Consider the following 72,089-nt stretch of genomic DNA (forward strand, 5'->3'; position numbering starts at 1 on the left):
TAAAGACGAAGAAGGCAATGAACAACTTTTGGCATGGTGGAGGGAGCGTGGTAAGACTTTTTCAACACTTTCAATAATGGCCCGAGAGATCCTTGCTATTCAAGCATCATCAGTAGCATCGGAGAGTGCTTTTAGCGTGGAAATTTCAAATTGGAGATCATCGACATTCATTAGCGGAGGACAACCTAGAAATTTCCGTATTATTCAGAGATTGGATTAATTCAGAAAAAAAAAAATTGGTTTTGAAAAATTAACCACTAGGGAAGAAGAAGAATACAATGAGATACTTAGCACTGGGAGCGATGACAGCATAGAACTCACGTAACATCAATCAACATTTCCAATTCCAGAACAATGTCCAAGAAAAATTATAGATAAGTGACAACGAAGTTATATAGGAGCTTACAAATATTAGTATGATAATTGTTGAGACCAAACACACTCACGCAAGTATACGTGGTCGTCAAGTAATATAGTAATGAGTAGAGTATCGTTCTCACGAAGACTTATGATTAACTTTTGACTAACTCAAACTCAAATAACTTATCGATTCAAGCGATTTCTCACAAAATAGATAATTTTCTAATTTACCACCTAAAAACTATCAAATAATGAAATACTAGAGATCAACCACAACACTTAAATGATTTCGAATAACAATCAATAGGAGATAATATTCCAGGGTCACGGGTTATCTAATAATCATGTTGCATTCTTAACTTAAAATAACTAATTGATTTATCTGGATTGTTGATTGAAAGGGTTGATATTACTCATAAGAATCTGTCGAGTTCTTACTCGCAATTCAAGCTAACTTAATACCTATATGTCTATGAAATTAAGATTAACAAGAATGCATTTACACTACCTGTATTTCAACCGAGTAAGACAATTAGGTATATTTCTATCCTAATTGCAAATCCGTTCCCCGATGTCCGGGTTCAAGAACTTGCTCTATTTAATTCTATATGCAATCTAGAATTCCCACTTTCGAGTTCAACTCTAGATTCATAGATAGTAATTCACTGTTAGCTACTCAGCAAATTAATTAAAAATAGAATTAAATAAATAACCCAATATGATAAAATCAACTTTGTCAAATTAAACTTCAAACATCAATATTCATGCATTGCCCATGACCCTAGAATAATAGGGTTCTTAGCCACTCATGTTCATGCAATCATCAAATAATTCACAAGAGTGTATAATAATCAATAAAAGAAGGAAAAATAAGAGCTCAAGATGAATTCCGTGGTTCCCCAGCTTTGTCGTGGCTTTTTCCCCTTCCCAATATGTTCGATGCCCTAAAAGAGGCGTTTTTGGCTTATATATTGCGTACAAAAGTCGTGGGCCAAAGTTCTCCTATTCCTAATGCGACTCAACTTCAGGGATTGATGCTGGGGTGGATGCATCGCATCCACCTCGTCCTCCACTTCTCAGCTTCGCATTGTTCCTCCATCTCAGCTTTGGCCAGGTGCGGATGCTAAGGCGGATGCTATGGGCCGACTTCACTGCTAAGGGTGTATGAAATCTGATTTTTTTCTAGATTGGATGCGACGCATCCAACCCCTCTTCCTCTACCTAGAGCACCTTTTCTTCATATTTTTGCACTCCAAACACCCTAAATCATCACACACAACTCAATTAGTCATAAAACCAATAATTAAACTATGTTGGGCATTTTAAAGATCAAATAGCATCAAAAAGCGGTTAAAACATGGGTAAAGTAACATCAACACATATCGAAATATGCCGAACATCACCACCCCACACTTAAACCTTTGTTCGTCCTCGAACAAACCATCACTATAGTAGACGAAACAAAATTAAGCTCTTATCATTCAAAGCACACTACACCTATGACCATGGCTATTTGCAACAATTAGGCTCTAGAATATGCATCACAAATACTTCCCTTTACTTATGTCATTCTTTAAAAAATATTCGAACAAAAACAACATGCTCACAACAATCCTAACCTCAAAAACCAACTCAATGTCAGAATGCACTCATGGCTTGAACACCCAACATCATAGAGAAGTCTAATAACGTTACCTATCCCTCGTGAAACCATGTGCCCTCACAACAAGAACAAGAGAGCGAGTTCAATCCACACATTCGAATCTCATGATCAAATATATTTTAATGACTCACATATATCAAAGAAAATCGCTCACTCTCACAAAGAAGTCACATGCATGCAATTGGTACCATAGACTTGCCCTTAATGTAAATCTCTACTAATGTAAGCTCGCTCGATCTAAAATCAATTAGGACTTTTTCATGGTTATACTGTAGGCTAAGAGACGGGTAGGATATATTTAAGGAATAGTGACTCACCCTCCTAAGCACTTTAATACATCACAAAATTACTTTAAGCGTATTTTCTTCAACACCACTTCAATTTCACAAACAATATCACCCCCAAAACAATCCCTTTTCTTTAAGCACTACTTTAGTTCATACCCACTAGCAAGAACAAGACAACAATTTATTCATTTCTATTTTTCCTCTTCTTTTTTTTTCAATTTTCGCTAGTGGTGTAGTATTTTACAAAACAAGTGCACCTTTCTTCCTTTCATTGGTTCCACTCAAAAGTCACCCCACACTTAGTCCCTTCTTACTTCTTTTAGCGCTCATCTAACAATTAAAGTGCTTTAAGAGGTAAAAGGATCAAAACAATGTCAATTAAGAATAAAAAGGGTATAGGCTTATAATGTGGGTACCAAATAAAAGTCAATAGGCTCAAAATGGTTAACTAGGGATAAATTTTATTTATGATAAGCAATAAGCTCAAAAAGATCAAAGAAAGCCTATAATCATTTTTCAAACCGAGCATCACCTCAAATTTCGCTTCAACTCACATACAGGGCAAGTTCTAGACACAAGTACAATACATGGACTACACAAAAACCTCACCACACATGGCACATGACTCACTAAGGACGATCACATTCCGACTCTCAAACAATGTAAGTATTTACGGAGCCACGAGATATTAAGCATTAAGCGCAAAGTGAACACAAGTCAAGAAAACGAGAAATAGTCGTCACAAAACATGCTATCCAATATATAAAGGCATCAAGATTAATATCAAAATATATGGGAGATACTACACATGCCAAAGCATAAATATGCTACTATGAAATAAGTCAAGGGCGCTTAGGTTCATCATTCTTCCTCCTTTTATTTCCTAAATTTCTAATCTACTAGGAAAGAAAAAAAACTACCCGGTTCAAACTACATCCCATGGAAAAGAACCGAGGTACAAAGAAAAATCACAGGGGATTATTACTACCTAAAGAAAGCTAAAAGACATATTTTTGGATTTTTGTTTAGACTTTAATCCCTCAAGAAAACTGTCTAGGAGATCAATCGTCGGGAAAAGTCCAATTTTTCTACTTTTTTCATTTTTTTTTTCACAAAAGCTACTACACCTAAGAATGAGTACTACAACTAAGCTAAAATAGCACAGAAATTCATCCAAACGATCTCCTCACCCCACACTTAAAAAATTTTGCAATGTCCTCAATGCACACTATAAATAATAAGAGGGTAAACGTGACTCCCTGGTAGGCCAAAGGCCGAAGCAATAGCGGCTCACGAGGTACTCAGACTTCCCCCAAGCATCGTCCTTTGTGTGAGCACTCCACACTTAGTCCTCACCATCTAGCTGGCTTTTGCATACTTCTAATGGCTTTGCTTCCTATGCTCATAATCCTACAAAATAAAAATAAATACTACAAAATAATAAAAATAAAATAAAATAAAAAGTAAACAAAAATAAAAGAAAGCAGTAAAGCTGGGTTGCCTCCCAACAAGCGCCTGATTTAACGTCGCGGCACGACACAACACATTCTTCCCGCCTCCACCAAATCCATCGAGGTCTTGTGACGTGCAATGTCACCACCCCAATAGTGTTTTACTCTCTAGCCATTTACCAAGAATGTCGCATTGGAACTCGTATCACGTAATTCCACCGCCCCATGAGGTTTCACACTAACCACTTCAAACGGACCCGACCATCGAGATTTAAGCTTTCCGGGAAAAAGCTTTAGCCTTGAATTAAACAAGAGAACTTCTTGACCTGGCTCAAACTCACGATGTTGGATGTGCTTATCATGCCACCTCTTTGTCTTTCCTTTATACAATTTGGCATTTTCATACGCATGCAATCGAAATTCATCAAGCTCATTGAGTTGTAGCAATCTCTTCTCACCGGCCAAGTCCATCTCCATATTTAGCTTTTTAATCGCCCAATAGGCTTTGTGTTCAAGCTCAACGGGCAAGTGGTACGCCTTCCCATAAACCAACTTGTATGGAGAAGTACCTATGGGGGTCTTGTATGCAGTGTGATATGCCCATAATGCATCATCCAGCTTTCCGGCCCAGTCCTTTCTATTCCCACTTACTGTTTTCTCCAAAATCTGCTTTACCTCTCTGTTGGAAACTTCTACTTGACCACTCATTTGGGGATGATAGGCAGTGGAAACCTTATGCTTAACTCCATACTTTGCAAGAACATTATTCAGTAATTTGTTACAAAAGTGAGTTCCCCCGTCGCTTATCAACACTCTTGGAGTCCCAAAACGTGTGAAGATGTGCTTCTTTACAAAGCTTACCACTACCTTTGCGTCATTAGTAGGAAGAGCAATGGCCTCCACCCACTTAGAAACATAGTCGACCGCCACCAAGATATACGTGTGCCCATTAGAATATGGGAACGGTCCCATGAAATCAATCCCCCAAACATCAAAAAGCTCTACTGCTAGAATATTTTGCAAGGGCATCTCGTGCTTCCTTGTGATAGTTCCGGTTCTTTGGTATCTGTCACAATTTTTAACAAAGGCATGTGGATCCTTAAATAATTTTGGCCAATAAAAACCTGATTGTAGCACTTTTTGGGCGGTTCTATTCCCGCAGTGATGACCTCCATATGGCGAAGCATGGCAGTCATGTAGTATAGCATTCATCTCTTCCTCAAGAACACACTTTCGCACCAACAGATCTGCGCACTGCCTATATAAGAATGGCTCATCCCATATGTAGAGCCTCACATCATGTAAGAATCTTCTTCTATTATCAGGTGTCAATTCTAGTGGCATCACCCCACTTGCAATAAAATTCACATAATCCGCATACCATGGGGCTTCACCTGAGGTGACTGCTAATAACTACTCATCAGGGAATGTTTCTTTGATTGACCCTCCTTCAGCTACATGGTTCCGACTTTCTATTCTGGACAAGTGATAAGCCACTTGATTTTCGGTCCCTTTTCGATCTCGGATCTCTAAGTCAAATTCTTGCAAGAGGAGGACCCAACAAATTAACCTCAGCTTGGCGTCTTTCTTTTCAAAACATCTCCGATTGCTATGTCACTTGCATCGCACATCAACTCAAATGGATGCGCCCAATCTGGGCCAATGATAATTGGTGCAGTCACCAACCTTCCCTTCAGCTCCTCAAATGCTCTCAGACAGGCATCATCAAACTTGAAGGGCATATCTTTCTCAAGTAGCCTGTACGAAGGAGAAGAAATTTTCGAAAAATCTTTAATGAAACGATGATAAAAACCTACATAGCCCAAGAAACTGCGAATACCTTTGACGGATGTCGGTGGTGGCAATTTTTCAATCGCCTCCACCTTCGCTTTGTCCACCTGCAAGCCACTTTTGAACACCTTGTGCCCCAAAACTATACCTTCACGTACTATGAAATGGCACTTTTCCCAGTTTAGCATCAAGTTCGTCTCTTCACACCTAGCAAGCACTTTATCAAGGTTCATTAAACAATTATCAAAAGATCATCCAAACACAGAAAAATCATCCATGAACACTTCTACAAATCTTTCAACCATGTCAGTAAAAATAGCCATCATACACCTTTGAAAAGTCGCAGGTGCATTACAAAGACCAAAAGGCATTCTCTTGAACGCATACGTGCCATAAGGACACGTAAATGTAGTTTTCTCTTGGTCCTTTGGGGCTATAGCAATCTGATTATACCCCAAATAACCGTCCAGAAAACAGTATTATTCCTGGCCAGCTAACCTATCAAGCATTTGGTCAATAAAGGGGAGCGAAAAGTGGTCTTTCCGGGTGGCATTGTTCAATTTTCTATAATCTATGAAAATTCTCCATCTAGCGACAGTTCTTGTAGGAATTAAGTCATTATTTTTATTAACTACTACAGTCATCCCCCCTTTCTTTGGCACACATTGAACGGGGCTTACCCATTTGCTATCAGAGATTGGAAATACAATACCTGCATCAAGCCACTTAATCACTTCTTTTCTTACCACCTCTTTCATGTTTGGATTTAGTCGGCGTTGTTGCTCTACACTTGGCTTGTGTCCGTCCTCCATGAGGATTTTATGCATGGAGAAAGCTGGACTAATGCCTTTAATGATAGACATTGTCCACCCAATTGCTCGCTTGTGCTCACGTAGCACCCTCAATAGCTTTTCTTCCTGCAATTTAGATAAGTGAGAAGAAACAATAACAGGTAAAGTGTCAGAACTACCCAAATAAGCATATTGAAGGTGAGGGGGTAGGGGTTTAAGCTCCAATTTTGGAGCTTATTCAATTGACGGCTTTGGAGGGGGACCACTTGGCCTATTCAGGGGTTCAAACGGGTGTATTCCTTGCATGTAAGCACATGATGCATCTAGGATATGCATCATCTCCTCAACCTCATCATCAATCATCAAGCTATCAAACAACATGAGTGTTTTTTCTAGAGAGTCGTCTAGATATACACTCGTGTCAAGAAGTTGCTCATCCACCTCCACAACAGATATCATAGAGAGCTCCTCATAGTGGCGGGGAAGTTGGATTGCTTTGTAGACATTAAAGACTGCTTCCTCGTTGTCCACCCTCATAATCATTTTTCCTTCTCTCACTTTAATTATTGCATCACCAGTAGCCAAGAGAGGTCGTCCCAATATGATTGAAACTTGTTCATTAGCCTCAAAATCTAGAATAATGAAGTCAGCTGGGAAGATAAATTTCCCAATTTGCAGCAGCACATCTTCAATCACTCCTTCAGGGTAGGCTATGGACCTATCAGCTAATTGCAACATCACAGTGGTTGGTCTTGGAGCTCCCAGACCCAATTGCTTAAACAAGGACAATGGCATCAGATTTATGCTCGCTCCCAAATCACAAAGAGCACGACCCACATCAATATTACCGATTCGCACTGGAATGGTGAAGCTGCCAGGATCCTTAAGCTTTTGAGGAAGCTTGTTTTGGACCCTTGAAGTGCACTCCTCAGTAAGTGCAACTATCTCGAACTCAGTCAATTTCCTCTTATGAGCCACTATATCTTTTATGTACTTAGCATACTTTGGAATTTCACGAAGTACATCCACCAATGGAATATTTAATTGAACCTGACTCAACATAGAAAGAAATTTGTTGAACATGCGATCGTCATTCTTTTTCTGCAATCTCTGGGGGAAAGGTGGTGGTGGCCTTGCAGCCTCCACTGGCTCTGAACTTGCATCATTTTTCTTTGACTCGTGTATTGCCTTAGGGGTCAGCTCCACCTCAGGTATAGGTTTGTCCTTTCTCTTCTTTGGCACTTCCTCTAGTTCCCTCCCGTTTCTGAGTGTAACTGCATTAACTTGAGGGTTCTTCTTTGTATCACTGGGAAGAGAGCCTGTAGGTCCAGTATTTTTATTTGATACTAACTGCCCCATTTGCCTCGCAAGATTTCTGAAATCGGTCCTGAGCTGTTGATTGTCAAGTAACAACTTTTTTAGCAAGTCATTCGTACTCTCTTCTGTTTGTTGGGGTGGCTTCTGAGGCTGATTGAAATTTCCTTGAGGCCTATACTGATTCTGATTCTGTTGATTTCCGCCCCATGAGAAGTTAGGATGATTCCTCTAATTTGGATTGTAAGTGTTCCCATATTGTGCATGCTGATTCATCGGACCTCTATTTTGTTGCCCCACATAATATATAGATTCAGGATTCGTGGGGCACATGTCACTCATATGACTGTCACCACATAGTTCGCAGCAAATAGACATTTGTTGTACATGTTGCATATGTTGTGTTTGTTGCATTGTCATTCTGTTCATCTGATTTGCCAGCTTTGAAATATCTGCTCTCATGGCTGAGAAGTCATTAAGCTCAATCACCCCGGCTGCCTTCTGTTTAATTGCTCTTCTTGCGTCCCCATCTCCTTGCCAATTATGATCATTAACAGTGAAGTTATTTAGCAAGATTTGTATTTCATTATATGGCCTTGCCATGCAACTACCCCCACAAGCTGAATCAAGATTCATCTTTGATGCCTCGTCTAGACCATCAACAAAAGTGTGACCCAATACCTCATCAGTCTGATAATGATGTGGGCAGTCTCTGAGTAGCTTCTTGTATCTTTTCCAAGCTTGACGAAGCGTCTCGCCATCCCGTTGTTGGAACCCAAGAATTTGGCTCCTCAGCGATTTTGTCTTCTTAGTAGGGAAAAATGTGATAAGGAATTTCCTTGCTAAATAATCCCAAGTGTGGATTGAGTTCGCGGGATCCTTTTGCAACCATTCCTTAGCTTCCCCCAACAATGAAAAGGGAAATAGTGTCAGCCTGACATAGTCCTTGGAAACGTTCAGATAATTGTAAGTGTCCGTAATTTCCATGAAGTTCTGAATGTGCCTCTGCGGGTCTTCATGAGATAGACCCGCATATTGCCCTGTGGACTGAATCAGCTGTACCATGTATTGTTTGAGTTCAAAATGCCCCGTGATATCAGGCTTCACGATAGCTTGAGTCATATTAGCAAGATTGGGCCTTGCGGCTTCTATCACCGGGCGCTCCTCATTACCTGCCATCTCTATTGGCTGTGGTTGAACTACGATGTCCAACTCTCTTTCTATTCTCGTTCTAGCTTCGACTTCCCTCCTCACTCTATGAAGTGTTCGTTCAATTTTTGGATCAAAAGGAAGGAGGTTGTTTGCACTTCTACTCCTCCGCATTCAAGAGAAGATCCCGCATTAACACAAACAAGGCAAACTGAAAATTAAAACTTGAACAAATAAGTAATAAAAGCTTAACTCAGTCAAGTAGCTAATTTCTAGGTCCCCGGCAACGGCGCCAAAAACTTGTTGCGACCAAACACACTCACGCAAGTATACGTGGTCGTCAAGTAATATAGTAATGAGTAGAGTATCGTTCTCACGAAGACTTATGATTAACTTTTGACTAACTCAAACTCAAATAACTTATCGATTCAAGCGATTTCTCACAAAATAGATAATTTTCTAATTTACCACCTAAAAACTATCAAGTAATGAAATACTAGAGATCAACCACAACACTTAAATAATTTCGAATAACAATCAATAGGAGATAATATTCCAGGGTCACGGGTTATCTAATAATCATGTTGCATTCTTAGCTTAAAATAACTAATTGATTTATCTGGATTGTTGATTGACAAGGTTGATATTACTCATAAGAATCTGTCGAGTTCTTACTCGCCTATTCAAGCTAACTTAATGCCTATATGTCTATGAAATTAAGATTAACAAGAATACATTTACACTACCTGTATTTCAACCGAGCAAGACAATTAGGTATATTTCTATCCTAATTGCGAATCCGTTCCCCGATGTCCGGGTTCAAGAACTTGCTCTATTTAATTCTATATGCAATCTAGAATTTCCACTTTCGAGTTCAACTCTAGATTCGTAGATAGTAATTCACTGTTAACTACTCAGCAAATTAATTAAAAACAGAATTACATAAACAACCCAATATGATAAAATCAACTTTATCAAATTAAACTTCAAACATCAATATTCATGTATCGCCCATGACCCTAGAATAATAGGGTTCTTAGCCACTCATGTTCATGCAATCATCAAATAATTCACAAGAGTGCATAATAATCAATAAAAGAAGGAAAAATAAGAATTCAAGATGAATTCCGTGGTTCCCCAGCTTTGTCGTGGCTTTTTCCCCCTTCCCAATATGTTCGATGCCCTAAAAGAGGCGTTTTGGCTTATATATTGCGTACAAAAGTCGTAGGCCAAAGTTCTCCTATTCCTAATCCGACTCAGATTCAGGGATTGATGCTGGGGTGGATGCGTCGCATCCATCTCGTCCTCCACTTCTCAGCTTCGCATGCTAGGATGGATGCTTCGCATCCACCCTTTGTTCCTCCATCTCAGCTTTGGCCAGATGCGGATGCTAAGGCGGATGCTATGGGCCGACTTCACTGCTAAGGGTGCACGAAATCTGATTTTTTTCTAGATTGGATGCGACGCATCCAACCCCTCTTCCTCTACCTAGAGCACTATTTCTTCGTATTTTTGCACTCCAAATACCCTAAATTATCACACATAACTCGATTAGTCATAAAACCAATAATTAAACTATGTTGGGCATTTTAAAGATCAAATAGCATCAAAAAATAGTTAAAACATGGGTAAAGTAATATCAAAACATATCGAAATATGCCCAACATCAATAATTTGTAATTGGCTACTAAGAGGCCTAGTTCAAACAGAACCCTTCCTAGAAGGTGGCTGCGTAGATTAGGTGTTCTTCAAAAGAATTATATTTGTATGTGAGATTTGAAAGTTCTATTAATAAAATAAAAGGCTCTAAGCGTTGATTTTTTTTTTTTATGAATTGTCTTACACTCCTACTTAGTTACTTAATGGCTTGAAATTATAACTCTATTATAAATTTATAATTACTCGAATATTTTATTACAAGTCTTTTATTTTAATATTTTATAATTCTTTACTTAGTTTTCTAATTTTCGTTTAATTTTTAAGTTTGTTAAATAAGTCAAAAAACTAGCCGTTGCAAACTTTAAAAACTTAGTCATTGTCAAAAGAATACCTGTTGCCAAACTCAATACTTAAATAGTTATTTTTTTTCAAAAACGGCACTTAAGGCCCGCGAACCCGTCCCGTCTTGTTTGTTAGCGGGACGGAGTGGGCCTATCATTTCGTCCCGTCCCGTCCCGTTTGTTAGCGGGACGGGATGGGCCTACCGTTTCGTCCCGTTTGTCCCGTCCCATTTCGTCCCATCCCACCACCGTCCCGGTTAAATATCTTCCCGTCCCGTTAATTTTGTCTCGTCCCGTTGGACAACCATAACCTACCCCATCGAACTTTGAGGAAATGTATCATTCTATAATGATGGAAGGAAACAAAAAATCTGTAAAACAATTGAGATATATATAAGTTGGAATGGGCACCAACTTAATAAAATAATACTAAGCGTCCGTTTGGCCATAAAAATTATACTTTTTTCAGAATTTTTTTTGTTGTCGTAATCAGTGTTTGGCCATAAAACTTTTAAATTTTACTTGAAGTTAAATTTTAGAATTTTTTAGAAATTTGAAAAACTCCAAAAAGCTATTTTTTAAATTACTGACGTTATTGTAATGGCTTCCAAAGCTAAGAACAAATCACAACTTGAAGTGAAAACGACGATATAAATAATACATAATACGTATTTGGGAGGAGTAAGTATAAAATATGATAAAGAAAAAATAGAATTATGGAATAATAAGTAAGGGCACAATTGGAAAGAAAAATATGAAATAATCCCACCACACCGATTCGGTTGTTTCAAAAAATGAGGCTTTTCATTATTACGAAATAATGAATTTAACAATACTATATAATTTATTTTAAATAAATAATCAAAACAAACATTGTTTTGGGATAACAATACAATACGATACAATGAATAACAACCATCCAAACAAGCTGTTAGTTTTCAAAGATTGGGTGAAAAGTGACTAGTGAGTGCTAATTCTACATTTTACAAGCCAAGATTAGATACACCTGTATCACTTTCCACTCTCCTAACGACTATTGTAGTTAGAGGTGTCAGTGGTTTCATCCGGTCGGTTATTTTATAAAATTTGTACTATCTCACTTTTTAAGTTATTCTATTATGTATAATTAAAATTAGACTTTTCGAAACGTCCCAATTGTGTTGGTTTAATTTTCAGTATTTTTTTAAAATATCATGTAAAAGTCGCTAATAGAAATTGAATACAAACTTTTATAAGACTTAGAAAAAACTCTAAATATTTTTACTATTTAAAGGGTGATGAATTAAGAAATATGAAAGATGACCAGAGTATAGATCCATCAATTATTCTACAACTGATGAAAAAAAAAACTATTCTACAACTGCATAAAAGAAACTAAGCAAAGATATATAATTTATAAATCACACGAGTGAAAAGATATTAACCAAGCTGAGACTCAAGAATAAAGTCTATAAATGATTAAATATTCAAAAAGATAAATCTAAATCATACGAAATGACACATATTCAATACATTATAGTTTGCTATCGTAATTGCTAGAATACCTTGTTTCTTGCTAGTGAATATGCTAGAAATAATTTAATTTTTATAGTAGTAGCCTAATAAGTTTGAGAATTAGGATTTTGAGTTTTAGTTACTTCTTGGCTTGTACTTGTTTTCATAATTCAAAGGCCCAAAGAAAAATTTAATGCTTTATTATTTTTAAACGTAATATATAAATATACTTTTCACGTATAAATTTTCTCAGTACGGTTCGGTATATTTCGGTTTACTTTTTAAAATTAAAAATTTATCCTAATTATCGTTACGATTATAGATTTATATAAAAGCCTATAATTTTATTAAAAGAAACCTAAAAATCTGTTCGGTACGGTACAGTTCGATCGATTTTCAAATATCCATTGACACTCCTAACTGTACTTATTCGTTCCATTAATTCAAAACTTCATTTCTTCATATTGTATGTATCTTTTCACGAGTCAATTTTTAGATCACACTATTTTCAACCAATCTGTTTGGTATCATTTTCATTAATCTATTTTGAGTAATCTGAATTTGTCTCGGTCTCAACCCCTTCAAAATTCTAATCAAGTTTTAGTCAACTGAAAGATCGAGTTTGTAGCTTGTCCGCATGAATAATTGATACTTCCTTGGTGGTCCAAGTCCCAAAACTGCAGGAGGAGTATGCTAATGCGTGTTGTCGTGTCCTTTTTTTGTTCCCATCTGTCTACGTGCATATATCTATGCTATATTAAAATCATGAAAATTTTTAGTGAAATATTATTGTCTTTTTTAATTTTTATATAAAATTCACATTAAACAAATATATAATTTTATTATTTTTCTAATATTTAGGACTTTAAACACAACTAAATTTTAGGTATTTAAATATTTCCTAAAAGGTCTAGAGTACCACGTCTTCATTAACGCGCGCATTAAAGAAAACAAATCCACTAGAATATTCCGAAAGAAGGAATAGAGTCAGTATGTGCAATTAGTGGTCTGGCCATGAAATTTTTAGGCTATTATATGCCTTGAATTCATTGCTAAGCTTCATGTTATCATACTTTTTATTGTGACGATCCGATAAGTCATTTTAAATTCTAGCCTTAATTTTCATGATTTGAGACCTCCCGTAACTTCATTTGATATTTCTTGGTTTATGTGCATGGTCCGTGCCACTTTTCGAAAAGTTTTTATGTGAAATTTTGAAGAAAATGAGAATTTTAACTAAAAATAAGGTTAGAGTTGACCACAGTCGACATTTTGGGTAAACGATCCCGGATCGGTGTTTTCACAATTCCGGTAGGTTAGTATTGTGATTTTGGACTTGGGCGTATGCCCGAAATTGAATTCGGAGGCCCCTAGGTTGATTTGACTTGCTTTGCCGAAAAATAGCAATTTGAATATTTGAAAATTTCCTAGGTTTGACCGTAGGTTAACTTTATAGTTATCGGGTTCGAATTTTAGTTTTGGGACTTGGAATAGGCCCGTTTTGCTATTTGAAACTTGTCTGCAAAATTTGGTGTAATTCGGAGTTGGTTTGATAGGATTCAGACGCTTGGTTGTGATTCTAGAGGTTCTTGAGTTTTCTTTTGAATTGCATGCGCGAGCGAGTTCGTATGATATTTTTAGACTTGTGTGGATATTTGGAATAGTTTCAGCCGTGTTTCGGAATAGTTTTGAGCTGGATCAGGTTTGCTGGTGTGCTGATGCCTTAGGTGTTGTAATTGCGAGCACCAGCATCGTAATTACGATCTTATCAAGGGGTCTCGGGTGTCGCATTTGCGATACATGGATCGCAATTGCGAAGTAATATCTGGGCCGGGTAGGTTCGCATTTGCGACCACTTGGTCACATTTACGATGGGAGCAGACTTCGCAAATGCGATGTCAATGTCGCATTTGCGACTTCCCTTTAGGCTGACAGGCGCCGCAATTGCGATATCTGCGCCTGAACATAAAGGTTGGAAATCAAGATTTGAGTCTTATTCTCTCATTTTAGAACCCCTAGACTCGGTAGGAGACGATTTGGAGAGGGAATTTTTACATACAATCATTGAGTAAGTGATTTTGATATATTTTCAATTATATTACATGATTATACATGAGATTTAATATCAAATTAATTAGAATCTAAGAGAAATTTTGAAAATTTTTGTCTATGTTTTAAAAAATAAAAATTTGGGATTTGAGAGTCGAATTGGACTCGAATTTTGCAAATCATATATATGAAATCGTGGGGTTATAAGTAGTCAAGATCTACCCTTTGGACTCGGGTTTTGACCGGGCAGGCCCAGGGTTGAATTTTGTTATTTTTTTGAATTTCATCAAAAATCGAATCGTTTTCACTCGTGTATAGTTTCTAAAGCTTATATTGAATTATTTGAAACTATATTTGGCTAGATTTGATTGGTTTGGAGGCTAATTCTAAAGGAAAGGTCGTGGTTGTGTATTGATTTGATTGCGGAAAGAGGTAAGTGTTGAGTCTAACCTTGACTTGAGGGAATTAGGACTCATTGAACTATTGTTTTATGTGAATTATGTAGGAAAATGGCGTATATGCGAGGTGACGAGTGTATATGTGCCGCCGTGAGATTTAGCATGCGGGATTGGACTATTTATTTTTATGTCTTAGTTATTCCATGTTATCTCTTGTTATATGCCCTAATTATTGCATGTTCCTATTTGACATCTATGCTTTACTTGTTAAATTGTTACCTAATTTTGTTCATTTTTCACTCAATAATCTGCTTACCTTCTACTTGTTCCTACTTTCCTTAATTGTATATTCTCATTGACACATGTTTTACCTGCTTTTATTGTACTTATGTTACTCGATGCATTCTATTATGTTATTTCGCTTACGTGAGTGATCACGCCCAACTATGCCTTATAAAAAGGACTAAGCGGTCGCTGCAAAAATAATCCGGTTCAAGAGTTCGGAGTCGAATCCCATAGGGAACTAACCTATTTGCTACAACTTTTAGTATCACTAATGATAAGCTCAGACAATTTTCAGAGTTTAAGATTTTATTTGATAATTAACAAAAATTATTTAGCTAAGGAAAAATGACAATAAAAACTATTAATAAGCAAGAATGAAGTTGAATTCAAGGGTAAAAGAATCTAGGGTTATTGATTTCCCCAATTGTCGGATTAATTCCTGACACGTTAACTATAATCTTGCCGTAACACTATATAAAGATGATGAGTTCTTTCTTACCGTACTTATCTCTCGATCCATTACGATAATTTATTAGGAGCATTCTCTCGAACTACTCTAGTTGACAATTTGTACAACTCATAAATATCACACCAAAGCTTCGTTATCTCTAATCCCGCTTTTTAATTCAAGTAATTAATCTCTTAACCTACTCGAAAGTGGCGTCGTTCAACAACAATCTAATCAAGTGTTCTTTCTCAAGCAACACTAGACAACTAGATGCGATTAATCAAGGGTCCTTTCAATTAATCACAAGAAACACATAGTTGAACAATTATAGAGTAAAAATGACTCAATTATATCAAAATGTAATCAAGACTTCATCCAACAATTAGTTCTATTAACCCTAGATGACGGGTTTAGCTACTCATACTACTATGTATGATTACAATATAAAAAGTCATAACCAACAATAGAATTAAGAAGAAGAAGATGAAAAACTCGTAGGATAATTCTCCGTCTTGCTCCTTTTGTGTTCATGCCTCCAAAGTTCTTCTAAAAACAGAGATACCCTCTTTTTGGGCGAGCTGGGCTTTATATAGGTCAAGGTTAGTCTTCTCTTAAATTACAAAATTGGCCTTGGACAATTTTTCTCGGAAGCACGTGCGCGGCCGCGCATCGACCGCATACTTTGGCCAGTTTCTGCCTGACATGCGCGGCCCAGTGCGTGACCGCGCATAGACCGCGCACCTGGAGAATTTTCTGCAACATTTTTTCTTTCTTCATTTTAAGCGCGCTAACCTCCGATTGGCCTTCAATGCTCCATATTAGCTCCAAAACACTCTTTAACGCCCTCAGAGCACGGAATTGCTCCTGCAAAGCATAAAGTTCTTAATTAGAGCAATTTGTTATCATTTAACATTCAAATATCAATAAAGTGCAGCTAAGTTAGAGTACAAATAGTAGCTAAACTACATAATTATAGCCTACTATCAATACCCCACACTTAAATCATTGCTCGTCCCCGAGCAATCAAACCACACTCTACAGAGGCCTAACTTCACTAAGTGACTTCCCTAACTCATCACACCAAGAATATTTCACATAGATTGAGCACAGTAGTGTAACATCTTCACCTCAAGAGTTGACTCCCACGCACCACGCAATATTCCTAACTTACTTACTTACTCTAACGCAGAGGTCAAGAATTACCTTTTCTTCATGAATCAAGTGCCTGCTCACAACGAAAGAGACTCATTCCACAATCAATAAAATTCACGCACAATGAGGGACTTCAAAATAGACAGAATTCACTCACCCTCAGAAACGATATTCTTGTGCCACAAAAGATGCTCCATAGGCTTGCCCGTAGTGTACTACTTTACTAATCGAGCTCATTCAGTCTAGGATCAAGTAGGACTTTATTTGGTTGTAATGTAGGCTGCGGGTCGGGTAGGATATATTTGGATATAAGAGTGACTACACCTCCCTAAGCACTTTAATACATATACTTTAACATTCAAGTCCATACTTATGTCAAACCAATACTCTACCTTCACATCAACGTATATTACCCCATACTTCTTTAAGCACAATTATATCAAAAGCCACCAAAGGAATATTATTCACCACAATACAACTATTTTTTTTTCCTTTTCTTTCTTTTTCAATTCAAGTGGCTCTTACTTTTTCAAAACAGTGCACCTTTCTTCTTATTTCATTAATTCCACTCAAAAGCCAAACCAACCACCCCACACTTTAACTTTTACACGTTCATAGCAATTCAAGTACTCATGAGAGATGAACAGGTTCAAATAGATGGTTAATTCAAACAAAGGGGTAAGGCTTGTAATGTGGTTGCCAACGAAATAGGATTACAGGCTCAAAGGGGTTAACTACGATACATAACAATTTGGCGGGTGGAATATATATATGGCTCAACAAAGAAACGCTTATATCACTTCCAAGACTGAACAAGACTACTATTTCGCTTTGCAAACACACGGGGCAAGTTCTAGGCATCAAATGCAGTGCACATAATTCAACAAACCACACACACACATGGCACAAGAGTCACTCCAGATTGGATCATCAAAACACTCTAGTCAGGGTACTTAAGCCAAGTTAAGAACATACAATTTAAGGCACTCATACAAAAATCAACAATTGAGCCTATATTCAAGGCATAACGAAGTTAAGAGATCCTATTTCCAATTCAGCCCATAGCCCAAGGGTTCCTAACTTAAAAAAAAAAAAAATTAAAAACTAACTACACCCGGTTCAAGCGGGAATTGATACACTCCTAACAAAAGAAAATTTTTTTGTGTTTTTTTCTTCTTCGACTTGAATCCCTCAAGAAAACCATCAAATGATATTCATCGTCGGGACAAATTGAAACTTTTGAAGATTTTTTTTTGTTTTTTTATTTTTTTATATTCAGTTAACTAACGAAACTTCACTACTTTACATAACTCTATACATACAAAATATCCCCCACCCCACACTTAAATTGGTGGCATGTCCCCATGCCACACAAAAAAAAAATTACGAGGTAAAGGAAACTTCCCTGGTACATCAATCCTGATCGGAGACAGTGCCGGGGTCGAGATGGCATGCCCTCCCTAGCGCACGTAGCCAAGCCATGATCTTCTTCTCAAATTTTTCATTTTGGGTGGCCAGTGCATCAACTCGAGTCCCCAAATCCATGACAGAAGTGTGTAACCCTGCCATTTCATGTTCTAGGGTTGTCATCCGCGTATCCCATCTGACCACAGATGTTCCCTTAGCCTCAACAACTTGCTCGTGTGGTGGTGACTCAGCCACAACCTCAGCCTGCCCTTCATCTTCCTCCTCTGGCGCATCAGACTCATCACTATTAGCTCAGCCAGGTACCACGGGATCCTTCCTAATGGTCACTTTATCTGCCCGGAACTTTGGTTCTTTTTTCACTCTTCCATCCACGTTCTTATTCTCCGGCACCCGTGCTGCCCGGCATAATCTAGTGACTAGTGAAGGGAAGAAGAAACCATACCTCTGCACTGGACAACGGATGAACATATCGTCGTGAATAACCTTAGCCACATCAAAATCGTGGCCATTCATGAAGCACCAGATCAATGCAGCTCTGGGACTGTTCACCTCAGTGGTGTTGGAGGAAGGCAGCAGGCGGCTACTGATGATATAAAGCCAACACTTCCCTTCAAAGGTGAGTGAGGCCGAGTGAAACTTCCGCCCCGACGTAAGCCACACTATGTCTTTGTTTGGCACACAGATTGTTTTGAAAAAAAGGTTCCAGGAGGTTGGTTCTCGCCTATACTTATCATAATTGTCCTCCTCCCCACCAAATACTAGCCGCCGATACGCCCTCCTAATGGCGTCTATCGATGCATCAACACTCTTTTGTCGCACAGTGCAAATATGGTCCTCATGTTCAGAGCAGTTCGCGTAGAACTCTCGTACAACCATCAAGTTGGCCTCCTCAAGTGCTTCAAAGAAAATATCCAGCCTGCGTGGAACCAACTCCTGATACATATTGGGGCAATCAACCTGGAGGGACACCCTATCAATACCCCGTTCCGGTATGGGCTTCTTAGGAGCCTTCTAACTAAAATATTCTTGGGCTGAGCTTAATACAAACCTTGTGCTATCAAACTGAGGTGCATTGGTCAAGGCCCGTGCCCGGGACGAGCCTGCATGACCACTAGAAGAGGCACATGTTGTTCGTCTTTTCTTTGAGGGTGTCATAGTACCTACAAAACAAATACCGCTATCAGTACAAGGCGGGATGTGTGAACCAATAGTGGTTACTCAGACTTCACCCGCACAATTGGTCACAAATTACATTCACGAACTCACTGTGGCATTTAAACAAACACTTGATGTGCAAATTCACCCCAAATTCCCCAATCACCCAATTATACCTCAATTCCACCACAATCTTAACAATGTCTAATCCAACCCAACAAGATGAAATTTTACTATCCTCACATACCAACAAGTATACTTAGTAACACAAAGTAAAGAAAAGAACAACAATGACTTTTACTACCATACAATTAAAAGAGAAGAAGAAACGAAACAAAATTGGAAAAACTAAAAAAATAAAAACTGAAGGAAAAGGAAAATAGAAGCCATGGCACTTACCTGAAGAAGATTGTGATGAATAGAGATTAGGGAGTGATTGAGTAGGGAAGAGGAGGAAAGGGAGGTAGGTTTTTGCTTTTGAAATTGGGGAGAAGGGAGGGTTTTGGGCGTATATTTCTTGTGAGAGAGGAGGGTTTGTTTTTTTTTTTTTAATTCAGATTTTAGGGGAGGAATAGTGGGGGGTCATTTATTAAAATAAAAGAAAGGGAAAAAAATAAAAAAATAAAATTAACTAATGAAATAATCTAAAAACGACGCCCAGTGCGCGGCCGCGCGCGTGGGGCAGTGGAGGTCGAAAAATATGCGGTCCATGCGCGGTCAGTGCGCGGCCGTGCATGTGCAACAATAGGGGTCCGAAAGTGTGCGGCATGTGCGCGGCCGCACACGTTTGTCCTTCAAAATTTCTCCCGTTTAGCCACTTTTTACCTATTTTTGGATGGATTTCTTCACCCCGAGTCCTTCCGTCGCGCACAATTTCATCCCTGCACACTAATAGACTTGTCAATACTTTCACCGTTCAAAATCAAATATGAAAAATAAGAACAAAGAAAATAATATTGGGTTGCCTCCCAAGAAGCGCCTGATTTAATGTCGCGGCACGACGAATTACAACAAAACCATGGGTTGCCTCCCAGGAAGCACCTGATTTAACGTCGCGGTATGACGCAGGCTTTCATGATTGCACTTCGCTCACATATTGGGGCTCTTCCAAAGACATCATAACTTTCTCGCCTTTTTCTTTAACCATTCCAAGGTAGTGTTTCAACCTTTGCCCATTCACTTTAAACCTATTCGTTCCATCTTCGGACTCAATTTCTACTGCTCTACTTGAGAACACTTGCACAACTCTAAATGGTCCTGACCATCTAGATTTCAGCTTACCCGGAAACAATCTTAATCTCGAGTTGTATAACAATACTAGATCTCCGGGTTTGAAGTTCCGATCTAGAATGTGCTTATCATGCATCATCTTCAAACTTTCTTTGTACAATCTTGCATTCTCGAATGCATGGAACCGGAATTCCTCGAGTTCATGTAGCTCTGTGACTGTACGTGCGCCTGCATTTTCCATATCCAAGTTCAACTACCGCAGTGCCCATAAGGCTTTGTGCTAAAGCTCCACCGGAAGATGGCATGCTTTTCCAAACACCAACTTGTATGGAGACAAACCAATTGGAGTTTTAAATGATGTGCGGTACGCCCATAATGCATCATCCAACTTCTTTGCCCAATCAGTCTTTGTCGCATTCACTGTTTTGGACAGGACACTTTTGATTTCCCTGTTGGACACTTCCACTTGCCCGCTCGTTTGTGGGTGGTAAGGTGTGGTAACCTTATGGAGAACTCCATACTTTTCTAACAGCCTTGCGAACGCTCTATTGAAAAAATGGGTTCCACCATCACTGATTATAGCTCTCGGAGTGCCAAAACGTGTGAAAATATTTTTCTTTATAAAGCCTGTCACTCCTTTGGCTCATTTGTTGGAAGGGCCGTAGCTTCAACCCATTTGGAGACATAGTCAACTGCTACCAATATGTACTTGTTACCATATGAGCTGACAAATGGTCCCATAAAATCAATCCCCCACATGTCAAATACTTCCAACTCTTGAATTGTAGTCATCGGCATCTCGTGACGGCGAGATATGTTGCCTGTCCTTTGGCACTCATCACAACTTTTCACCCAAGCATGGGCATCCTTGAATAAAGTCGTCCAATACAAACCCGATTCCAACACCTTCGCCGCTGTCCGAATTCCTCCAAAGTGCCCACCATATGGTGAAGTATGGAAGCCTGCAAAATAGAAGATTGATCTTTCTCGGGGATACACCTCCGGATCATGTTATCTACACATTTTATAAAGTAAAGGTTCATCCCAGTAATAAGACCGACAATCGCGAAAGAACTTTTTATTTTGAATCAAAGAGAGTTCATAAGGTACAATACCGCTTGCCAAATAATTAGCAATATCAGCATACCATGGCGTCTCCTCCATTGCCACTACTAGTAACTGTTCATCCGGGAATGTCTCAGTTATATCTTCAACCTCTACTTTCTTTTCAGTTCCCTCCAACCTTGAAAGGTGGTCTGCCACTTGGTTATCTGTCCATTTCCTATCGCGGATCTCCAAATTGAATTCTTGTAGCAACAGAACTCAACGGATCAAGCATGGCTTTGACTCCTTCTTTGCTATCAAGTACATAAGTGCTGCATGGTCAGTATAAACAATCACTTTTGAACCAATCAAATAAGACCTGAATTTGTCGAATGCAAACACCACAACCAACATCTCTTTCTCAGTCACAGTATAATTAAGCTATGCACCGCTTAACATTCTGCTTGCATAGTAAATTGGGTGCACCAGCTTGTCCTTTCGCTGCCCCAGGACTGCTCCTATAGCATAGTCACTCGCATCACACATGAGCTTGAACGGCTGCTCCCAGTTGGGTGCAACGATGATTTATGCAGTCACCAATCTTTTCTTCAGCTCCTCAAATGCCAATCTCCAATCATCAGAGAACACAAAGGGATGATCCTTTTCAAGGAGTTTACATAAGGGGTTAGCAATTTTAGAGATATCTTTTATACATCGCATGTAGAACCCGGCGTACCCAAGGAAACTTCTCACTGCCTTGACCGAAGTGGGTGGTGGCAACTTCTCAATATCGTCAACCTTAGCATGGTCGACCTCAATGCCTTTACTGGACACTCGATGCCCCAACACTATACCTTCTTGTATAATAAAATGGCACTTCTCCCAGTTCAACACTAAATTTGTCTCCACACACCTTTTTAACACTCTTCTTAAATTTTGAAGACAGTCTTCGAATGAATCCCCCACCACTGAGAAATCACCCATAAAGACTTCCATAATATTCTCCACCATATCAGTGAAAATGGCTAACATACACCTTTGAAATGTAGCCGGTGCATTGCACAGGCCAAACGGCATTCTCCGAAAGGCAAAGATGCCATACAGACAAGTAAAAGATGTTTTCTCTCTATCTTCAAGGGCTATTGAGATCTGATTATACCCCGAATATCCATCCAAAAGCCGAAGTGAGACCGCGCAACCAACCTATCCAACATTTGGTCAATAAATGGCAATGGGAAATGGTCTTTCCGGGTGGCTGTGTTTAGTTTTCTATAATCCATGAAAATTCGCCAACCCGTGACTATACAAGTCGAGATCAACTCATTATTCTCATTTTGCACGACCGTCATTCCACCCTTCTTTGGTACACACTGAACTGGGCTGACCCAGTTACTGTCAAAGATGGGGAAGATGATATCTGCATCTAACCGCTTGATCACTTCTTTCTTCACCATTTCTTTCATGTTCGGGTTCAGCTTTCTTTGATGTTTTCTGGAAGGTTTGTACCCTTCTTCCAAGAGAATCTTGTGCATGCAAAAGGCCGGCTGATACCCTTTATATCTGCCATGGTCCAACCAATAACAGTCTTACATTCCTGTAACACCTGTTGGAGTTGTTCTACCTGCACAGCTAACAAACCGGATGAGATAATAATAGGTAAATTAGAGTTAGGCCCTAATAAAGCGTACCTGAGGTGAGTTGGAAGCGGTTTCAGGTCCAACTATGGTGGCTCCTCTATTGATGGCTTCGCAGGTGGTGTTGCCCTTTCTTCTAAGTGTAGTGGCTCGAATTGGGGTTCCCTTTTCCAGAACCCTTGACCTTCAAGAGCCATGACCCACTCTGTCAACTCTTCACCATTCACATCTTCCAAATTTATCAAGTAAGCTTCTAACGGATCTCTGACATTAAGGGTCTCATCCTCCTCTTATAGTATTACATCCACCACCTCCACTAGTGAATAATTTACAAATTCGCTGGACCTCCTCATAGATTGTTGAACATTGAATATTATTTCCTCATTATTCAACCTCATTTTTAACTCTCCAGTCTCACAGTCGATCAATGCTCTCCTAGTGGCTAAGAACGGCCTCCCCAAAATTATTGGTATTTCTTCGTCAACTTGACAGTCAAGAATAACGAAGTCGGCAGGAAATACAAACTTCCCCACTTGGACGAGCACATCATCCAGAATTCCTGTCGGCCTTTTGATTGTGCGATCAGCCAGTTGCAATATTGAGGTCGGTCTAGCTCTGCCAATGCCTAATTTTGTGTAGATTGCCAAAGGCATCAAGTTGATACTGGCTCCTAAGTCACACAATGCTTTAGCAAAAGCATAATTTCCAATTGTGCATGGGATAGTGAAACTACCGGGATTAGACAATTTTTGAGCCATAGGTCTTGTCACTACCGTGCTGTAAGTTTGAGTTAGAGTTACAGTAGACAGGTCCTGAAATTCAAATTTTCGAGACATCAGATCCTTCATCATTTTTGCATAGCCTAGCATTTCCCTCAAAGCATCCATCAGCAGAATATTCAATTGAATTTGTCTAAGCATTTCCATGAATTTTCTGTATTGATCATCTTTCTTTTGCTTTGCTAACCTTTGAGGGAATGGTGCAGGAGTTAGCTTCTTCTCACTGCTTGGTGTCTTTTCTTTATTAGGAGCCTTTCCACCACCTGTTCTAGGAGTTGTTCAAATTTCTTCTCCTTGCCTTTGTCCACTTGTGCCTGTTCAATTACAACTTCTGTGAGCTCCGTTGACTCGTCGGTATCTAATGTCACTGGAGTAATTGGTATTGCGTCTCTCCTAGATTGAGAAACTTCTTGCTCTCTGTCTAAATCCCTTCCATTCCTGAGACTCACTGCCATTAGCTGATTTGGGTTCTGCTCCTTTGGATTGATATTTGTGTCTGCAGGCAACGTTCCTTGTGGGAGATTGTTCAAGGCCATAGATAAATGGCCTAATTGAGTTTCAATGCCTTTAATAGCCGAATCATATGCGGCTAACTTTTCTTGCATCTTTCCATTTGTCCCAATAAGTTGTTGCAGCATGCCCTTGATTTCTATCATATTACTGTCCTGCTGTTGATGAGGCAGTTGGTAAGCCAACTATTGTTGGTGCTGCTGATTGTAGCCCTGCTGCATTTGATAAGGCATGACTTGGTCTTGTGGTTGTGTTCCCCCTGGAATGGTATTATATTGTTGTTGTGTTGGTCTATACTGCTGATTTTGAGGTCCCTATTGCTGTCCACCTTGCCTCTGACCCCCAAAATTATTGACATAATTCATGTCTTCTCTGAAGCCCTGGTTATTATTTTCTCCACTCCACGAGTAAACATATGACTGATTTATGCAGGGAGTGCATAGGCCTCCATTTGTCGTATCAACAATGTGCACCTATTTCGCACCCATCTCATCAATTTTCTTTGTCAATAAGCTTATCCGGGTCATGAGAGTGGATATGTTTTCTGCATTTGTATTGTTTGGGTCAAGAGCAACATAATGTACTGTTAGAGTGAGTGTTGTATCTCTCGTCATCCAGCCTGAATTTTGAGCCATCTTGTCAAGAAGAATCTTGCACTCTGTGAATGTTTTGCTCAAGAATGCACCCCTAGCGGAAGTATCAACATTGGCCTTCAGACCGTCAGCCAAACCCATATAGAATCTCTGTCCAAGCATCTGATCTGGGATGCCATGGTGTGGACACTTCACCAACACACCCTTAAACCTCTCCCAGGTTTCCTGCAAGGTTTCAGTTGGTTTCTGCCTGAATTGCAATATCTCATCAATTTGCCTCGCAGTTTTGTTGGGTGGATAGAACTTGTTTAAGGAGTGCTTGACTAGTTCCTCCCAAGTAGCAATGGAGTTTATTGGGAGCGAATTCAGCCAAGTTTGAGCCTCCCCAGTCACTGAGAATGGGAACAGTAATAATCTGATTGCTTCAGGAGTCACATTCGGTTGTCATTGAGTGACACAAATTGATAGAAAGTTCTTCAGATGTTGTTGTGGGTCTTCGATGTACGACCCAGAGAACAACCCTTTATTTTGCAGCAAATGCAGCATGTTGTTGGTAATCTGAAATGTCTCCGCTTATATCAGAGGGACTGCAATTGCGGTGGCCAGGTTATTAGCAGTTGGTTGCGCCCAATCATATAGAGCAGCTTCCGGCACAAGAGGTGCTACCACTCTGATGTTTGGGTCAACTCGAACATTCCTATTGTTCTCGTTGACGTTCTCGACGTCGTCCATTTCAATTTCGAATTGTTCGTCTTGTTTTAGCTGTTTTCCCTTCTTGTTAGCCCGATTAAACGCCCTGAATGCTTTCTCGGGATCTTAGAATCCTTCACAAAGTTCACCAGTTCTCAAGGAGTTTCTAGGCATGCACCTGAGTCACAGAAGAGTTCAAACGTGAGAATTTCAATGGAAATATTTTTAACACCACAAAAAATTGATCTAAACTAAAAATCCTAGCAATTCTTCCAAGTTGTAATAAATAACACCGTTAGTTCCCCGACAACATCATCAAAATTTGATCACGCCCAACTATGCCTTATAAAAAGGACTAAGCGGTCACTGCAAAAATAATCCGGTTCAAGAGTCCGGAGTCAAATCCCACAGGGAACTAACCTATTTGCTATAACTTTTAGTATCGCTAATGATAAGCTCAAACAATTTTCAGAGTTCAAGATTTTATTTGATAATTAACAGAAATTATTTAGCTAAGGAAAAATGACAATAAAAACTATCAATAAGCAAGAATGAAGTTGAATCCAAGGGTAAAAGAATCTAAGGTTATTAATTTCCCCAATTGTCGGATTAATTCTTGATACGTTAGCTATAATCTCGTTGTAACACTCTATAAAGATGGTGAGTTCTTGCTTACCGTACTTATCTCTCGATCAATTACGATAATTTACTAGGAGCATTCTCTCGAACTACTCTAGTTGACAATTTGTACAACTCATAAATATCACACCAAAGCTTCGTTATCTCTAATCTCGCTTTTAAATTCAAGTAATTAATCTCTTAACTTACTCGAAAGTGGCGTTCAATAGCAATCTAATCAAGTGTTCTTTCTCTAGCAACACTAGATAACTAGACACGATTAATCAAGGGCCCTTTTAATTAATCACAAGAAACACATAGTTGAACAATTATAGAGTAAAAACGGTTCAATTATATCAAAACGTAATCAAGACTTCATCAAATAATTAGTTCTATCAACCCTAGACGACAGGTTTAGCTACTCATACTACTATGCACGATTACAATATAAAAAGTCATAACCAACAATAGAATTAAGAAGAAGAAAATGAAAAACTCGTAGGATAATTCTCCGTCTTGCTCCTTTTGTGTTCTTGCCACCAAAGTTCTTCTAAAAAGAGAGATACCCTCTTTTTGGGCTAGCTGGGCTTCATATAGGTCAAGGTTAGTCGCCTCTCAAATTACAAAATTGGCCTTGGACAATTTTTCTCGGAAGCACGTGCGCGGCCGCGCATCAACCGCGCATCGACCGCGCACTTTGGCCAGTTTCTGCCTGACATGCACGGCCCAGTGCGCGGCCTGCATAGACCGTGCACCTAGAGGATTTTCTGCAGCATTTTTTCTTTCTTCTTTTTAAGCGCACTAACCTCCAATTGGACTTCAATGCTCCATATTATCTCCAAAACACTATTTAACGTCCTCATAGCCCGGAATTGCTCCTGCAAAGCATAAAGTTCTTAATTAGATCAATTTGTTATCATTTAGCATTCAAATATCAATAAAGTGCGGCTAAGTTAGAGTGTAAATAGTAGCTAAACTACATAATTATAGCCTACTATTAGTGAGCCGTTTCACTATTCTTGTATTGATGAATTGATAAGGTTTGGGATTTCGAAGTGTTGGATATTCTCTTTTGTATTGGTGGATCTTAAATGTTACGTATGCTTCATCTTCTTTTGTGTTAATAAATTCATAAATATTGGTGTTGAGTTGTTTATGTTAATAATTTGAAATTGTTGGGATCGGGTTATGCGCCAAAATGGTATTGAAATGAATTGATATGGTAGGATCCGGTTGCACACCACAACGATATTGAAATATATTATATGAAGAGATAAGGACGAAATATGATATGAACAGATGATGATATGGCGGGATCGGGTTGCGCACCACAACTGTTTGACCCAAAATTTTGATTTAGGTTTAAATAATTATATTTTCTAATAGAATAGAGTTAATCTTAGCCAATATTAATATCCAAAAGATTGAATACCTGATTTTGTAGCAAGATGTAACGAGTACTATTCGAGTAGCAATAAATAGAAGCAATATTCAATGGCCCAAGAAGAAAGAGGATAGCATTAAATAGCAGTAAATAATAATGAATGACACTTATGTAAATGAATGCGAGTGAGTCACCCGAAAAGGGGTGAGATTCTTCGATATTCCCTCTGACAAAGATGGATGATGCTAAGCCTTAGAATATTCAGATCCTCCTCGGATCGTGGGAGAAAAGATAGACACAGATCTAAAGAAAAGGTATATTTTATATGTTAATGATAAAGCAAGAATCTTTAGAGAATATCAATGTAATATTTTTTACAATGAGTGTCCAATCCCCTCTATAATCCTTTCTCTTTCTATTTATAAGGGCACATGGACCACAAAAACCCTGATAATACAGATGGGAGGAATATTCCCTAGAATATTCTCTGTAAGGTCTTATTTCTAAGACTAGCCATTACGGCTCTACTAAAGGGAGAACTATACATCGTCCTTATCCTCTGTTGAGTCAACTCGACCTCGCCTTCGTCCTTTATTAGGTCACTTCGACCTCGCCTTCGTCCTCTTTTGAAGACAACCCGATAACACCATCCTTCAAAGGCTTTCATAATTTTGACTTGGCCCACATATAATTATGATAATTTTTGGCTCATACATCAACGAATTTGACGTGTTGTAATTGTTTGTGGCTGTAGAGATTGTTCTCGGTATTGTGATATGAGATTTAAAATTTTGTTATTCTAGGGGCATCTAGTAGTTGACCTAGGGGTCTGGTTATTTGAGTTTACTATTTTATTTCTATTCATGTTTCTGTTATTACTGTTTTGTACAGGTTATTTGTGAATGTCTTGCCATAGCCTTGTCACTATTTCGTCGAGGTTAGACTCGGCACTTACAGAGTACATATGGTCAGTTGTACTCATGCTACACTTCTGCACTTCTTGTGCATATTCCGGTGTTGGTCATAGCGGCGCGTAACAGAGACTGCTCGAATTTGACAACTGTAGGAGACTTGAGATAGAGCTGCTGGCGTTCGCAATCCCTGAAATTCCATTCTACCATGTTTTACTATTATTCTAATTTCAGACAGTTTACTTCCGGTCATGTTTGTAGTATTCTAGATGCTCATGTACTTGTGACTTCAGATGTTTATGAGAAGTTTAGTAATGCGTTACTTATAATAACATTATTGTTGCACCCCACATTTTCGTATATGAAAGCACGCCATAAATAAATTGATGAGAGCTCGGAAATAATATGTTACATCCCGTATTTTTTTTGTATGCTAATATTTCGTCGTAAGTTAATTGATGTAATCTCGGGAACGAGATTATTTTGGGATTATAAGTATTATGCTATTCCAAACAAGTGATGGGAATATTCACGAAGGAGAGATGGTAAGTAAATCGAAGAAAATAAAATTTCTCGAAGTTTAACAATTTGGGATAAAATAAGGTCCGAGCTATAATACCCGGTATTTATGGATTAGTGCCATACAAGGTACCATATGGCCATGATAGTATGATGTATAAAGTGTATTAAAAAGGAGTAGTATTTTAGGTAATTTGAGATAATTCCTAATTATGCGGGTAATTGGTTAATTACCGGGTAAGGGACATTACCTAATTACCTAATAAGTGGATAAAAGTTAAACTTTTCCACCCCATCCCCACGTGGCAGCCCCCTCACCTTCTAATTAATGACTCATTAGTCATTTAAAATAGGTGTCACATTGTTAGAAGATAAAGTCCACTTTACTGATGCTATAACTTTGCACCTATCGATTGTCTTTAGTGGATGTATTTTTGACCAAAAAAAATAATTATCTAGTTAAGGATCGAGGCATAGCTATTGTGTATAGCTACCTAAGAACAAGAATTGATCCTCAGTAGCTGCTCAAACCTGCTATATACATGTAAAGGATGTTTTACCTTGGAAGATAGCAAATGCACATGAAACCTGGTAGTGGTTAATACAACTGCCCAAAGGAATTGGGTCAAAAAGGAATTTTGAATTATCTTGCTAACTCTTCTGGTCTGTTTATTGACACAATGAGTTACTAGCACTGTGCATGGGTGGCTTAAAATGACATGCTATATGGCCCGTGGTTTCTCTATCCAATTCGTAAGGAAGCTGTTGATATTCTAAGCCCTGGTTATAAGGAAAGCTTTGAACCGATTGTAAGTTCATTGTTAGAGGTACAGAGAACGAGATGCACCTGGGGAGATCGTTGCGATTTGCAATGACAAAAACATTTGGCAAGTCCGCGACTGATATTATATTTGTTGCTCTTTCAGTACTTGTAATCACCTTTTAGCTGTTTCAAGTGTCGGAACCAGGTATGTTAAGGCTATCCCTTTTTTCTTTTGGCATGATCCATACGATACAAACAAAACGAGTAAACGTAAAGTTTCTATAAACAACTCTATTCATAGAAATATTAGGTGTGTCTATATTCTTGATTCCCCATGTGAATTATTATTATATCTTCTATTCATGGGTCTCAGAAAAATACGTATTTGATAAAATTTATCCGACAAGCATATTATTTTTATGACATTCCGAGAAAATCTTATTAACGTATTTCTTAAGGCATATTATTTTTATGATATTCCGAGAAAATATTATTAACATATTTCTTATGCATTTCATGCATTTATACATATACATTGACCCATGACCAGATGACGTTATATACGCGTATATATGTATATTATATGGATATGGGATATGGGAAAAGGTTACGGCGTTATATACGCACCACCACCTGATCAGCTGGTATACGTTGATGATTTTTCCACAATGGCTGAAATGATATAATGGGATGCCCTCTGAGGCTTGATGATGTTATGAACGCATATACCTATGCATGGTATGATATTTATACGCATATGCATGACATTATAAAAATAAAATGACTCACAGAGCTATGCACACGTACATGTCGAGTCTTTTACTTCATGTTTTTCTCATGTCTATTATTTACTGATTTCCATTCCTTACATACTCGGTACATTATTTGTACTGACGTCCCTTTTGCCTGGGGACGCTGCGTTTCATGCCCGCATGTCTCGATAGACAGGTCGAGAGTCCTCTAAGTAGGAGATCAGCTCAGCAGAAGATATTGGTGCACTCCATTTGCTCCGGAGTTGTTTATTTGGTCAGTATGATTTAGATGTGTATGGTTTGGTATGGCGGGGCTCTGTCCCGACTTTTATGATAATTATGTACTCTTAGAGGCTTGTAGACATATGTCGTGTACGTGAAAGATTGTACGGCCTTGTCGGCCTAGGTTTTGAGTTTATAAATGATGATGTTGGCCTATTAGGCCCGTATGTCACGTGTATATGATGATATAATAAGAAAGATACGTTATGTTGGTACTCAGTTGAGTAAGGTACCGGGTGCCCATCGCGGCCCATAGGTTTGGGTCGTGACAAAAGTGGTATCAGAGCAGTTCTGTCTTTGGGAGTCTACAAGTCGTGTCTAGTAGAGTCTTGTTTATGGGCGTGTCGTGAACCACACTTATAAGTAGGAGGCTACAGGACATTTAGGACTGTCACTCTTTCTTCTTACTCTAGATCGTGTGGTAGAGCTCATTTATAAGAATTCAAATTCCTAGCTTCTATTTTATCCGTAATATGACGATACCTTCAATTTGAAAGAGATTGAATACGGATATGGAAGAGTTGAGTCAGAGGAGCTCGATTTTTCATAATGCTTATGAAGAGAAAATATAAGGTCTTCAGTAGATCATGTGTGTACTAAAACGTGTAAGCCTCTTGATAAGGAACCTTAAGGCAAGGATATCTATCCACCCCTATGGTGAAAGGCAATGAGAATTTAGAAGATAGTACAAGTCTCAACAAGTAAATGAAGCAAGGTGAAGAAGGGTACGATGCACCCAGTTAATGAAAACTATCATTATTTACCATTCATGACGGGAGATATAAGCATTTTGAGTTACCTTCAATGGTAGCAGAGGTATGTACAACTGGCCACACCCATCTCATTTATGCCATATGGAAGCTAACAAAAGTAGTATAAGAGAAGGACGAATATCAAGGTCCGGCTGGGGTTAGAGTGACCTAAAAAGGGTGGATGGAGTATTTGAGTTGGTTGACATTTTCGAAGGATAGTGCAAATATGGTAATGGATCTCCTGGTGAGACACCTCGATGGTGCACCCTAAAATAGTACAACTAGATATGAGTACTACAAAGATAAGCACTGGAAGCCTGGAAAGGATAAATATTATCTTAGTATGGCTCCCGTCCCTAGTAGAGAGAATGTTAGGCAACCCGAAGAGCCAGCAGATGGAGCAAGGGGATCTAAAAGCAAGAGAATGTCTTGTTGAAGTTTTCAGAATAAGGTGATAGACAGAGATGTTAGCAGGGAAATAAGAAGAGAGTTAATGAAACATTATGAGTAAGATGTCAACATGGATGACAACGGTAGATCAAAACAAAATTGGCAGTATTATAGAGTCAATAGTCAAGGGAAGGAAAATACGAGAGGTGACAGGACTTGAGGCAACAAAAGAGTATAGGCCATAAAGTCATATCCTCACTTTGAAAAATAAGTTCGTGACTCCAACGCAACTACCAGAAGAAAAAGTTAGACCCCAGAATAATAGAAATCAGTATGGGCTGGTGAATAAGATAAATTAAACATGAATTAGGGACTGAGTGACTTGATAATAGTCAGCATCACGAGAATTTCATATTTGCGTTCCGGCGATAATAGAATGGACAACAAAAGATGATTCATGAGAAATTCAGAAAATGGTCATTCAGGAAGACGCTTCCCTAAAGCAAGCAATATGAGCAAAGTTAAGCTTAAGGGATTGTTGTGCCAGTTGCACTAAGTGTCACCATTGCGAGTAAGAAAATTTGTTATCCTTGGTACAGAAGGATTGCCGCAAGACGAATAAGGGTCATTGATGTTGTGAAACGACGCCAAAAATGAAGAGGTAAAACATCTATAGGTAGATCCTCGTGGCTTCAGCTCTTAGTACTTCCCTAAAGGGAGGAATATGGAGTTATGTGGCATTAAGTCGTAATTAAGTAATTCTAGTAACTATGGAATGGTAAAGGAAGAGTGCGACAAAAATAAAAAGGGAATGAGATTGCACGTATTCAAATCCTACAGATGTGCTACGATTCCAGAATATTATGCAAGCACGACGTCAAGGAGAGGAAGTAAGGGTTCCTGCCTGAGATGTTATTGATAGATAAGGAGCACGTGTGAGACGTAAGTTAAGATAAAGGAAATGACCCAAGAAAGATTACGCGGAATATTGATATGAGAATGGGCCAACGAGTAGTCACTAGTTGATTCAGGAAGAGCCTAGTTATGGCTAAACAGGGGGTTACAGACGAGGTAGCAGACCGTGCAAGATAAAATAGTAAAACCTAATATGGGAAATTCAGTCTCGCAGATATGACCTCGAAACCCTTGAGAAATATTCAGATAGAAGTTGGGGTAGTTAAAGGTGACATATAAGTGTTACGGAAATAAAAGAGGATGCCACTGGAAACAGTCAAAATTTAAGTTCAAAAGCAACCCTACAAGCACACGAGCGTAAACTACGGATAATTATAGGAAAGAAAGGACATTAAGTATTCGGTGTAATTAGCTCGCAGCTTTACAAGAGTCAGAGAATCCTCCCTAAATACTACAATGAAATACTGCTGAGAAAGTAAGGAAGGAAGCTTTAACCTAAGCTAGGTGACCTAAGGAGGAAATAGTCTTATAACAACAGTCTCACAACAACATTGTATGCACTCCATAAGAAAATAGTACCTACCGTGGCTAATGAACGGGAAGTAAAATCAGAAGTGATATTCAAGATCATATGAGTTGTATGGAATTTCAATATGCATGGGCACGAAGATAAGCTAAGTATACACGCAAAAGGGGGCAGAAAGACCAGGAAAAGTAATTGCTTACGTTTGAAGAAAGCTGAGATGGAACAAAAAGAATTATTAGATTCATGATCCAGAGTTAGTTACGTTATGAACGCACTTAAGAGTTTGGAAGTTTTATACATGCAGCCTATACAGCCGTAAAAGATTCCGGTATAAGTTAAAAGAAAGAATTGAGCCCAGGTCATAGATGAAGGATTGTGTTATTAAAGGATTGTATCATGGACATTCCTCAGCACCCATGAAAGGCTAAACGTAATAACTAATACCATGAGCCGCAAATCAAGATATAGCTTAATGTCACGAGCCCAAATTCTTACATTGGGTAGCGGCACCTGCTCGCCCGTGCGGCGCCTGCAGTTCCCCTCGCTGCAGGCCAGCCTTCTTCCTGTCCCAAGATTTCCCAAGCACGATCATGTGCCTGTTGGTGGGACTCGCCCCAACTTGTACTGCCCGTAAGATGCCTAGGCCCTTGGCCCTAGAAATGTCGTGGCGCTTCATCTTAGGATCACAATCCATGCGCGCCCTGGGGGATTAGCTTAGGACATGCCTTGTCCTTAGCCCAAGACTGAGCATCGCTCCCGCGTGCACAGCCCAATCCTCAAGCTTGACACTCGCCTAGTGCATCCGCGACTAGCTCGTGCCTCGCGCGAGTAAGGCAACCTTTAGCCCTTGGCCATTGTCATGCGCCACTTTTTCGTGCCATGCCCATACATAGCCCTCTTGCAGCACGCTTCTATTCCGAAGTAGTGCAGTGTCGCCCACACCTGTACCTTTAGGCCAATGGACCCTTGCTTGCATGGTTGAATCAAATCCATACTCACAAGTCAACACATGATGCCCCTATGACAGGTGCGTCAAGTATCCAATCGGCACAGAGGTCTCGTTCCAACATTCGCCAGCCTGCAGGGCTGGCCGTTTCACACATCGAGCCTCCAGCACCACTTTGATGCCCAACGCAGGCCCGAAGGTGTTGCGCCGCCCATAGAGTTTCCCTAACTCGTATGGGTGCCTTTGACACTCCTTTTGAGTCATCTAGGCAGGTCTTTGGGGTTCGCCCCCAAGGCAGCTCGTTCTATACGGCTCGGTGGCAGCACGTATGGGGGAGGCAGGTCGGAGCTTTCATCACCTATACCCCCTTATATATGCTTAAAATTAAAAAGCCCAAGTTGCCCGAGTAGACTGCTCTACGTCAGACCATCAGAAGGACCTTTTCTCACCAGTTCTTAACCGAAATCACAACTCCAAAATGCGAGTTGTGACATTAAGCCTACATAAAGGCTGATCAGAAGAAGGAGGAAACTAAAGAGGTATATCAACGAAGTAAATCAAGAATCTGATTATTGGACCCGAAAAATTATAGAAATCGTGATTGAGAACATTACAGGATCACTCTTAATATCAGAGGTACCGGAGGGATAGTACAACAACCATATTCTATAACGGCCCTACAATAAAGCCGGTTAGAAAAGTACCAGCCTCATAAGAAGTCAGTACGAAACTCCCACCGGATTGTGTATGCACCAGAGGAACAAGTATTATAATAGAGCTTCAAGTTATGGATGTGAATTATACCTATGTGGAAGGGAGGTCATGAAAGAGATAGAAGATACGATGCGAGATTTTAAGGTAAGTAAGGTAAAGGTGAACAACGTACAAGATACTCAAAGGCAGAAGATCGTGAATAGTCCATGCTTTGGATAGAAGGCTAGAAGCACTGGGATTCAATATCCAAGAACGATAGCAGCGTCGTCAGTGGCGTACCTTCCAGCCTATGGTTTCTAAGTACCGAGAGATCTAGTCCAGAGAGTAAAGAAGAGTTAGAGACGATGTGATGTCTCGCTTAATGTTCTAGAATAACATAAGGGAATCAATGGTGCAAGCAAGTGGAAGGAAGGTTGTGAATAGTATAAATAGATACGTAGAGGTCGCAAGCTAAAGTATAGTAAAGCGACAAGGTTTTATGATAGGAGTAAGGATGAGAAAGGGCGAGTAAGAAAGTGACGAGAATGGGTTAGTTCTCGGGATTAAGCCCATGAAAACATAAGAGCCGATGGGTTCTCTAAGTTATAGAAGGCTCAGTATAGCCTGAATGAACTCAAAGGAGTCTAAGACTAGTAGCATGTAAAAGAGATGGAATGCTGCCCTGGTAGTGAAATGAAGGTGTAATTGTGACAGATGAAAGATAACAGTTGGGCCTTCGACTGAATAATGATTGGAAGAAAGAAAAATAAAGGGGAGAAGGAGAAAAGATTTCGCGAACGACACGAGATCAGAATACCCCCATAAGGCGAATCACATCGAGATACTATGAAATACGATTACAGAAATCACTTCAAATATTCCTCGATGCAACGTAAGCCCTAGTGGCAAGGTTTTACGTAAGAAGTTTCAAGTTATCAATGGTATATTGTAGATCAATATTGAGGTGAATCAACAATGGATAGACAAAAGTCACAAAGTACGAGATGAGATTAGACCATCGTTCTTAAGATGAATAGTAATGAGGAAACATTAAAGGACTTAGATTTATACATATGGGATAAGCAACGAGAATAACCTGGAGTTTGGTAGCAGGCCTCAGTAACGATAAATCGAAGTAAGTGTTATGGTATATTATGACCTACCTAGATGCAGTAAAGTCACACGGATGGATAACTGGGGCTATGAAACAAGATATAGCAATAGTCGTAAGTTCGATAAAGTACCGAGGGAAGGACTTCAGTATACCTATAAATGCCCAGAAGGACATCTTTAGTTCTGTATATGTTCACAAAGTGAGGCCTAGATATTGGCTAAAAACCGAAGGAAAGAGTCGCATAGGCGCATTTACAAGGTCAGAGTCGTACATACTGCATGATAGAAGGTAGCAACAGTTACGAGATTGGAAGGATTTCGACCACAAGTCGTGGTGTGAGAAAGAGGCTTTAAGGGAGGGGGTGCCCTGGCCTTTGGATTTATTCACAGAACAGTTGCCTAGATGGCAAGGAGGGTAATAAAGTATTCGGAAGACATAGGCTATGAAAATGACCAGTGCACCAGTCAACATTCGAGGATGAATATTCCAAAGGGGAATGATGTTACACCCCATATTTTCGTATATGAAAGCACGCCATAAATAAATTGATGAGAGCTCGGAAATGAGATATTACATCCCATATTTTTTTTTGTACACTAATATTTCGTCGTAAGTTAATCGACGTAAGCTCGGGAACAAGATTATTTTGGGATTATAAGTATTATGCTAGAACTATGGTAGCACATTTCATGCATGCCTACACTTTAGCATGTCACTTATATCAGTCCATGAGTATGTAAATTGATATCCATTGTTCATGTACATGTATCCTTGTATATGCTTTCTATGTTATATGGACTGTATTGATAGCACATGAGTTGTTCGTGCGAATCTGAGTTGTGTCAGCACGTGAGTTGTCTGTGCGGTGGTTATATATGGCACGTGAGTTATCCGTCCAACGTATAGATAAGGATCCATCCCCCTAGGGTCATACTCTCATATTTTTATCTTGATGGTGTACACGTGGTATGGGGAAAACTAACTAGTGCTTGATTTGGTTATTGCATTTTTTCTTTACTTGCAGTTTCCTTGGGTGTATACATTTACTATTCGCATATCTTCTCTATATGCTAGATCAGGAATGTATACATGCCATGTTTTGCATATCTTTTCTATATGCTGAATAGTTAACTGAAATAGAGCATGTTACGTTATCTTTGTGTACCGAGGAGGCTTTATTTGTGATTTATGACTTGACGATGTTACTGCTATATACTGGTGAGATTTATGAACTGAACAGGTTATTAGAGAGTATCATTAATAATTTTTGTCTCTATTACCTCGCTGAAGTTAGTTATAATACTTGCTGAGTACACGTGGTCGATTGACTCATACTACTCTCTCACTTAATTGTGCAAATCCAGGTGTTGGACCGAGCTATGAGTAGCCATGTTCTGTTGCTGAGGATTTGTAAAGAGACGAGGTAAAGCTGTATTTCGGCCGTAGTCTTTGACGTCTCTTTTCATTTCTGTATTGTTGCTTTCATTCGGACAATATTTTATTTTGTATTCCAGACTTGTACTTCTGTTTTAGAGCTCACGACTCTGTATTTACCAGTTTTGGGGGATTTTATATATTGACGCAATTATTTATGTTATTGGCTTTAGACTTGTACTATTTCCGTTATTTCTGTTATTTTGTTCCACTTTTATTATGTTCGGCTTGCCTAGCAAGTAAGTTAGGTGTCATTACGACCGATTGGTGATTTTAGATCGTGACATTGTAACTGCTACTTGAACTCTGTAACAATCTTCTTAATCGCCTTCAAGGCAGTGACTTGCCACGACACGACATTTGTGTGATAATTATTTTTATTGTCTTTCTTATTCTTGGTCAATACAAGCTAATAGTTAATGATCCTTTTCTCATACATAATCAAATTGGAATAAGACCTTATATTGTATTTACTTTGACCAAGCCACTATTCTTTTCAGGTTAATTCGTTTAACATAAGTCCGACTTCCGTGGTGATGGAAGAAAAATAAATGTTAGTTGATTATTTTTTACTATGTTTGACTAAACTGAAACGAAGGTAGTTGCATGTCCTTTTTTTTTTTTTTCCTTGAGGCAATTGCATGTTAACGTTCTCCTTTTTCGGTGTTAAACGGGGGGTCTAACGGGGCTGAACTATTGCAATTGCTCAATCAGATTGTGCAAAAGACTACTGAAAAAAAATTGAGTTTCAGCAGTCCAAAACGTAGCCTATGGAAACTTTAGAAAAGACCATTGTGTAGAACACTAATCCATGGGAGCCAATATTAATTTGAAGTCTGGCAGATGCGCCAAATGGGCACCATCAATGTGTGAGATGTAGCGGTATAGTAGCGAAATAAAAAAATTCACTAATAGTGTTCAAAATTTAATATTTATGTATAACAAGTTGAGTAACTTTTAAGTTAGAAGCAGTATATAGATTTTTTATATACATAATTATATAATTATCCAATAAAGGGTGTTCAACTTACTGCAGCCCTTCAGCACATGTGACTCCGTCATAAGTTTGAGATTTTGTTATATTTTTCTTTTGGGGAGATTTGCTACTTTGTCTTAATGAACTTCCGAAGAGTACTCCACATAGATAAGAGATTATTTTTATTCTAATGCAGTTGGCCTCATGACCGCTTAGAACTTACTGCACATTCAAATGACAACAACAATAATAACAGATTTGGTATAGGGTAACAATAATAACAGATTTGGTATAGGGTGATGTGTACACAGACCTTATCACTACCTTGCGAAGATAGAAAAACTGTTTTCGATAGACCCTCGACTTACACTATCTGCACATTCAGATGGTGTAAACAATTCTCATAATGGCGCATAGAACTCTTTCACCATACCCTTCATGTTACAGTCGGACCGGATTTGTTTCTTCTTTTATGAGATTGATTGACCTTGGCTTTAAAATTTTATTACCTTTTCAGTACCGTTATTTCTCTAATAGAAGAATACTTTGCAAATGCAGCAGCAAGAGGATTCTCTCCTTAGCCAAACTAATATAGGAGCACATCAAAATTCTTACCAAATTTGCATCGATAATAAATTTATTTCTTTGAATTTAAAATCCAAGAAAATAATAATAATAATAATAACAGCTTCAAGTAGCAAAAGTTGCCATATTTATTGGAATCAAATAATAAACTTCCATACGTAAAAATCTCCTAGAATGATTGAGACCCCATATTCATTTGGTTAATTATTAAATTCTAAGATTCTTACAATCTTAGACCAAATGAATTTAATTTTAAAATGTCATTAGAAAATACTACTATATAAGAGAATCTTTATATCATTCATTCATTCAAAAGCTTTTTTTCTCACCAATGGATTTTTATCAAACATCAAAATGTGATGTAATTCTTTCTCACCCTTGATCTTCTATCTTTAATTCAAGTGTTTGCATCAGTTACTATAATTGTTGTTATTATTTTTTATTGTTAAGGATTTGTCATTGAAAAATGTTGTAACAGTTTTTGGCAAAAGTACTGGTCGTTTTGACATGGGGAATGCTAAGTCTTAGAGCAGCGGAATGTAGTACCGATACAGGATCTGTGGACTATGAAGCAATAAACTGTAGAAAGCACACTGCATTTTTGACAGATTTTGGAGGCAAAGGTGATGGATATACGTCAAACACAGAGGCTTTTAGAAGAGCAATTAGTGAATTGAGCAAATTTGCAACAGATGGGGGAGCACAGCTTATTGTTCCTCCTGGGAAATGGCTAACAGGCCCTTTCAATCTCACTAGTAGTTTCACTCTTTACATACACCAGGATGCTGTCATTCTAGCTTCTCAGGTTTCTTTCATTCATTTATTTATGCTCTCTTAATTATTATTTTTTAAAATGTTTTGAACTTTTTCTTTATGATTTTTTATTCTTATCTGAACGTCCTAATCAAAGGGAAATGAAATATAAAAGGATATCAATTGGAATAAAAGAAATCAGCCAAAAGATATTAACATGCAAAAATCATTGTTAAACTTTTTAACGACATAAAAAAACCAAAAGATATGCCCTCCCGCTCTATCTATTCAAGGGATGGAAGGACAAATGTCTTTGGTGTCCATAACTTATTGTTTTCCCTTATAACCCTCTGGAAAGTGTCCAGCGTTAGAGCTCTATCGATTTTTAACGAGGTTTTATACCATACTAATTTAATCAATTGTGTATTATCAAAATTAGATTTTTTTTCAAAATTGTTCCAATGTTTCAATTTTTTCCCTATATTAGTATTGTTTAGTATGTTTAGTTAGTTTTTGGTATTTTATTTTATAAAACATCACATAAGAATCTCCACAATGGGACATCTCATTTAAAAGCACAACATTAACATTATACATGTGGCTTGACCTAGCAAATCTAGACGAGGTTCTGTGACGTAAGACGAAATATTTCTTGTTAAGATACACTACGTGATTGTGGGTATAGGATGAGGCAGAGTGGGATTTAATTCCACCATTGCCATCTTATGGAAGAGGAAGAGATGCTGCAGGACCAAGGTTTATTAGTCTCATCTTTGGAACAAACTTGACTGATGTAGTCATTACAGGTAAATATCCATTGGTTACTCCCTCTTTGTTCGATCAACACAAAAATAATATGTCAAAGACAGAGGCCAACATTTCTGATGTTCTTTTGTTATATATATAAGCAGGTGGAAATGGAACCATAGATGGTCAGGGTCAACAGTGGTGGACAAAATTTCGACAAGGTCAACTGAACTACACCCGACCTTACCTCATTGAGATCATGTTCTCCGATCATGTCCAAATTTCCAATCTTACCTTGATTAACTCTCCTTCGTGGAATGTTCATCCCGTTTACAGCAGGTTTAGTTTCTTCTTTCCCTCATTTTATCATATCATATTCTACTAACTTGCTTAAATAGAGCGACACAGACAGTGAGGATTTATATAGCCGGCCTCAACTTACTTGGGTATGATCATTTTGATCCACTAACTTGCTTGACATTCTCTAATTGATTCTTAATTTTTTACTATTTTTTTTGGTTTCAAAATTGCAGTTTTGTGGTGATGAAGGGATTAACAATCCTTGCACCAACTGATTCACCAAACACAGATGGGATTGACCCAGGTTTGTTAAAAGAACATAGTAAATATGGAAGAAAAATGACTGTCTGTTGTAAGTAATTCATTTTTTGGTTGCTTGGCAGATTCTTGTTCAAACACCAAAATTGAAGATTGCTTCATAGTCTCCGGGGATGATTGTATAGCAGTGAAAAGTGGTTGGGATGAATATGGAATAGCATTTGGAATGCCTACACAGCACCTAATCATAAGAAGGCTTACCTGCATATCTCCTGATAGTGCAGTCATTGCTCTTGGAAGCGAAATGTCCGGTGGCATTCAAGATGTTAGAGCTGAAAACATTACAGCAATCAGTTCTGAATCAGGCGTGAGAATCAAAACTGCTATAGGAAGAGGGGCATACGTTAAAGACGTGTTCGTGAAAGGAATGACATTGCAGACAATGAAATATACCTTTTGGATGACGGGCGATTATGGGTCTCATCCTGATGATCATTTTGATCCAAAAGCACTTCCTGTCATTCAGGGAATTAATTTTAGGGACGTTGTATCTAAGAATGTTACAATAGCAGGGAAATTAGTGGGGATAAAAAATGATACCTTCAGCGGAATTTGCATTTCAAATGTGAGCATCGAGTTGTCAGAACATGCTAAGAAACAACCATGGAACTGCAGTGATATACAAGGGGTTTCTAGTCAAGTGAGTCCTCAGCCGTGTGCTCTGTTGCCTGATCAGAAAATTGATTGTCCTTATCCCAGCGATACGTTGCCTGTTGATGAGATTCAGTTCCAGACTTGTGCTGCAGCTACTCACTGTTGAGTAAAAGATAGAGATATATCCAGCTAGTGCCTTGTTCTTTTATGCTTCAAAGTTTTGGAACCATTTTTATTTTTAATTAAACAACATTTGCTCCAGTACATGTTTTCCAGTCTTCTAGTTAAAATCAAGTTATAGATGTTACCTCATATGCTTCACTCTACGACTTAGACGCTATGTCCTTGAGCATACATTAGCAAGTAATCTTTGAAAGGACTAAAAGAAGTCATAGTAGCTATTGGGAAAGCAATTAGAGTAGCTCCTTGCACAGGTTTATCATAATCTTCTAGATACTAGCGGCATAAAGCTGTAGCTTTTAATTCACTAATATCCTTATATTTCCTGCCATTTATCAGTTGTCAGCCATTGATGGCTGTACTGCAATTAGTGCCATTTCAGATCATCTTTGTAGTTGATACTTTAATACAAATACCTTTGCATCTCATAATTACAAACATATTCTGACCTGCACTGCTTAATTCCACTCTTAGTTGATTGGCATTATACACAAATAGCTGATCTCTATACAAAGCAATAGACGTAAAATGTAGGAAGAGCTGATCAAGAAATTGATGTTGCTAAAAATAGCTCCAAAAGTTTCCATAAGAAATGAATAACCATAATCAGCTCTCGAGTTTTCCAAGAAAGAACGGTTTTGGGATGCATAAATTATTGATTTCTCCAATCAATGGAGCATTCGGTGGGAGAGGGAGCAACTTGATCTCAAACAGCTTTGGCCATAGTTTCCCTGTCACTGCAGTGAAGGACAGAATGATGTCATTCACAGAACCATCCAGCTGCTAAAGATCACTAAAAGAAATTGTTAAGACGCAAATCACCCACTGCAGAAAGTCCTCCATTGCACATTTTACTTTGGTACCAAATGTATATGTTTTTCTGTGTCTTACAAACTGAGGTACCTGTGCTTGGATTCCATGATAATGATTGAGGGAGAGGGATGACAACTAAACCAAAAGTGCAGATTATATGATATAAGAATAATATGATGTAAGAACAAAGGGGAAAATAAAGCCTTCAAGAGTAGAAACATTCTCCTGATACTCATTCAGTGAAAATTGAAAAGTTATTATGCATTATACATGAAACATTAAGGGGCTACACTTAAATGTGGATTTATCCAAAAAGCTGATGCAGACCACAGAAAATATCATAAAGATAATTCTTACCAAAAATACGGTCACCATCTCTGTCCCAGGCGATTCCATTCAGGACCTCAAAGTCCTGCAATGAAGTGCAATAGTGCTTTAGCTTTCACTCAAATACATCAAAGAACCTGGAGGGGGCAGGGCAAGGGAACGCGAAGGTGCATGGGATAAAGTTCTTTCGCTGATGGAAGTAAATAACTTTACTAGTTCCTTGTTATTTAGTAAAAGGAGGGGATGATGGTAGTAATCAATATTACAATATTATCCTTAGAATCCCGCTGTAACTAATTTCATATATGTAAGCACGTCTCACTTCCCCATCAGTATAGCCTCCTTTCCATCTAAGTGGAGAGGTTGGGAACTTCTCTTTCATCTTCCCTCCTCACTTACTCGGAATAAGGTACAGCTAATTAACCTCTGCATCACTTCTCATCATCCATATGATCAATCAATGTTACACCCATCCAAGGCTTATCAACAGAAGATTTAAAAAAAAAGGGAGAGAGAAAGAGAGAGAAGAAGAGAAACAGATACCAAAATAAACCAGAAAGCAGCTTTAATAATGCATCTTACACGAAAAGGTAAAAAAAGTACCTTATAACCTCTTGATATTAGATCTTCCCTGAAAAGAGCCATAGAATCTATCTGTTAATAAATCTCGAGCAGAACTTGTGAACAGCGATACATTAGGACAAAGAACAAAAGCTAATACCTCAAAGATCGGAGGAGAATCCACCCAATTACGGTTCCATCTTTTGGTGAGATTCTAGCAATGCAATCAGTCTGCAGAGAAATACAACACTGACATTACTTCGGCCTCTAATTTAAACTCAAATCTGGAGTTAAGAAATATGACACTAAGATGTCGAAAAAGAAGAAGATTGTCTGCCGCCTTCTAGCGTCATAACAATATCCAATTGGAGTATGCTTATGAAGAGGCTTGCCGAGACAGTTGCTCTAACTTACTTCAGACTGGATAAGAACAGGATCGGACTTAATTGAGTCACCAAATAGACTCTTGGTTCATACAGTGATGCCATACACAACATATCTTTATTGAAAACCCAATAAGTCGGACAAACCTATATGGCATAATACAACTAGGTTCTCAAGCAAGGTTGTTTTCTGGAACTATATCCCTCGATACTATCCAAAACAACTATTTGATCAAGTTGCTCAAAGATGTTTTCCTAAATATGTGGATAGTGTAGAAAATAATGGGAAAAACACAAAGCCAACTCAGTAAAAGGAGCGGTTCATACCACATAAACATTTGCCCAGACTTCATTTTTCACATACTCCAGCTCATTGAGGTAGGGCACTTCATGCCCTTGAGATTTTACAACTTGTTTTCTGATGACTACACCAAGAAAAGGAGAATCACCATCTTAAGGAAAGAAGCAACTAAATTCCACGTAGGCTGTAGATGGAAAAACCTTTCATTGTCTGAGGATCAATCTCATATAATGTTGATGTTCCATCACTTCCAAAAAGAACTACCCCATCAGTTGCCAATCCCCAACCATCTTGCATGTGATGAGTAAACTTTTCAAACTGCATATAATTTCAACTGCGAAAATTACAACACAAGCTAGTGAACTAGGCCTAGATATAAATAAGAATTTGGTTGCTCCAATAGAAACGCACCAGTCAGGTCCAAAGAGAAGGATTTATCAAAAGTCTATCAATATTATCATAGTTTCATGAGAAGTTATAAGAGATGAGAACTTTGGATTTGAGATGATAATTTTAAGTTTAAATTTAAGTCAAAATAGAGGACCTAACACCACATATCAAGATGACAAACAATTAGCTAACACATGGAAGTTGTGAAGTGAATTGAGGCAATAATCCTACAAACATTACTTTTCTCATAGAACACATTAGGAGCTTTAAGATGATTGAACTAAGAGCACATGAAGTAATGGGGGAAAGCATACTTTGCTCAAGTTGTGTCGATCATATATGAAGCCGGTATCCTGCAACCATGTTAGTTGGAACAACCTACAAAAATCCACTTGTTATACAAGAACTAGGGGCCAATGTAAAATTTTAAACTAGCAAACCATCAGTATAAAAATAAAGGAAAGGACATAAAAAGACACAACAATCAAAAAGGAAAACTAAATAAGAGAAAACCTGGTCTCGTCTAATGTACACCAACATTATGAATATCTATCTTTAAAGTATTCCTAACTCCTAAGAATGAAATGTTCTAGTTTTCACTTTTGGCTATCTCTAGCATTTTTTCATAGGGAAGCTTTTTCTGTTTTTTTTTTTTCATGCACATACCTTTACAGAACTAAAATAAGATTTCAAGTCTTACTTCTTGTATGTACCTAGTCCAAGTAGGATAGCTGAATTGGACATAGAGAGAGAGAAAGAGTTGCTATTTTTCTCGTAGAAGGAAGGCTGCTACTTAGAGTACAGTTAAAACTTCATATAATGAAAATCTTCCAAACAGCATCACATATCAGCAGTTTCATAATGACAATTGCCCCCAAATTAATAAAAAATTCAAATGCACTTGATATATAAGCATCATTAGGCTTACATAAAATCCCTACCAAAATTTCATATATTCATAACCGTGAACAAAAAAGTTGCTGTGATGGTTAGTACCGAGTTTAATTGCAAGTTTGCGACCATTAATAGGAATTAGGAGACAGTAGAACAGCAACAAAATCCTACTTCCTTTCATACTTATCCTCTCTGATAAATGCAAGTTTTATACCTAGCAGTTAGCACAACACATTTTCCACTAATTTGCAGAATCAGGAAAAGATGCATGGATCCATTTACTCTACGAACCTCTCACCAAGAAGAGTTAAGCCTTCTCCAAAGTCAGAAGACTGCATTTCATGAACAGCCTCAACCTGTGGAGATTTCAGCATTAGAAACTTATTATTTTTCATGCAAAACATCACAATAAACTTGATAAAAAGCGGATAATACAGCTTATAAATAGAACTTTTGGGATTTGGTCTTATGTTTAACTCTTAGTAAGCAAGTTGTAGTCGTACCTTACCGTTCCTCAGTGCAACTTTTCGAACGGTTGACTGCATTTAAAATAAGAGATAATTAACCATATTTATTAAGCCTAAAAAATAATCATGAAATCACTTTAAGTCTAAATGCAACTCACGCGTCCGTACAGTCCAGTTGATTCAAAAAGAGTATCATTTTCTGCATAGAGAAGCCCCTGAAGAGGATAAATACATGGCATCAGGGATCAAAAGCAACTCTAATTAAATTCTCAGTAAAATTAAGCTGAAATTATAACTACAAGTAAAATTTATTTCTAGAATTTAACCTGAGTGTAAGCCTTGGGGTCGTGGGGAAATTCATTGACCACTTTGACTTTGTAAACTTGATATGATGCTTCAGCTTCACTGAACCAGAATACGATAATGCTCAGAAGAATTACCAAGCTTACGACTAGAAACCTTGGATTTAGCAGAGACAACATATTTTTGGAAATGAAGCAGAAGAAGCCGTTAATGGCTTTTTGAGGTTTTAGCGATTAAAAATAGATATTCAGTTGACGTGAATCGTGATGATCGTTGACTGTATGGACTTCTTTCCGCCGTTCGATTGGATCAAATCGCGTTTCACCACCTACCCGGTGGTAGCTCCAGCTTATTTATTGCTTAAACTTAAATTCCACGTGCGTCTCGTTTTGCTAAGAACCGTCAAATGGAATTTTTTAATAAAGCGGTGAAAATCATATCTCCTCCAGTAATTTTATAATGTATTTGTTTGCTCTATTATTATTAATATCCCCCATCTTTAATAATCTATTTTGCATCGTGGTATTTTCTTTCTTCTTTTGTTTTTATCTGTGTATTAATTTCGTTTATACTATTGTATACGGTCGAAATTGAGCTCGCATACGACTTGGTAGATTAGGCTTGGAACGTGGCAACCAAGGACTGAAGATCGATCCCGAGTCCCACCGAGCTAGAACCCGAGGTTGGAACGCCTGCCTTCGAGGAACAGTGAGTCCGGTGTCGATCTTAACCTCAAACGGGCTCGGAGAAACATTGTTGAGATAACTAACAGAAAATCGAAATATCTGTAACCGGTCGGATATAGCGGCGGGAATCTCGGTACGTATCAGTAAGGAACCGACAATCAGCGAATCAAGAGATTTTTACCTTTTATGGAAATGTACCTAGAGTAGAACTCCTCTACTATAAAAAGGGGGTCTGATAATTCATTTCACACATTGTAACATGCATCCCAAAGCAATATATTATTATTCTCTTTAACTTCTTATTATTCTCTTGTTGTTCTGTTCGGATATCAAGCAAAGCACTTTTGGCTCGAGGGTGGCTAAACGTACAAGGCAAAGACTGTTCAACTTGTGTAGCTAACATTTACTTTTTCATTACTTATTTCAATTGCAATCTGATTTATCGTTTTGTATCAAGTTAGATCACGTATCCTTAAAACCACTTACAAATTCAATTGTTATTCGATTTTAAGGGTAAACAGTTTGGCGCCCATCGTGGGGCTAAGTATAATAGTGGTTGTTTGATACAAATCTCCGTAACACACACAACTTTATGCTTGCTCTTTGAAGTGTCTCTGATTTCAGGTTAAAACACAAAATGTCAAACTATCAATCAGCACCATTACATGTTGACAACGGGTCCAGTTACTACGGTGAAAATAACAACATAGTGCCTGAAAATGAGATACCGCCCGCTGATCCCATCGAAATTTTGGTCACAGACCCAATTGACGCTAATTCACATGTGGCTATCGACACAAATCTTCCTACCGACCCCGAAAATAATGCCTGTGGTGGAGTCCGATCGGCGGCTTAAAACACGCAAAATGCTGGTGGAGACGAGATCAGTTTAAGGGTGATATTCGACATGTTTCAAGCTCAACAGGCAGCAATAGCACAGTTGCAGAACCAAAGCCGCGCTCTGAGCAGAGTTGAGCCCGATCCGCCCCTGGAAGTTATCCGCAGGGACGAACCGGTCGCAGAAAGATCGAATGGGAATGAATCGGGGACTAACCCCGAGATCATAAAAATGCTCAAGGAACTGACAAAACGAGTGGAATCAGGGGAGAAGAAAATCAAAGCTAATGACAAAAAAGTGAAAACCTACAATTCCAGGGTAGATCAAATCCCGAGAGTACCGCCGATATTGAAAGGCCTGGATTCCAAGAAGTTCGTGCAAAAACCTTTTTCTCCGAGCGCAGCTCCGAAGCTAATCCCTAAGAAATTCCGTATGCCCGAGATACCTAAGTATAACAGAACGACCGACCTAAATGAGCATGTAACCTTTTATACATGTGCCATTAAAAGGGAATGACTTAGAGGACGATGAGATTGAGTCTGTCCTGCGGAAGAAGTTCGGAGAGACCCTGCCAGAGGGAGCTATGATATGGTATCACAATTTACCTCCTAATTCTATTGATTCATTTGCTATGCTTGCGGATTCTTTTGTGAAAGCACACGCCGAGGTCATCAAGGTCGAAACCAGGAAATTGGACCTTTTAAAAGTAAAACAGAAGGATAACGAGATGCTCAGAGAGTTCGTGTCCCAGTTTCAAATGGAACGAATGAACCTGCCACCTGTCGCTGATGATTGGGTCGTTCAGACTTTCACCCAAGGGCTCAATGTTTGAAGCTCGGTGGCTTCACAGCAGTTGAAACAAACCTAATAGAATATCCAGTCGATACTTGGGCCGGCATGCATAGAAGATTAGAGTGGAAGATGATCAGCTCGGGGTCCCTTCGGGGTCTGTCTATCCCGTCAGAAACATCGACAGAATCGAGAGAGACGTCGATCGTGAATCGAGATCAAACATGGATCGGTACCAGCCGTATAATAAAGACTGAAGAAGTAGTGGGTCCGGGCGGAACTCTATGAGAAATGAAAGAAAAAGTGACCGAGGTCAGAGCAATCGGGGACTCATGAGCAAAAACAGTTTCGATAGGCCCATCAGGCCCAAAGAAGCACCAACGTTATCGGAATACAACTTTAATGTCGATGCTGCCACCATTGTATCAGCTATCGGACGTATCAAAGATACCAAATGGCCTCGACCTCTACAATCTGATCCAACCCAAAGGGATCCTAACAAGATATGTAAGTATCACGACACTCACGACCACAGAACGGAGGATTGCCAATAGTTGAGAGAGGAAGTATCCCGATTATTCAACAGCGGACATCTTCGAGAATTCCTAAGTGACCGAACCAAGAATCATTTCAGGAATAGGGATTCTAACAAACAGACCGAACAAGAAGAACCTCAACATGTCATTAACATGATCATTGGTAGGGTCGATGTCCCTTAGGGGCCGATGTTGAAACACACCAAAGTATCCATCACGAGGGAGAAATGAACTCGAGATTACATACCAGAAGGAACCTTGTCCTTCAACGATGAGGACGCGGAAGGGATCGTGCAGCCCTACAATGATGCACTGGTAATATCTATACTCGTAAATAAAATTCAAGTTAAACGTGTGTTAATTGATCCAGGTAGCTCAGCCAACATCATCTGATCGAGGGTCGTGGAGCAGTTCGGTCATCAAATCGTGCCTGCAGTCCAAGTTCTAAACGGATTCAACATGGCATGTGAAACCACTAAGGGTAAGATAACATTACCGGTGAACACCGCCGGGACCATCCAGGAAGCTAAGTTTTATGTAATCGAAGAAGACATGAGATACAACGCTTTGTTCGGAAGGCCATGGATCCACAACATGAGGGTAGTACCTTCAACTCTACACCAAATGTTAAAATTCCCAACACCATGCGGAATTAAAACAATCTACGGAGAACACCCAGCCACGAAGGAGATATTTGCGGTCGAAGAGGCGATTCTGGTATCTGCACTTGTAACGACAAAGGGGCCAAGTTCGGTCACAAAGCCAGAAACTAAATAGCAAATACCGACACCAGCTCCGACCCAACCGGAGATACAGGGGACTGATAAGGATGATGATTATGACTACAGGGTACCCAGGTCCTTTATAGCCCCGATGATTCCGATGCCACTAAATAGACGGTCAAGGAGCTGGAACATATCATATTGGTCGAGAACCTACCCGATCGAAAGGTATACCTGGGCACGGGGTTAAATCCCGAGCTCAGGAAAAAACTCATTTAGTTTCTTATAGCTAACATAGATTGTTTCGCTTGGTCCTACCTTGACATGACAAGGATCCCGCCGGATATAACCACTCATAAGCTAAGCTTGGACCCAAAATCCCATCCGGTGAAGCAGAAGAGGAGACCCCAATCTGAGATCAAACATGATTTCATCAAGGACGAGGTATCTAAACTCCTTAAACTAGGTTCCATTCGGGAGGTTAAATACCCGGATTGGTTAGCGAACGTAGTGGTAGTCCCTAAAAAAGGGAATAAATTAAGAATGTGTGTAGACTATAAGGATGTGAATAAGGCATGTCCCAAGGACTCTTCCCCTTTGCCCAACATCAATCGCATGATCGATGCCACGGCCGACCACGAGATCCTCAGTTTTCTTGATGCCTATTCCGGGTACAACCAAATACGGATGGACCCGGATGACCAGGAAAAAACCTCCTTCATCACTAAATACAATACCTACTGCTATAAAGTGATGCCATTCGGGTTAAAAAATTTTGGTGCTACTTACTAAAGCCTAGTAAATCGGATGTTCGAGGAACAAATAGGGAAATCAATGGAGGTTTATATTAACGATATGTTGGTCAAGTCCCTGCGAGCAGAGGACCATTTAAAACATTTACAGGAAACCTTCAGCATATTGAAGAAATATAATATGAAGCTGAACCCGGAGAAATGTGCGTTTGGAATTGGGTCAGGTAAATTCCTCGGATTCATGGTGTCCAACCGGGGAATCGAGATCAACCCCGACAAGATCAAAGCCATCGAAGATATCACGGTTATGGACAACGTAAAGCCGTGCAAAGATTAACAGGGCGGATAGCCACCCTTGGGTGATTCATCTCGAGGTCCTCCAACAAGAGCCACTGGTTCTTCACACTATTGAAGAAGAAGAATAACTTCTCATGGACCTCGAAGTGCCAGCGGGCCTTGGAGGAACTCAAGCGGTATCTATCGAGCCCACCGCTACTCCACACGCCGAGGATAGAAGAACAACTATACTTGTACTTGGAAGTATCGGAGATAGCGGTAAGTGGAGTCCTGGTCCGGGAAACGCAAGGTACGCAATTTCCAATTTACTATGTTAGCGGGATCCTAGGTGAGGCCGAAACTAGGTATCCTCACCTAGAAAAGCTAGCGCTCGCTTTGCTAAGCGCCTCTAGAAAGCTAAAACCATACTTCTAGTATCACCCTATTTGTGTCGTGACTACTTACCCATCGAGAAATGTTATGCATAAGCCCGAGCTCTCAGGCCGGTTGGCCAAATGGGCCGTAGAAATCAGTGGGTACGATATTGAATATCGAACCCGAACCGCCATTAAGTCTCAAATTTTGGCAGACTTTATAGCCGACTTTACGCCGGCCCTAATACCCAAGGTTGAAAGAGAGTTATTAATCAACATAGGGACCTCCTCGAGGATCTGGATCCTCTTTACGGATGGTGCCTCGAATGCAAAAGGGTCCGGACTCGGCATCGTATTGAAGCCACCAACATGCAATGTAGTTAGACAATCTATTAGGACTGTGTAATTGACTAACAATGAGGCCGAATATGAGGCCATAATTGCAGGTCTCGAACTAGCCAAAAGCTTGGGGCCAGAGGTAATTGAATCTAAGTGCGACTCCCTCCTTGTAGTAAACTAAGTTAATGGTACGTTCGAGGTCAGAGAAGAACGAATGCAAAGGTACCTGGATAAATTGCAGGTAACATACATTGATTCAAAGAATGGACTTTGCAACACGCACCTTGTGATCAAAACTGTCACGACCTAAATTTTCCTCCGTAGGATGTCGTGATGGCACCTAGTCTTAGGGACTAGGTAAGCCTAACACTTACTAAATTAGTAGCAACTCAACCAAAAATTATTAAATATAAAATAGAAATTTCCTACCATCCCAAAAACGGTAGTACAAGTCACAAGCTCTACAATGTTTACTAGAAAATCTCTAAATATAACTGTTCTAGAATAGAATCAAACAGTGCAAGAAAATATCAGAAGGTGACTCTGAGGCCTGCGAACGCGACAACAGGTATACCTTAAGTCTCCACAGCAATGTCCAATCATTTAGCAAGATTATCAACAACACTGAGGTACCTGGATCTGCACAAAAAGATGTGCAGAAGCGTAGCATGAGTACACCACACATGTACCTAGTAAGTATCAAGTCTAACCTCAATAGAGTAGTGACGAGGAAAAAATATCAATGTAAGGCCAATAACAGTAGAATTTCCAATTCAAATCAACAATGAGAACAATGAGAACACGGATGGCAACGAGAAAACAATCAAGTAATTAAGCAGCAACATAATCAGAGTACAAATGACATATGAATGGGTTCAAGTAAGGAATCATATAATAAATCAATCAATTAAATTATTTATAATGCATGTATTTCAACATAAATTACCCGAGGTATCACTCCTCAAAATCTCAATTCATGATTCACAACTTCCAATTCTTACACATGTGGCATCTTGTGCCCACATCTTTTCGAATCACTTTTGCACAGCAAAATCATCGTGCTACCATGTATATAGTTTCCGTATCATTATCAACCAAGATGACCGATGAATAATTTAAATATAATTAAATATAATTCTTAAATTAAATACAGTGAAGCATCAAATAAGTCATTAAACCAATTCATGACTTAAATAAGGTAAAATAGTGGAGAGGTTGTGCAAATAGAATATCAATTGAGTTTAGTTTAGAAGTATATGAGATTCGATAAATATAGTATTTATACAAAATAAGATATTCAATCAAGTTTTAACGAGATAAATATGAGATTTATTAAAGTAAAATGAAATAACAATTTTTCACGCAAATTACATGACAATAAGACATTGAGAAGGTTGAGATATCAATTAGAGTAAAAATATAATCACCATTTAATTTAGTAAATCCCTGAATAAGATATGAGTTTTAGTTTTGAAAGATACACAAGTGGAACAGCTTAAAAATCCTTTCATTTACCTCTGCTCAATTCTCAACAACTTAACATATCACATAGGATGCATGACTCATATAAGAAGTCCATATTGTTCTATTTTTTTAATATATTGATGGTTAATTAATTATGTTCAAAATATAATGAAGTGATTTAAGGAACCACAATAAACGTCCTAACATGAAATGCATCATGAGAATCATAATCGGAATTAACCTTAATATCACAATAATTTCATATTTGTTGCGGCGTGCAACCCGATCCCAAGCCATAACAATCATATCTGTTGCGGCGTACAATCCGATCCCATACAATATCGATCATATTTGTTGCGGCGTACAACCCGATCCCATAAAATAATAATCATTTCTGTTGCGGCATGCAACCCGATTCCATACAATATCAATCATATCTGTTGCGGCGTGCAACCCGATCCTATAAAATAATAATCATTTTTGTTGCGGCGTGCAACCCGATCCCATACAATATCAATTATTCAACAAATTCATTGCGGCGTACAACCCGCTCCTCATATTAAACATTAAATACATCTGTTACGGCGTGCAACCCGCTCCTCAAATTAAATATTAAACACATCTGTTTCGGTGTGCAACCCGCTCCTCAAGCAACACAAATTAAACAACCAATTTATAACCAACTACGATGTATCACAAAATCAAAAGGAATAACGAGGCTACACAAAGAAGTCACGACTAATGAAAAGGATACACAATAGCTCACGAAATCAAATAGCAAGAAAAAGACAATCCATAAACCAAGGCACAATTTATGAGCATCAATTAACCATTAAGGCATGTAGCAGATAAAGCAGGAATTCATCAAGTGATTACAATCAACAATTAGCATATAAGGGTGGACTTTGACAACAAGGATGGAACATATACTAACAATTTCAAGTAAAGCACGTACAAATAATTCTAACAACAAAAGATATAATCATGTAACAATATTTACAATCAATTGTATAAAAGGAGCGTAACGGTCCAAACCGGTCAAATACCACATATAGATCGTGTACCCACTCGTCACCTCGCGTACACGACCTTCACATAACACGAATGACACAATCATCTCAAATCCTAAGGGATAGTTTTCCCCACACGAAGTTAGACAAGACACTTACCTCCATGAAACTAAACCAATACTTTAAATGATCTTCGCGAGTGAAGCCATCTCCGGATGGCTCAAATCCCAATGATTCCCTTGAAAATCCCTCGAAAATAAGATCGCCACAAATCGAACTTCCTTAATTCAGCTCTTTAGTGATATTAAAACCTCCCACTACTCTTACAACTTCAATCTACATCAACATAATTCAATTGGACCAATATTAGTAAACGAATTTCCAGATTTTTGGTCATTTAGGCATTTTATCAAATACTTAGATTACATAGTATTTTACTACCTCTAGTAATGGTGTTTCTTCATCCAAAAATCCCTCCTTCCCACCAACAAGAATACTAAACCATCCTTTGTCTACAAACAACTTTTTTAGCACTATTAAAATCATCAATGAACTCACATCCACCCAATTGTTGCTAATTAATTTATTAAAAAATCTCTACAACACCAATAATCTAGTTTAAGTATTTATGGATTCCAAGCACTAGCCAATGAGTGTTAATACTTATTTTCTGCTCACATACTCATAATAAATCCATGCATATATGTCTAAGGGCGTAGGATTACCTTTTGGAAGAAATCTTGCCAAAACTATCTTTTGAGTTCTTGAAGGAATTTCTTGGTGATCTAAGGATTTCATTGTGGATTGAGTTAATTTTAGAGGGGAAATGATAGATTGAAATACCAAATTAGTAGGGATTACTCACCTTGGAGATGGGGGGAGTTGGAGGTCTTGATAGAGTCAAGGAAACCCCCAAGATTCGGCCAAGAGGAATGGGGGAAAATGAACCCCCGAAATAAGTATATAACATTTTGAGCGCCACAGGTGGCGTGGGGCGCTACTTGTGGTCCAATTTCCAGAACCTCAAAAATCTCAGCGCTAGGGCTAGCCGCCCATGCTACCCTGGGCGCTGGCGAAGGAAATTCTTTTCTATTTCGCCCGAAAATGGGCATAACTCTCTCATACGATGTTCGAATTCGACGATTCTTTTTGCTATGGCTCCATAATTTTAATACGGATCTAATACTTCAATCAAAACTAATTTTGGAGCTAATTTACTTAATGTGATACCACTTGTGCTTGAAGAAACGACGTCGAAATATTCTAGAAATATCCAAATTCTATAGTTTGCATCGAAACGTATCAAGTCAATCCGGAATGACTTCAAATTTTGCACACAAGTCATAAATGACATAATAGAGTTGTTCCAATTTCCGGAATTTAATTTCGACCCGAACATCATTAAAGTCAACTCCCGGTCAAATTTTCTATAAATCTTCCATTTTTTAATTTTCGCCAAAATGCGTCGAATTGACCTACGAACTTCCAAATCCAATTCCAGACATACGCCTAGGTCCGTAATCACCATACAAAGCTATTGACATCATCAAAGTTTCATTCCGGAGTCGTTTTCTCAAAAGTCAACTCTCCGGTCAACTCTTTCCTTTTAAGCTTCTTAAATAAGAATTGTTCTTTCAATTTGATCCCGAATCGTCTGAAAACCAAATTCGTCCGCACATGCAAGTCATAATATGCATTATGAAGCTGCTCGAGATCTTAAACCACTAAATGGGATGTTAATTCTCAAAATGACAAGTCGGGTCGTTACATCCTCCACCTCTTAAATAAACGTTCATCCTCAAACTTGCTCAGAATTATTCTGAGGTTGTCAAATTTCTGATTTTACTCTTACACACAAATTTGCGGGTGATTCCACGTCACTGCAACCGGACATAGGTTCGACAACACCATCTCAATGGAGGTTAATTTTCCTATCCACACTTATAAACCTTAAAACCAATTTTTTTCTTACACTCTAGTCATTTTCAAAAGGGTCCAGTTGTCACATCAATACACGGTATTAGTCTCAGCCGGCTGTAGCAGCTTGTGCTTATGCACACATTATACATATTCCCATAACCACATCTATGGTCTTAATAGTTGTTCATAATCAATTACAGTATCGTCAATTAATTTCATGTTAACAAAAATCTCATTTCAAACCTTCACAATACTACAACGAGATGCGAGGCATGAAGACCTCATAATTATTTACCCGAATTAACGAGTCACATTTAACGTCACCTGGGCACTCACCTCGTAGGCTAAAACTCAATAATTACAACACGAATATGGCTAATTACACACAGAGAAATATATATAAGAATTATCAAATAAGCCTATCATGCATGACTCCCTATTAGTACTATAGTACAAATTTAATTTCACAAGGGAGAATTTAAACACATAATTTTCATCACAAGGATCTCATCCTGATATAAATTCCACCGTGGCATGTAGCCTATTTTAAACATATCAAATCATATTAAAATGCAAGGATTCCGTCCTCAACTCTGAATCACAAGTAATATGCACATCGTGCCAATTGAAATCTTTCATTTTCTTCTTTAAAATAATTTTCGTTAAACAAAATCACAACATATAATGAACCCCATACCGGTAGGGCATATAATTCATAAAATTGTAATCAACTATTTCGAAATTACATCAAAACTCACTATATTGAGTAACAGAAAGTCACTTTTGGACTCATAGCCCTTAATAGTATACAAATCAAAAATGATAGACACGGGCTAACACCAGCAAATCTCCCTACAGGGATAAATACGGGAGTAGAGTACAAATTTACAAACTCACTATATAAGGAGCATGAAAGGAGATCTTACCTCGATATTCGGAATCGAATCAAAATAAGAATAGTTCTCCTCTATTATGAATTAAATCATACATGTAACAACACCATCTGGTGTAATAGCCTCAGCCAATTCATAGCAATTATATCAACGGGTCGGGCTGGGCATCCACCTCTAGGACGCCCTCTATCCGCATGTCCTCCACCCTTAACTGAATATGTAGGTAGAGTAGTAACTGAAATGGAGCATGTAGCTTGAGTGCTATAATGAAATATGTCTCTCCCAAGTCTGGGACGATCTCTCATGATGTGCCTAGTATCACAACACTCACAACAACCCCTCTGCGGGTTCGGCTGCTCATACTGAGTCTGGACTGGATAACTGGACTAACCATTATAGGAATCTCGTGTCGGTGGTGCATTAAAAGAACTTGCTGGTGCACCCCGAGTAATCTGATGTGTGGATGGAGCTGACTGACTGCTCGAGTCTCTGCCATAATGAGTTATAGCTGCAGAGTGGAATCCATTGAATCCTACAGAACCTCGAGACCCCTTGGTCTCCTTAGTTTCTTTTTTTTACTCACTCTGAATACGTTCTAACATCTTGGCAACTTCCACTACTTGCTGAAATGAAGTATCAGCTTGTAGCTCCCGAGTCATATAAAATTTTACGATCATAATTGAGTCCTTTAATGAATCTGTGGACTCACTCTCTGGCTGTAGGAACCTGATGGCATATTCTGATACCGTTATGGTGTCCTGACGTAGCCGTTCAAACTCTGTGCGCCACGCATTCCGTAGAGTCTAGGGAACAAACTCCCTAAAAAATAATATCTCTAAAAATTGGGCCCAAGTAGGTGGCGTTGCATCGGCGGGTTTACTCTTTTCGTAAACTTGCCACAAACATCGGTGGAATATTAACTTTCATAAGGCCAATTTCTTCCTTTGCTATGCTGACCCGACACCGCCGAGCTGACCCATTTCTTCACATACTCCTCGATTCTTCCTTGGGTAACACTCCCCTATTTGTACCCAACGATCCTAAAAGTAAAGCTACATACAGACAAATCTTGGCACGAACCATGTAGACCATAAGCTCATCAACCACCGTACTTCATCTGAAGCACCCTATAATGCCGCAAGTGAGACGCTCACGCTGAATAGACCTTCTATAAATTTGGAGTTGTTTCTCTAACTCCTTTGATTTTGAAGTATATGATTATTAAGGACGCAGTCATACCGCAAGTTCCAACATTATCACCTACAAAATCTCAAGCCTTAAACCCGTGCAAATTTTGGAGAACCTTTCAGTACCACATATGTACATCTCAGGCCAGAACTGATATAACACATGACCCTGCAATATGTTCGTCTATAATGGACTCCCCCGCTTGGCGTGAAGTCATAGGATACAACATCCAATGTTCCACAATACTAACCTTGACAGCTCGTACTCATCAACCAGATGCCAGAATCTGTTGCACCCCCATCTAAATCACTGAGTAATACTTCAATACATCTGCATCTTCAGTCGGGACCATATGTTGAGACGATATTTGAGCATCCCTGGCTCCCTCGTAGTCTATCCACGACATCACCAACCGTCGGTGCACAGATGATACCGAGTGTGAAATGTCATACACGAGTGGATGCAAAGGAATGTGAGATATATGTTTCAAACTGAATCAATGTTGTACGATAAGGAATGAAAGAAGTGTAATTTCCTAATAGTTTCCGTAGCCTCTCGAAGATAAGTACAGACGTCTCCGTACCGATCCGCAAGACTCTACTAAACTTGCTTATGACTTGTAGCACCCATGAACCTAGAGCTCTGATACCACCTTGTCACGATCCAAATTTCCCTCCGTAGGATGTCGTGATGGCACCTAGTCTTAGGGACTAGGTAAGCCTAACACTTATTGAATTAGTAGCAACTCAACCAAAAATTATTAAATATGAAATAGAAATTTTCTACCATCCCAAAATCGGTAGTACAAGTCACAAGCTCTACAGCATTTAATAGAAAATCTCTAAATATAACTGTTCTAGAATAGAATCAAACAGTGCAAGAAAATATCAGAAGGTGACTCTGAGGCCTGCGAACGCGACAACAGGTATACCTTAAGTCTCCACAGCAATGTCCAATCATTTAGCAAGATTATCAATAACACTGAGGTACCTGGATCTGCACAAAAAGATGTGCAGAAGCGTAGCATGAGTACACCACAGCTGTACCCAGTAAGTATCAAGTCTAACCTCAATAGAGTAGGGATGAGTCCAGGCCAAGACACCTACCGCACATATAAACCTGTACAAAATGTTACATAAGGCTAACAAGGAAAGAATATCAATGTAAGGCCAATAATAGTAGAATTTCCAATTCAAATCAACAATGAGAACAATGAGAACACGGATGACAACGAGAAAACAATCAAGTAATTAAGCAGCAACATAGTCAGAGTACAAATGACATATGAATGGGTTCAAGTCAGGAATCATATAACAAATCAATCAATTAAATTATTTATAATGCATGTATTTCAACATAAATTACCCGAGGTATCACTCCTCAAAATCTCAATTCATGATTCACAACTTCCAATTCTTACACATGTGGCATCTTGTGCCCACATCTTTTCGAATCACTTTTGCACGGCAAAATCATCGTGCTACCATGTGTATAGTTTCCGTATCATTATCAACCAAGATGACCGATGAATAATTTAAACATAATTAAATATAATTCTCAAATTAAATACAGTGAAGCATCAAATAAGTCATTAAACCAATTCATGATTTAAATAAGGTAAAATAGTGGAGAGGTTGTGCAAATAGAATATCAATTGAGTTTAGTTTAGAAGTATATGAGATTCGATAAATATAGTATTTATACAAAATAAGATATTCAATCAAGTTTTAATGAGATAAATATGAGATTTATTAAAGTGAAATGAAATAATAATTTTTCACGCAAATTACATGACAATAAGACATTGAGAAGGTTGAGATATCAATTAGAGTAAAAATATAATCACCATTTAATTTAGTAAATCCCTGAATAAGATATGAGTTTTATTTTTGAAAGACACACAAGTGTAACAGCTTAAAAATTCTTTCATTTACCTCTGCTCAATTCTCAGCAACTTAACATATCACATAGGATGCATGACTCACACAAGAAGTCCATATTGTTCTATTTTTAATATATTGACGGTTAATTAATTATGTTCAAAATATAATGAAGTGATTTAAGGAATCACAATAACCGTCCTAACATGGAATGCATCATGAGAATCATAATTGGAATTAACCTTATTATCACAATAATTTCATATTTGTTGCGGCGTGTAACCCGATCCTAAGCCATAACAATCATATCTGTTGCGGCGTGCAACCTGATCCCATAAAATATCGATCATATCTGTTGCGGCGTGCAAACCGATCCCATACAATATCAATCATATTTGTTGCGGCGTGCACCCTAATCCCATAAAATAATAATCATTTCTGTTGCGGCGTGCAACTCGATCCCATACAATATCAATCATTCAACAAATCCGTTGCGGCATGCAACCCACTCCTCAAATTAAATATTAAACACATATGTTGCAGCGTGCAACCCGCTCCTCAAGCAACACAAATTAAACAACCAATTTACAACCAACTACGGTGTATCACAAAATCAAAAGGAATAACGAGGCTACGCAAAGAAGTCACGACTAATGAAAAGGATACACAATAGCTCACGAAACCAAATAGCAAGGAAAAGACAATCCATAAACCAAAGCACAATTTGTGAGCATCAATTAACCATTAAGGCATGTAGCAGATAAAGCAGGAATTTATCAAGTGATTATAATCAACAATTAGCATATAAGGGTGGACTTTCGCAACAAGGATGGAACATATACTAACAATTTCAAGTAAAGCACGTACAAATAATTCTAACAACAAAAGATATAATCATGTAACAATATTTACAATCAATTGTATAAAAGGAGCCTAACGGTCCAAACCGGTCAAATACCACATATAGGTCGTGTACCCACTCGTCACCTCGCGTACACGACCTTCACATAACAAGAATGACATAATCATCTCAAATCCTAAGGGATCCCACACGAAGTTAGACAAGACACTTACCTCGACGAAACTAAACCAATACTTTAAATGATCTTCGCGAGTGAAGCCACCTCCAGACGGCTCAAATCCCGATGATTCCCTTGAAAATCCCTCGAAAATAAGATCGCCACAAATCGAGCTTCCTTAATTCAGCTCTTTAGTGATATTAAAACCTCCCACTACTCTTACAACTTCAATCTACATCAACATAATTCAATTGGACCAATATTAGTAAACGAATTTCCAGTTTTTTGGTCATTTAGGTATTTTATCAAACACCTAGATTACATAGCATTTTATTACCTCTAGTAATGGTGTTTCTTCATCCAAAAATCCCTCCTTCCCACCAACAAGAAATACTAAACCATCCTTTGTCTACAAACAACCTTTTTAGCACCATTAAAATCATCAATGAACTCACATCCACCCAATTGTTGCTAATTAATTCATTAAAAAATCTCTACTGCACCCAATAATCTAGTTTAAGTATTTATGGATTCCAAGCACTATCCAATAAGTGTTAATATTTATTTCTTGCTCACATACTCATAATAAATCCATGCATATATGTCTAAGGGAGTAGGATTACCTTTTGGAAGAAATCTTGCCAAAACTCTCTTTTGAGTTCTTGAAGAAATTTTCTGAAGATCTAAGGATTTCATGGTGGATTGAGTTAATTTTAGAGGGGAAATGATATATTGAAATACCAAATTAGTATGGATTACTCACCTTGGAGATGGGGGGAGTTGGAGGTCTTGAGAGAGTCAAGGAAACCCCCAAGATTCGGCCAAGAGGAATGGGGGAAAATGAACCCCGAAATAAGTATATAATATTTTGAGCGCCACAGGTGGCGTGGGGCGCTACCTGTGGCCCAATTTCCAGAACCTCAAAAATCTCAACGCCAGGGCTAGCGCCCCACGCTACCCTGGGCGCTGGCGATGGGAATTCTTTTCTATTTCGCCGGAAAATGGGCATAACTCTCTCATACGATGTCCGAATTCAATGATTCATTTTGCTATGGCTCCATAATTTCAATACGGATCTAATAATACAATCAAAACTGAATTTGGAGCTAATTTATTTAATATGATACCACTTATGCTTGAAGAAACAACGTCGAAACATTCTAGAAATATCCAAATTCTATAGTTTGCGCCGAAACATATCAAGTCAATCCGGAATGACTTCAAATTTTGCACACAAGTCATAAATGACATAATGGAGTTGTTCCAATTTCCAAAATCGAATTTCGACCCCAACATCATTAAAGTCAACTCCCGGTCAAATTTTCTATAAATATTCCATTTTCCAATTTTTGCCAAAATGCGTCGAATTGACCTACGAACTTCCAAATCCAATTTCGGACATACGCCTAGGTCCAAAATCACCATACGAAACTATTAACATCATCAAAATTTTATTCTAGAGTCGTTTGCTCAAAAGTCAACTCTCCGGTCAACTCTTTCCTTTTAAGCTTCTTAAATAAGAATTGTTCTTCCAATTTGATCCTGAATCGTCTGAAAACCAAACACGTCCGCACACGCAAGTCATAATACGCATTACGAAGCTGCTCGAGATCTTAAACCCGCTGAACGGGATGTTAATTCTCAAAATGACAAGTCAGGTCATTACAAAAACAGTGAGGCTGATGCCCTCGCTAACCTAGGGTCATCGGTCGAGGATGACGAGTTCAACTCGGGGGCAGTCATACAACTTATGAGATCGATAGTAGAAGAAGGTCATACTGAGATTAACTCAACGAGCCTAACTTGGGACTGGAGGAATAAATATATAGAATACCTGAAGACCGGAAAACGGTCGTCGGATCCAAAGAAATAGAGGGCCCCACGTACAAAGGTAGCTAATAAGTGGGGATTTTTGACTACTTATTAGTGCCTTTTATCTTTTGTTTTAGTCTAAAAGCATTGAATTGTGTTCCCAAAACTGATAAAATGTGCTAAATTGCAGGAAGGTTAGAAGATGGACTCCTGAGATGGACTCAAGGCAATAAAAGGCATAGAAGCTTCAAAGTGCAGACCGCAGAATTTCATCTGCAGTCGTAGATGATGAAGGAAAGCTCAACAGACTTTTGTGCAAAGCTGGGCTAGGAACAAAGTTTAGAGAATGTGCAAATTCCCAAGTTCCAAGTCCCTCAGAATTGCGGACCGCACAGGAATTATGCGGCCACAAAAGAAGTGCCTTGCGGCCGCAATAGTAAATTAGTGGACTGCAGAAGACCAAGTTGCGACCGCAATTTTAAATCTGCGGACCGCAGATAGATTGCCTCGCGGCCGCAGTTTAGAATTGTGCAGCCGCAGACCTCCAGTTCCCGACAAGTTGAAGAAACATGCGGACCACACATGGAATTGTGCGGCTGCAGAACCTCTCGAGGGGCATTTTTGTTCGAAATTGTCAGCTTTGTATAAATAGAAGAGTTTCACAAAATTAGGTCAACTTTTGACATCAACAACTATAATAGTCGTTTCCCTTTGCTTCTTTTAGTAGTTTTTCATATTTTGGGATATTTTAATATAGATTTTATCATTTTGATTTTACAATATGAGTTTAATTAGCATTTATTCTTCTATTTCTTCAATTTCAAGCATGCTAGATTTTTATTAGGGTTGCGACCCAACCCTAGTGTGTAAATCTTATGGCTGTTTAATTTAATGCTTGTTTATGGTTGGGTATTTATTATTTAGCCTGGTTCATGCTTTAATTTGTGGAATTAATGATTGCAAACATTAGTTCATGCATATTTGACTTAGTCTCTACTTGAGAAAGAGAAACTTAGTCTAGAAAAACTTGGCTAACAAGAAATTAGGTCAATCAAGAGATTGATAATCCCAATAAAAGGGTTCATCCTAGAAATAGTAATAACCTGACTTGAGCTTTTATCAACCGTTTTGTGCAATACCCATTTGGACTTGAGAGAGCCAAATTTGGCAAAATCACTCTCTGACCGAGAGGTATTGAGTGGGTAATTGAGGGTTGATAGCTACAATACACCCCGATCAACAAAACAAGAATTAGGGTCTATATCCCATTAGGCAAACAGCTAGGTAATGGTCATAGCCCTAGGTTTTTTTTATTAAACTTGAAAAACAACAAAAATAATTTCTTAGTTTCATTTCTTAACTTTGCAATCTTAGTTTAAAATAAACATAGAAACAACCCCAATTTGTGGAAGTGTAAATTGAGGTAGTTCAAACTCACGTACTATAATATATACTCCTAACTACCATATATAGCTCCCTATGAAAATTGACCCCGACTCTTATTGGGTACTATTAATGCAATCGACCATTTCATAACCTTGATTTGAGGTGTGAAATTGGACGAGATCAATATTTGGTGCCATTATCGGGGAGTTAAAAATGGTGTTAACTATATATTTAGGTATGTTTTTGAAATATCTTCTTTTCCTTCCTTGTTACTAACGTGTTGAGAAATTGTAGGTGTAATCATGGCAAACAATGAGCTCGAAAACACAACTTTGGGGGATGTGGACGTTGAGGATGATCAAATGGATGAGCTCCCTCTAGAACCTCAATCCAATAGACGAGGCCGAGTGCCTCATGACAATGTGCCCGCTCTACCCCCACCTTCACCACGAGCGGCTCCACATCGGGTGTTGCCGAATGAAGGGTATGCAAGTGCTATAGTCTCTCCCCATATTAGGGCGGGCAACTTTCAAATAACCAACGTGATGCTCATTTTGCTCGAGCAACGAGGGTTCTTCACCGGTGCACCGGGTCAAAATGCATACAAACACTTGAAGGGGTTTATAGATACGTGTTGGGGAACAAACAAATGTCTCCGAGGATGCTTTGAGGCTAAGGCTTTTTCCCTTCTCTCTATGGGGGAAAGCTTTAGATTGGTTGGAACGTTTGCCAAATCATTCCATTCATACTTGGGATGACATGGCGGAGAAATTTATTTCTAATGACTTTTCTCCCGGGCACATGGCTATACTTCGGGATGAAATTCTAGCATTTAATCAAGAGCCCAATGAACCACTACACGAGATATGTGAACGATATAGAACAATGGTTAAAGAGTGTCCCAACAATGATATGACGAAAAACATGATTCAACAAACTTTCTATTGGGGGATCAATACAACCAACCAATGTGTAGTGAATCAACTTGCCGGTGGGAACTTCATGACTACGCCTTATGCGGAGGCGTGTGATATTTTGGATGAGATGGCGGATACTTCATCGGCGTGGCAATCCCGGGCTAATGTTCCACAAGGTGATCCTTTTATGATTCACCTTCACAAAGAATTGCATTACTATGGGCAAGCCATAGCCGAATTGAACACCGCCATGAACCAATTGGCAAAGGATCAACTTCAACAAGTGAAAAAACTGATGCAAGTCAATACAATGGAGGGAGTAAACATGATCGTGAACAAACAGAGAACAAAAGGTCCGCAAGTGCAACAAAGAGTAGAAAATTTTGTGCAAGCAAATAGTGGGTTTGAGCAAGATGATTCCTACAATGACCAAGAAGAAGAGGTCCAATATGTGAACAAGATTAAAGGGCAAAGAAACAAGGCCTAATCCAACAACAATGGAAACCTCAAAACAATCAAGGAAATTGGAATTCTCACAACCAAAGTAATTGGAGTGGTGGAAATAATCAAAGCAATTGGAATAACAACAACAATCAAGGAAGTTGGAGTGGAGGCAATAATCAAGGGAATTGGCATAACAACAATAACCAAGGCAATTGGGGAGGCAACAATCAAGGTGGTTGGAGTAACAATCAAGGAAATCAGGGATCGGGTTTTCAGAGGCCCTCGATGTATCAACAACCGAGCAAACTACCTCTTTATTCTTCCGATGGTCCTAGTTCTTTTAACAATGAAATGGGTCGTATTGAGTACATGTTTAAGCAAATGATGGAGAAGAATGCTGAATCCGATGCCCAACTTGCTTCACACAACACATCGATCCGCAACTTAGAAGTGCAAATATGGCAAATCTCTCAAGCTTTAAATTCTCGTCCTAAGGAGGCACTACCAAGTGATACGGTGGTGAACCCAAAGGGTGGGAACAACATGGGGTATGCCATGGCCATTACTATAAGAAGTGGAAGAGGTGGGAATGCACCCACCTCAAGTCAAAGGCAACTTGTGGATGATGAGCAAGTGGTAAAAGAAGAAGAGATCCCAAATAATGTGGTGCAAGCAAATGATGAAGTGCGGATTGATATTGATGACAATGTGGGAGAGACTCAAGAGGAAGTGAACCCGTCTAAGGATCATGCTATTTGCATACCGGAACCGGTAGCACAAAAGGCTAAGGCACCATTACCTAAGCCTCCTCCTCCATATCCTCAAAGGCTCGCCAAGAAACATGGCGAGAATTAATTCAAAAAGTTCATTGACATGATGAAGAGTCTCTCAATAAATGTTCCATTAGTTTAAGCCTTGGAGCAAATGCTCGGTTATGCAGAGTTTATGAAGGATTTTGTGACAAAGAAGCGGTCGATGAATTTTGAAACTATCAAAGTCACGCATCAAGTTAGTGCAATTGTGCATTCGATGGCTCCTAAATTAGTAGATACCGGTGCTTTCACAATCCCTTGTACCATTGGAAGTGCCGAGTTTGCTAAAGCTCTTTGTGATCTTGGGGAGAGTATCAATCTGATGCCCTATTCGATTTTTAAGACTTTGGGAATTTGGCAACCAAGACCTATATCTATGAGATTACAAATGGCCGATCGTACCATGAAGAGACTGTTGGGAGTGATTGAAGATGTATTGGTTCGTGTTGATAAGTTCATTCTTCCGGCGGATTTTGTTATTCTTGATTGTGAAGTGGATTATGAGGTACCGATTATTCTTAGAAGACCTTTCCTTTCTACGGGGAAGGCTCTTGCTGATGTGGAAGCCGGAAAACTCACTTTCCGGGTGGGTGATGAAAAGTTGGTGTTCCACGTGTGCAAATCTATGCGGCAACCAAACAATAATGGAGTATGTTCTTTCGTGGATTTGGTGACCGGCGTGATTATTGATGATACAAGTGCCACAATTAATGTGGGTGATATGTTGTAGGCCGTCTTGCTCAGCTTTGATGACAACGAGATGGATGACTTCATGAAATGTGTGAATTTCTTGCAAGGAATGGGGTCGTACAACTATGCACCCCGAAAACTTTCCTTGGATCTTGAAAATAGGAAAAGTCCTCCTACAAAGCCTTTAATTGAAGAGCCTCCTACCTTGGAGTTGAAGCCATTGCCTCCACATCTTCGGTATAAATTTCTTGGTCCTTGTTCTACTTTACCAGTTATTCTTTCCTCTTGTTTGACTAACATGCAAGTTGACTCTATATTGGCGATGCTCTACAAAAGGAAGAAGGCTATTGGGTGGACTTTGGCGGATATTCGGGGAATAAGCCCCACATTTTGCATGCACAAGATTAACTTGGAGGAGGATTCCAAACCATCTATTGAACACCAAAGGAGACTCAATGAAGTTATGCAAGACGTGGTCAAAAAGGAGATTATCAAGTGGTTTGATGTCGGGGTTGTCTACCCCATTTCCAATAGTTCATGGACTTCTCCGGTGCAATGTGTCCCAAATAAGGGAGGCGAGACGGTGGTTACCAATGACAACAATGAATTGATTCCTATAAGAATGGTGACCGGTTGGAGAGTGTGTATGGACTATCGCAAGCTAAACAAAGTCACGAGGAAGGATCATTTTTCACTTCCCTTCCTTGACCAAATGCTTGATAGGTTGGTCGGCCGTGCTTTCTATTACTTTCTAGATGGATATTCAGGCTATAACCAAATCCTTATTACTCCGAAAGATCAAGAGAAAACAACTTTCACATATCCCTATGGTAGTTTCGCTTTCAAGCGGATGTCATTTGGCTTATGTAATGCACCTGCGACTTTTCAAAGGTGTATAATGGCGATCTTCACGGATATGGTCGAGGACTACCTTGAAGTCTTCATGGATGACTTCTCGGTAGTCGGGTATTCCTTTGATGATTGCTTGGCAAATTTGGATAAAGTATTGGCAAGGTGTGAAGAAACAAACTTGGTGCTAAATTGGGAGAAATGTCATTTCATGGTCGAGGAAGGCATTGTACTTGGCCACAAAATTTCAACGAATGGCATAGAGGTCGACAAGGCAAAGATTGAGGTGATTTATAAACTTCCACCTCCAACTTCGGTGAAAGGCGTGCAAAGTTTCTTAGGTCACGCGGGGTTCTACCGGAGTTTCATCAAGGATTTTTCTAAAGTGGTGAACCCGCTGTGCAAGCTCTTAGATAAAGATGCTAAGTTTCACTTTAATGATGATTGCATGAGAGCCTTTGAATTGCTAAAGTTCAAGTTGACAACCACTCACATTATCACCGCTCCTAATTGGAGTATCCCTTTTGAGCTCATGTGCGATGCTAGTGATGTAGCGGTTGGAGCAGTTTTGGGGCAATGCATCAACAAGATTTTTCATCCGGTCTACTATGTTAGTAAGATCATGAATGATGCCTAAGCCAACTATACCATTAAGGAGAAAGAGCTCCTTGCCATTGTGTTTGCAATTGAGAAGTGTTACACCATGTGCGTCCCAAGGTGACGTAATGAATATGAAAATTGTTAATCATGATTTAAATAATTTTAAAGTCATAATATGGCTATATATGATGTTTCGGATGCTATATGAGGTCTTTTTGAGACATATTATATACCAAATTGAAGGTCTTGGAATATAGTTTCCAACGCACTTAACCGTTTATTCATACAACATTCGGATAAAAAGTTATAAGTATCGGAAGATGGGCAAATGAGAGGGTGCCAAGCTAGTGTGTGTGTGTGTACATATATATATATATATATATATATATATATATATATATATATATATATATATATATATATATATATATGTCTTAACTCGTCTCTCTCTTCATTTATACATAGAACCTTACCAGAGAATACCATAAAACCTGTCCTTGAGCTCTCTAATAGTGCTTCAAATAATACTAACATCCCGGGTACGAAATCGAGAAGCGATAACATCAGAACGATCCCTACGACGTAAGTATCGCTATATCGCTTCTCTTTTTCTTTGTAGTTTGAGTTTTGGAATGTATTTAATATTTAATAAAATTCCTAATTTCTGTATTTAAGTACTTAAATATCAAGGAATGTTGATAAATTCGTTTTCTAATAGTTAGAACTCACGGGACGGTGATTAGAAGTCGTGAGTTCGAGTTATTTGACCTGTTGTGGACTGTTTTGTGGGCTGTTTCGTGTTGCCTTTGGGCTGTCTATTTTTCTACTGTTTAATGGATTTTTGGAGGACAAATGGTTTGGAGAAACACCACATAATGACGGAATGGTGGGCTGATCATTCGTCGTTACATTTTTTTAGGTTGTTTGACTCTACTTTGGTTGTCGTTTTATGTATGAAGTGATTAGGGTGTGTGGGCTATTTTGTGGTATATTGTGATGGAGATAAGTTTGAAAAATGATGCTTACATGTTGTTATTGTTGTGTTCTTATTGTTGTTGGTATATGGTATTGGAGGAGGGCCTAGTTACATGGGAGATACTGCCCAAATTTACGTAAACGAGCTACTAGTTTAAGTTGCGGACTTAGCCTTTACTCAACACTGATTTTAAATCTCCTTATGCTATGGTAGATTGAGTTGATTTGTTTGAAGAATTTCTTGGAAGGTATTAAGGACTCAATGGAGTAAAGGTATGTTAAGGCTATCCCTTCTTTCTTTTTGGCATGATCCAAATGATACAAACAAAACGAGCAAAATACGCAACTTTCATAAATGACTCTATTCATAAAAATACTAGGGGTGTCTATATTCTTGATTCTCCATGTGAATTATTATTATATTCTCTGTTCATGGATCTCAGAAAAATACGTATTTGATAAAGTTTGTCCGAAAGGCATATTAATTTTATGATATTCGAGATATCTTATTAACGTATTTCTTATGCATTTCATGCATTTATACATGTACATTGACCCATGACCAGAAGGCGTTATATACGCGTATATTATATGTATATGGGATATGGGAAAAGGTTACGGCGTTATATACGCACCACCTGATCAGCTGGTATACGTTGATGATTTGCCCACAGTGGCCGAGATGATATGATGGGATGCCCTCAGAGGCTTGATGATGTTATGAACACATATACCTAAGCATGGTATGATATTTATACACATATTCATGATATTGTAAATATTAATGATTCACAGAGTTGTTCAGATTTACATGTTGAGTCTTTTACTCCATGTTTCTCTCATATCTGTTATTTACTAATTTTTATTCCTTACATACTCGGTACATTATTTGTGCTCACGTCCCTTTTACCTGGGGACAATGCGTTTCATGCCCGCAGGTCCCGATAGACAGGTCGAGAGTCCTCCAAGTAGGCTATCAGCTCAGCGGAAGATGTTGGTGCGCTCCATTTGCTCCGGAGTTGCTTATTTGGTCAGTATGATTCGGACGTGTATTGTTTAGTATGACGAGGCCCTGCCCCGACCTTTATGATATTTATCTACTCTTAGAGGCTTGTAGACATATGCCATGTACGTAAATGATTGTATGGCCTTGTCGGCCTATGTTTAGTGTACGAGTGATCATTTTGGTCTTATAGGCCCAAGTTAGTATTACATGTTTTATTCTAGTTATCCTACGACAGCCTTTCCATCTCATTTACCCATGACAGCATGATACAAAAAGATATGTTACGTTGGTACTCGATTGTGTAAGGTATCGGGTGCCCGTTACGGCCCATCGTTTTAGGTCATGACAGAAGTGGTATCAGAGCAGTTCTGTCCTAGGGAGTCTACAAGCCGTGTCTAGTAGAGCCTTGTTTATGGGTGTGTTGTGCACCACACTTATAAGCAGGAGGATACAGGGCATTTAGGACTGTCACTCTTTCTTCTTACTCTATATCGTGTGTAAAGCTTAGTTGTAAGAAATTCAAATTCCTAAATTCTATTTTATTCGTTATACAATGACATCTACATCCAAAAAAGACAATTGTTAAGAGATTGAATGTGGCTATGGAAGAGTTGTGTTAGAGAAACTCGATTTTGTGTCATGCTTATGATGAGTAAATTTAAGGCCTTCAGTAGATATGTGTGTACTACGACATGTGAGCCTCTTGATAAGGAACCCTAAGGCATGAATATCTATCTACCCCTATGGTAAAAATCAACGAGAGAATCAGAAGGTAGATACAAGTTTCAACAAGTAAAAGAAGCTAGGTGAAGAAGGATACGAGGTACCCAGTTAGTGAAGATTATCTGTATTTATAATTCAGGCAGAGAAATATAAGCCTTTTGAGTTACTTTCAACAATAACAAAGATATATTCACTTGACAACGCCCATTTCAGTTATGCCCTGTGGGAGCTAAAAAATATACTTAAAAAGAATGATGGGATATCAGCATCCAACTGGGGTTAGAGTAACCCAAAATTATTGATGGATTGTTATCATTAGCTCACATTTACCAAGGATATTGCAAACGTGGTAATAGTTCTCCTTGTGAGACACCCAAATGATGCACTCTAGAATAGTACAATCGGATATGAATACTAGAATGTTCAGAAATTTCAGAAGATTGGCATTGGAATCCTAGAAGGATAAATATTTACCTTTGTATGGCTCTCGTCCCTAGTAAAGAGAGAGTGTTAGGCGACCCGAAGAGCCAGTGAGTTGAATCAAGGGGGGCTAAAAGTGAAAGAATGTTTTGAAGAAGTTTTCATAATAAGGTGGTAGACAGA

The 72,089-nt window shown here is 38.7% G+C and overlaps 5 protein-coding genes, 1 long non-coding RNA gene and 1 other non-coding gene across 7 annotated transcripts; 4 read left to right on the forward strand and 3 right to left on the reverse strand.

Moving 5' to 3' along the window:
- Positions 1–20,287: 20,287 nt before the first annotated feature.
- Positions 20,288–20,686, reverse strand: LOC138908122 (uncharacterized). The gene has a single exon (XM_070198762.1). It carries the CDS (start codon positions 20,684–20,686, stop codon positions 20,288–20,290), a length of 399 nt encoding a protein of 132 aa, XP_070054863.1.
- A 2,274-nt stretch (positions 20,687–22,960) lies between these two features.
- Positions 22,961–24,049, reverse strand: LOC138908123 (uncharacterized). Its single transcript, XM_070198763.1, has 2 exons — positions 23,426–24,049; positions 22,961–23,110 (listed from the first exon to the last, which is right to left on the reverse strand). The coding sequence occupies exons 1-2, from the start codon at positions 24,047–24,049 to the stop codon at positions 22,961–22,963; spliced, it is 774 nt and encodes a 257-aa protein (XP_070054864.1).
- A 1,128-nt stretch (positions 24,050–25,177) lies between these two features.
- On the forward strand, positions 25,178–25,284 carry LOC117278120 (small nucleolar RNA R71). Its single transcript, XR_004508438.2, has one exon. It is a non-coding gene; the product is annotated as a small nucleolar RNA R71 (small nucleolar RNA).
- A 4,289-nt stretch (positions 25,285–29,573) lies between these two features.
- LOC138907088 (uncharacterized) lies at positions 29,574–37,857 on the forward strand. Its single transcript, XR_011414799.1, has 2 exons — positions 29,574–30,095; positions 37,625–37,857. It is a non-coding gene; the product is annotated as an uncharacterized lncRNA (long non-coding RNA).
- A 1,883-nt stretch (positions 37,858–39,740) lies between these two features.
- On the forward strand, positions 39,741–42,476 carry LOC104101849 (probable polygalacturonase). The gene is made up of 5 exons (XM_009609376.4): positions 39,741–40,060; positions 40,694–40,814; positions 40,920–41,094; positions 41,289–41,359; positions 41,439–42,476. The coding sequence occupies exons 1-5, from the start codon at positions 39,770–39,772 to the stop codon at positions 42,131–42,133; spliced, it is 1,353 nt and encodes a 450-aa protein (XP_009607671.2). The 5' UTR covers positions 39,741–39,769; the 3' UTR covers positions 42,134–42,476.
- A 47-nt stretch (positions 42,477–42,523) lies between these two features.
- Positions 42,524–46,942, reverse strand: LOC104101850 (glutaminyl-peptide cyclotransferase-like). The gene is made up of 11 exons (XM_009609377.4): positions 46,610–46,942; positions 46,442–46,498; positions 46,320–46,355; positions 46,108–46,172; positions 45,237–45,300; positions 44,733–44,850; positions 44,559–44,656; positions 44,009–44,079; positions 43,891–43,918; positions 43,318–43,372; positions 42,524–42,884 (listed from the first exon to the last, which is right to left on the reverse strand). The coding sequence occupies exons 1-11, from the start codon at positions 46,763–46,765 to the stop codon at positions 42,754–42,756; spliced, it is 879 nt and encodes a 292-aa protein (XP_009607672.1). The 5' UTR covers positions 46,766–46,942; the 3' UTR covers positions 42,524–42,753.
- Positions 46,943–66,755: 19,813 nt separating this feature from the next.
- Positions 66,756–67,373, forward strand: LOC138908124 (uncharacterized). The gene has a single exon (XM_070198764.1). The coding sequence runs from the start codon at positions 66,756–66,758 to the stop codon at positions 67,371–67,373; it is 618 nt and encodes a 205-aa protein (XP_070054865.1).
- The last annotated feature ends 4,716 nt before the right edge of the window (positions 67,374–72,089 follow it).

Source organism: Nicotiana tomentosiformis, chromosome 3 (assembly GCF_000390325.3).
Source record: "Nicotiana tomentosiformis chromosome 3, ASM39032v3, whole genome shotgun sequence".
NCBI classification, from domain to species: domain Eukaryota; kingdom Viridiplantae; phylum Streptophyta; class Magnoliopsida; order Solanales; family Solanaceae; genus Nicotiana; species Nicotiana tomentosiformis.

Excerpts from the sequence above, each read along its gene's own strand:
- LOC138908122 (XM_070198762.1), bottom strand. The coding sequence starts at position 20,686 with ATGGAAAATGCAGGCGCACGTACAGTCACAGAGCTACATGAACTCGAG.
- LOC138908123 (XM_070198763.1), bottom strand. The coding sequence starts at position 24,049 with ATGGAAATGCTTAGACAAATTCAATTGAATATTCTGCTGATGGATGCT. Across the intron at positions 23,111-23,425 it reads CACTAGTGGAGGTGGTGGAT|GTAGAACAACTCCAACAGGT; the intron begins GTAATACTATAA and ends TTAGCTGTGCAG.
- LOC104101849 (XM_009609376.4), top strand. The coding sequence starts at position 39,770 with ATGCTAAGTCTTAGAGCAGCGGAATGTAGTACCGATACAGGATCTGTG. Across the intron at positions 40,061-40,693 it reads CTGTCATTCTAGCTTCTCAG|GATGAGGCAGAGTGGGATTT; the intron begins GTTTCTTTCATT and ends TTGTGGGTATAG. Across the intron at positions 40,815-40,919 it reads GACTGATGTAGTCATTACAG|GTGGAAATGGAACCATAGAT; the intron begins GTAAATATCCAT and ends ATATATAAGCAG.
- LOC104101850 (XM_009609377.4), bottom strand. The coding sequence starts at position 46,765 with ATGTTGTCTCTGCTAAATCCAAGGTTTCTAGTCGTAAGCTTGGTAATT. Across the intron at positions 44,657-44,732 it reads TGATCCTCAGACAATGAAAG|TCATCAGAAAACAAGTTGTA; the intron begins GTTTTTCCATCT and ends TTCTTGGTGTAG. Across the intron at positions 43,373-43,890 it reads TAATATCAAGAGGTTATAAG|GACTTTGAGGTCCTGAATGG; the intron begins GTACTTTTTTTA and ends ACTTCATTGCAG.
- LOC138908124 (XM_070198764.1), top strand. The coding sequence starts at position 66,756 with ATGCTCGGTTATGCAGAGTTTATGAAGGATTTTGTGACAAAGAAGCGG.